Source organism: Octopus bimaculoides, chromosome 3 (genome assembly GCF_046866305.1).
Source record: "Octopus bimaculoides isolate indiv1 chromosome 3, ASM4686630v1, whole genome shotgun sequence".
Classification (NCBI taxonomy): domain Eukaryota; kingdom Metazoa; phylum Mollusca; class Cephalopoda; order Octopoda; family Octopodidae; genus Octopus; species Octopus bimaculoides.
This window is the reverse complement of record NC_142930.1, coordinates 132,826,744-132,898,832: the sequence shown is the minus strand read 5'-3', so window position 1 is coordinate 132,898,832 and position 72,089 is coordinate 132,826,744. Positions and strand designations below refer to the sequence as shown.

Sequence of the window (72,089 nt, the reverse complement as noted above, 5' to 3'; positions counted from 1 at the left end):
TACTACTACTACTACTACTACCAAGATCACCGTTGCCATTAAGCCTTCTACCACCATTACCAACCAACACTACATTTTCTTCCAGTTCTTATTCAATTATTCATCTAGCATATCGCCTGTTTGCTCCACAATTACTGGCCTTAATATTTATCATTTTATTGGTACTATTTATCATTTTATTGTTATCGTTTCAATATTAATATAACTATTATTGTTTCTGTACTGAGATTTCATGAGCTTATGGCGGACTGGTTTCTTGCGATCACAAACTGAAAACATTGAAAATCTTAGTAGTAATTCGTAACATACATACATACATACATACATACATACATACATGCACGCATACATATATGCAAATATATATGCGTGGGTGTTCCCAATCACATGGTTTCGGGATCAGTCCCACTGTGTGACACCTTGGGAAAGTGTCTTCTCTGGGCAACGAAAACCTTGTGAGTGGATTTGTTTGGCTGCAGCTGTGGAAATATCTAAGTTTATAAAAGATTTTAAAATTTGGTGTATTTATGTAGTTTTCCAAGCTGAATCTCAGGAGATATATCGCTTTTTCCAGAACATAAAAAAAAAATTAAAAAAAAATATAGAGATTTGAAGTTTGATAATTTTCAACCAGTCAGAAAACAGGACTCGGAAGCTGTCATTTTGTGCGTGAAGTATTTTAATACGAAACTAAATATATCAACTTCTGCTTTACGCATGACATATAACTCCTCATAACTTTTTTTTATTTTTGTATTCTACACTCGGGATTCATACGATTATGCAAAGAAAAAAAAAGTGTGGGGTGCGTGATTTAAGGCATATTTGGCCGTTATTTTTAGCACGTCTCTCGACCAGGATACAAGCAACAGATGGGGACAAGTAGTAGAACATAGCGTTGACGCACATGCTTTCGCGTAGAATATATTTGACAAAACGTGTTATCTCGCAGACAAAAGTTCTCATGTTTGGCTTGTTACTATGGAAACAGGCATGATTGTGTCTGTGGCTTACGATTAGCCAAAATTACCCAAAATTTGCAAACTTTAAAAGCTAACAACTCTTTATTTATTGATTTATGGAGAAAATGAATTTCATGGCTAGAATTAGAATATAAAACTACATCATTACACCGAATATGAAATCAATTCGAACAAACTGAAGAGACTGGAAATTGACAGCCAAACAGAAAAGATCCCGTCTTCATTTGAAAGTTTTCTGTAGAAAACTTTTAAATAAAGAAGTTTTTGGATGTGAATAAAGTCTCCACCCTCCTCTTCGTTATCAACGTTATTAAATACTCTACGGAATATTTGCAGTTCTGAACAGGAACACGGAATTACCCAACGAGTCGAAACACCGGTATTTTCTTTCTCTTTCTTTCACTTATTAGTTTCAGCGCAAGAGCTGTGGCCATGCTGGGGTAGCGCCATTACCATTGCTACACTTTCACTATTTGAAACTTCCTCTGAAATATTGCATTTGATAACTGAAGGAATTTGATGCCGCTGCCCTCATCTATGTTTCCTGAGGTAGGCTCATCTAGAACTCTTGGCAGGAATAGATCCAGTTTTGCTTTGAAGACACCTACATCCACCCCGTGTAGGTCACTCGGGCTTTTTGGGAGGATATTGAAAAGCTGTGGGCCCTTGAAACCCAAACTGTTGCAGTATCTGATTCTGTATCCTGATGACAATGTTGGGATCTTTGGCATTATTCAGTGGCGCCCTATTCTGCTGTTTGAGTAACTTTCGATGCCAAAGTTTGGCACAAGTTTTTCTAGGACTTTCCAGATGTATATCACTGCATATCTTTCCCGGAGGCGGGAAAGCTATGCAGTATCTAAAAGTCTCTTAAATCATAGTATCAAGCATGTTGTTAACACAGGTTGTCTGAAAGGAGGTTATTCTTTGATAGCGAATAAAACAGCATTCGAATTTGTTAGAACATGTTAAGAATGAACACGTACGTTATCATTTGTATTTAAAGAATGAAAAGAAGCTAAGACAGCAATGGTATAAAAGTGAATTGAAAGAACAATTATCTTTTATGAAGAACATGCATAAATTTAGTGGTAATGTGATTGGTCTACATAGAAATGATGTTAATTTTGCTTGTGCGCACGTTTTCCAATTGGGCTTTACGGTTAATAAATGGGGAACAGCATTGGTATGGCGGACTTTATAAATCAGAGATTGGTCGGGCGGGATGTTATCATTGAGACCATAGATACAAATACATACACATACAGTGATATACTGAAATTGCTAATTCAGCGACATCAGTTTAAATAAAAAACTGAAGATCTGTTTTAATTTGTTTTTAAATATGTTTTAATTTTCGCATACAGTCTCTTTTTATTTGCATCATTTTACAAACAATACAGTAACAGCAAATGTGGAGGAAAACAGGAAAAACGTCAATAATCAAAATAAAAGAAACTGGTGTCGCTTAAGGGTACTGGTTGTTTGTTGTGCCGTGGCTGAGAGTTGATGAATGAAAATATGTTTCTTGGCTGCGTGGTGAAATAACTTAACAAAACCCGCGAACATTTAACAGAAGATTTTAGCATGATACATAATGACAATCTGCGTTGACTTTTACTGATAACAGACTGGGAGAGAGATATTACGCTGAGATTAGAAAGCTATTGATACGGTAACATGCAATTAGTCCAGCATATCTGAAATCAACTGAGGTATCTTCATGGCAACGAAGGTTCTGGGTCATCTGTCCTAAGCCGTCAGGTTGGCCGTCTGCATTGGCCATCTGCCTGGCAACTCATGTTACTCGGATGCCTCAACATTCTACAGAGTTTAGGCGCCAAAGCGACTTTTTATAGGATGCAAGGTGAAGATTCTAAAAGATTATATTGCACCACGGCTTGGCGCTGGTTGGTTGTTTACTAGACCGATTATGTGAAACTACTGTGGTTCGGTTGCGATACCTGACCGCGTATCCAGGAATACGGTTTCGAATCATCGCTACACTGGTATTATTTTATGAGGCAATCCAACTCACTCACGTCATTGCTATTAATTGTTTTGGAAAACAACTCGACTTTAAAGCAACCTTAAAATCTACTCTGAAAATAAAACATTAAACGTATACCAGGCATGTGCAACCTTTCTCGAGAAGCGGGTCACACTCGTAAAAAAGAATTCAAGGTAATTCTTCCTTAGCCGTACTGTTCAGAAAGTCCTGCGAGTTACAGTTTGCCCATGACTGAGTTATACTGTTAAAATAGTTATATACTGTTAAACTATCGCGGAAAAATTGTGAAGGCGCGTGGCTTAGTGGTTAGGGTATTCGGCTGACGCTCGTAAAGTCGTGAGTTAAATTCTGGCGACGCGTTGCGTCCTCGAGCAAGACACTTTATTTCACATTGCTCCAGTCCACTCGGCTGGCAAAAATAGGTTGTACCTGTATTTCAAAGAGCTAGCGTTGTCACACTCTGAATCTCCCGGAGAACTACGTTAAGGGTACACGTGTATGTGGAGTGCTCAGCCACTTGCACGTTAATTTCACGAGCAAGCTGTTCCGTTGATCGTATCAGCTGGGACCCTCGTCATCGTAACCAAGGGAGTGCTCTCTCTCTCTTTTTTATTTTGGAAAATAATGCAAGAAAGGAAAATTTCAGACGTTTCAACAGAATTTATTTTTAATTCATTCATAAAAATAACAGAAGAAAACAGCTGCCATGACTTGATGCCGTTTTTCTAGCGCATTAGCGGTACAGGTGAAGTATAATAATTACAACCTGTGGAAGATTAACCACCTCTTTATTCTACAATGTTCGCCAAGTAATTAGTAAAGAATAATAAAATAAAAGAGTAATCAATCGAAAACTCGCAAGGAGACTGATTATTCATTCTTTACTTCTTTCTGACAGTTAAAGATAATAACGATTTCTTTTCATTGCCAAGAAAGAAAGAAAGAAAGAAGCTAAGGAAGAGAGAAAAAAAGAAAGAGAAACTTTAGAGAGTAAATGAGGAACGCTTGATAGTTCAAATAAACAATGAAGTTCGATTTATGAGCAAAATTTGGATGGGAAGTGAGCAAGTTTCTGGATTAAAAACGTAGAACAGAAAATTCGTTGACTTTTTGCCATACAGAGCAGAATTATGTTCTCATAAGATTTATCATAATATGTCTCTTCTAGTACTTTATTATTAGAGCTATTACGGGTAGCAGGGTACCATATTAAATACATACCATACTATGATACAATGCGCTAAGGTGGCGAGCTGACAGAATTGTTAGCACGTTGAACGAAATGCTTAGCTCGTCGCTACGTTATGAGTTCAAATTCCGCCGAGGTCGACTTTACCTCTCATCCTTTCGGGGTTGATAAATCAAGCACCGGTCGAGTACTGGGTTGATGTAATCGACTATTCCCTCCTTCAAATTTCAGGTCTTGTGCCTATAATAGAAAGGATCGTGATACAATGCGCTGTGAGGTGTGCAGTGTTATTTCCGGGCACCCGCCACCAAATTTCAAGCTGGGGTATAACAAAAGCTTTCCATTTATGATTTGTGATTAAATCAATGAGTAAGGGTAATATTCATAATGAACTAGACTACTCGCGATCCGTTGGGTCAGCGGGAAAGTCTGAGTTTTCCAGCAACGGAGTTTTGTTTCGTGTTTTTTTTCCCCCAGGTTAGAATAATTATAATTTAGTTTTTATCAAATTTCTTGTTGCCTATACAAAAATGATGAAATGAATATCAACTTTCAAATGAAAAAATTCTACCTTAAAGTATAGTTAAATAAAACAAATTTCTCATTTGTATATTTGCCATAAATGTATGTTAGTCTTCTAATTTTTTTCAACATAATCGCACTCTACTCTATCGAGGACGTATCTCCGAAAGTTTTGATCTCTCATGACCACTGTCATTTCCTCTTCCTCCTCAAGCAGAAAATGTAACACGAAAGTTTGAAGAAAAAAAGCAAAATGAGGAAACATAGCCGGCTCGTGTGAATTTTCTGAAACTCCTCTCCACACCATCGGAAAAAAATTTCCCCAACAAATTCCGATATAATCGGAATCTTCACAATCTGAAACATATTTGTAGGAAATTTCATTAAAAAAAATCCATTTTGCTGAAAGTTACGAGGAAACAAAGTCGTGGAGTGGAGTACACTTATGAGCACCGGGCAAGCTATGGTCGCTTACCCGGGGCCCACAAGAGTCTAGGGACTTAATGCAAATGTATGTTGCAATTGTATTTGTAGGGTTCTCAGGACATTGCTTTGTTCGGGAGCTTATAGTGTTGTTGAGGCGGTCCTAGTTACTGTTTAGGATCTTTTCTAATTTCTTCCAACCACCTGCAGTATTTCAAATTTCCACCTCATTATTTATTTTTTTTAAATGTAGTTTTGCATACCGATAACGAACATCGCATTCATTCCCCCCACCCCTGGAAATTAATAAGCAAGTTGCATCAGTAAAAAGTTTGAAAGAACCTGGTGAAAATTTGAAATACTTTAAGTGGTTGGAAGAAATTCCACAAGATCTACTGTTAAGTGAACGATCGACCTGTAAGGAATAACAGCCAAATACCCCGCCAGTTACACTACCGTTTATAAAAGACACATTGGATATGTAATCCCGCGATATACTGTGGCAGAAACCAGGGCTGGATTAAGACCCATCGAGGTCCTAAGCACTTAAAAAGATTTTAGTGTCCCCATAAAAAGATTATGTAATTCAAAATATAAACAATAACAAACAATAAAATAATTTTTTTATTTTTTGAAATGAAACAAAACAGTAAGAGGGAAAATAATGTTTATTTTTGTATACTTTGTTTATATTTGAAAAGTTTCCTCCTACTTTTTTGAATTGCAAAGTCTTTGATCAGATCCTCAAAATTAATCTTAGGCAACACATCTGCATCTATACTTAGTAGAGATAAAGGCATCCCGAATATTATTTTAGCAAGTTTAAAGTGATTTCTGTTGTGCCGTAAACCATTTACCATTTCTGTGGTGCCCCCTCCCTCCCTTGATTCCCAAAGCACGTGCTTATTTTGCTTAATGATTAATCCAGCTCTGGCAGAAACTGGCGGGAAGGTCGTGGTTGAATCGAAAGGGTTTTATCAGCGGTCTACTCGACAGAGCAGATCTTAAGCTAAATAACAAGGTCGTTGACGCCGCTGCCGATGGTAACAATAACTAGAACAACATCAGCTGTTTGTGATATCAGCCTCCCTCATGTTAAAAATATCAAATAGTTCACTTAAGTTGTTTGACCCAGAATTATTTCGACTTAGATTAAAATTTTCCAGTCTAGTAACTTTACCTTTAACTGCGTCTGCTTACGTCTACATTACGTGTTTAGTGTGTGTGTATGTGTTTATGTGTACATGCACGCGTGCGCGTGTATATCTGTGCGAGCGTGTATATATATATATTCTTTTATTCTTTTGTTTCAGTCATTTGACAGCAGCCATGCTGGAGCACCGCCTTTAGTCGAGCAAATCGACCCCAGGACTTATTCCTTGTAAGCCTATTGGTTTCTTTTACCAGTATCGGTTGTTAAGCGACGTTGCGTGGGGGACAAACACAGACAGACAGACACACACACACACATGGCAGGCTTCTTTCAGTTTCCGTCTACCAAATCCACTCACAAGACCTTGGTCGGCCCGAGACTATATATATATATATATATATATATATATATATATATATATTCTTGTCACCCATCACACATCAAAAGAAACATCCCATACAGCATGGCCAGACGCATCTGTGCTATAGTAAGTGACCCTAAAACGTGTGAAACCAGACTCAACGAACTGAAAGGCTTCCTTACTATACAAAAATACCCCTTAGGCCTAATTAATGAAGGAATTAAAAAGGCGATGGAACTGAATATCACCCAACTACGGACACCAAAGGAAAAAGTTAATGAAAACACGATTCCGTTCATTAACACATACAGTCCTGGAATAACTAACATATTCCACATCATAAAATCGAACTTGCCTATACTCCTTCAAAGCCCTAAGATGAAAACTCTGATTGAAAAAAAAAACACCTTACGGAATAGCAGACGCCAATCAAAAAACCTTAAAAAACACCTGACAAGGGCAGAATTCAGATCAGAGACTAAACCAGAATTCATAGTAAAAGAATGTGGTGATAGGAGATGTGGAACGTGTAACAATACCAACAACTACAAATACATAGAAAGTGGTTCCCACATAAAATTCAAGAATGGATCTATTTTTAAAATAAATGCAGATATGAACTGCAAGACACAAAATCTCATATACTGCATCACCTGTCCAAACTGTAAAGAAAATTACATTGGCGAAACGAATAACTCACTCTGTCAACGTGCAAGAATTCACCGGCAACATATCCGACAAGAAGAACTAAGAATGATTCCATTGAGTAAACATCTGGAAATATGCGGAGACGGAAAGTTCAAAATCTTTCCCTTTTATAAATGTACACGGGACGATCCACAATACCGAAAGGCAATGGAACTACTCTTCATAAAAAAATTTTCCCCAAAGTTAAATGTTTGAAAGAGAAAAAAGAAAAACAAGGAATACGTTTTGTATGTATATATATGTATATATGTGTGATATGATATCTTTACTAATTGATTTTACTAATTCGATTTTTCAAATTTACAAATATTATACTAATATACTCTCATGCAGAACTACACCTTACCAAAAATAAATAAATAAATGAATGTATGACAGGAATATATTCTAAATAGGACTCAAAGTGTATATAAAAAGAAAGGACAAAGAACATAAAAGGAAAGAACTAAAAGCAAAGAAAAAACAGGAAGACATTTTTTGTTTTCTTTATATTTTCTATTTATTATTCTCTATTTTTCTTCTCTCTTCTTCCTTTTTTTCTTTTCTTCCTTCTTCTACCATCCCGAGAAACCCTCTCAAAACAATACAGTAAGTAGTAGACAAGCTTTTACCCTTTTTTTTGACACTCCTTAAAAAGACCATTTCAATACAATGGCCCTTCTCTCTCTCTTTTACCACATCCATCTCTCTATCTGTCTGACTATCAGTCTATCTATCTATCTATCTATCTATCTATCTATCTATCTATCTATCTATCTGCCTGTCTATCTATCTATCTGTTTATACATCTTCCATTGTCTCCAAAGCCCCCCCCCCAAAAAAAAAACAAAAACAAAAAACAAAACAATGTTCTGTTATAAACAAAACCCCCCAAAAAACCTGTTTTATATAAATAAACAAGATCTCTGTATTTTCACAGAATTATATTTGACAAGTTCGAAAGACGAACGAAAGCGCTAATATATGTATAAAATAAATGAAAGAAGTTATTCCAAAATTCTGACGACCTTTTTTTCAATATTTAATTCTGTACATCACACCTAACACTTTACACACACACACACACACACACACACACACACACACACACACACACATATATATACATACTTAGTAGAGATAAAGGCATCCCGAATATTATTTTAGCAAGCTTAAAGTAATTTCTTTTGTGGCGTAAACCATTTACCCTTCTTCCCTTGATGCTCAAAGCACATGCTTATTTTGCTTAATGCATCACCGACCTGGGCCGCCGACGATCCCAGTAGACGCCGGCTCCTGGCCAGTTCCAAGCAGTCGATCTTTTTGCGGCTGTCTGCCAGCGCGCTGTGGACCGGTTTGACTTTTCCAGGTGTCCTCGACATCTGAACATCTCTTCAACCGAACTCTCGGCCCTTCGATGTCTCCGACGTCGCAAAGACATCATCATAAAACCAGTCAACAAGGGTGGAGCCGTGGTAGTGTGACGCGCCGTCCTCTACAAGGCCGAAGCTCTCCGCCAATTTCAACACACCTCCTTTTGCTGCCCTCTGCCCTCCAACCCCACGTCCAGCTACCAACAGACGGTGTCCTCCACTATCCATGACCTCATCTCCTACTCCCGTCCCCCCACCACCTCGAACTTCATTGTCTGCACCCCTCACACCCCCACAATTTACTTCCTCCCCCAAATCCACAAACCTAACAATCCTGGCCGCCCCATCGTCTCCGCCTGCAACTGCCCCACCGAACTCATCTCCAGATATCTTGACCGTGTCCTTGCCCCCCAGCTTCCCTCCCCTCTCACATCCATGACACCAACCATGCTCTTCGTCTGTTCAACTCTTTCTCCTTCCCTCCTGGCCCCTCTAAACTTCTCTTCACTCTTGGCATCAAGAGCCTATACACGGTGATCCCTCTCCACGAGGGGCTACGTGCACTCCAACACTACCTTGACCTCCGACCCAACTCCCAGCCTGACACATCCACACTTCTTCGTCTGCCCGAACTTGTTCTCTCCCTTAACTGTTTCTCGTTCGCGGGTGATTTTTACCAGCTAGCCTCGGGAGTGGCCATGGGAACGAGAATGGGCCCCAACTATACGAGCCTGTTCGTTGGCTACGTTGAGGCCCAAATATTCTCAAGTTTCACTGGTCCCACTCCTGAACTATACGGTCGTTATATTGACGACTGTATCGGTGCGACCTCACTCTCCCGCGAACAACTTGACTCCTTCCTCTCTTTTGTCAAATCTTTCCATCCTGCCCCCCCCACTTCTCCTGCACTATTTCCGACACTTCCGTCGCCTTTCTCGACATTTCAGTCAGCATTAATCACTTCACTCTCACTACCTCCATCTACTACAAACACACAGACTCCCACCCATACCTCAACTTATCCTCCTCCCACCCTAAACACACCAAGCTCTGCATCCCCTATTCCCAATTCCTCCATCTGCGCAGGCTCTGCAGTGACAACCATGACTTTGAGACTCAGTCTCAACTCATGGTTCACCACTTCATCCTACGTAGATATCCTCTCACCACTATCCACACCGCCATTGCCAGAGCACACACAAAAGTGTGAAACAATATTATAGTCTTATCACATTAGAATTAAAAGTGAAAGAATGAAAGTGAAATAATATTATATCACAGAAGGAAGTCAATTTTTAGACAGAAATTACAAACTCTATTTTAGAGTATAAAGCTGTAGAAGAAAGTAGCTTGAGTGAAAAAACTTGAGCCACTTTAGGATATCTTATTCTAACGCATGAACTCTCATGGCGTGCTTGAATTCCCATTGGTTAGTAATGAATGCTTATCGGCTGTATCACAACGGTTTTCGATAGAGGGAGAAATGTAAATAGTGTTCATAAATAGACTGAGTGCAAAAAATTAAAAATAAGTAAAGTAATGTTGTAGGGAGAACGTACAAATAGCGTGAAGACAAAGATACTTACGCACGGCAAAACTGAAATGCACTGAAGTTAATTTTCAGAGAGACAGGGAGAGAGAAAGAGAAAGAAAGAAAGAAAGAAAGAGAGAAAGAGAGAGAGAGAGAGAGAGAGAGAGGGAGAGGGAGAGAGAGAGTGAGCGAAAGAAACAGACATAGACTTAAAGAGAGGAAGTATTGCAGAAGGTGAAAATGAGAAAAAGAAAGAGAGAAAAAGGGAAAAAATCGCTTGAAAACTGTAGACGTTAAAGGGAGAAAATCGGTTGAAAATGCAGTTTTTAGAGAAAAAGCCATGTGAAACACCTTTTTCCCTAGTCGGTTTCTCGCATTACGTGGGAGCTCTGGGCAAAGGTCTTATAGTGCATGATCATCCTTGGCACATAAGTAATGTGTGTCTAAAGTTTGGTAAAAATCGGTTGAAAATTGTAGAAATGCATACGTACTACACACACAGACACAGTCACACAGAAACATACACGTACACAAACACACACGCACACCCATCCTTTGTTTTATATATATAGATTAAGTTCATATTTCTGAGCATAATCTCTTCAGGGGGAAAAATAAACACTTAGATGTTTTGCATGCTTGTTTGTAACAAACATACAAAACATTTAAGGGTATATTTTTCCCCTCTGAAGAGATTATGCTCAGAAATATGAACTCAATATTTAATTAATTTCACTGTGTATAATTGAAACAGCTGTAAGGGATAATGATCGATTTGTTGCTGATAATAAATGTTTATTAACTTGAAAATCACCATTTTCTTCTTCCTTTACATGAATATAAATTACAGCTTATATACACACCTATTATTTTTAGGATATCAATTCCCCCTAAAATATTAGGTAATTAACCAGTATTTCCTTGGATGACACCATCTCTTCATGAGAGTAACATAACCTCTAACTGAATTCTCTCTCTCTCCTTCTCTCTCTTTCTCCTTCTCTCTCTCTCCTTCTCTCTCTCTCTCCTTCTCTCTCTCTCTCTCTCTCTCTCTCTCTCTCTATATATATATATATATATATATATATATATATATATACACACACATATACATATATATGTATATATATATATATATATAACTGTTATCTTTTATCTGTGTCCTATCATGCACGAAGAGATTTATTTGCCTTCACCCATTTACACATACATATGTTTATACACTCGGTGTGTGTCTACATAGAGATTTTTATATCTAAATGTGCACTCCTCTCTTCTCTCTCTCTCTCTCTCTCTCTCTCTCTCTCTCTATATATATATATATATATATATATATATATATAATTCGAAGTGTGTGTGTATACACAAACGCTCATTTTTATGCATGTATTTCTACTTTTATCTGTCATACATACATACCTACTCATGTAATACGCACATATGTATACATACTAAGTATCAGCGATTCTCCTCATTTTATATTGTCAGGTTAAATCAATGTTTTTACTCCCACACAGTACTTATAATTTTACAAATTTTTGTTTCATACTAACGTGTTTATATTTAAACCTACCTGCAATGATACCGAAAATATTATAATAGCATTTTCTAGCAAATAACATATTAATACCATTTCATGATCATCGGCACATTCAAACTATAATAATCATTACATAATACAGGTAAACAATAATACTAACATGTCATTAAAATTAATCACCTTATATTAAGTACAGTTTTGAGTTAATAAATATAGTAATTTCACTTTGAACATCTTACTGGGCGGACCAAGAGTCACGCACAAAATAAGTTCAATACACACTGGAATTGTCAAAGACATACTTCGATTTTTCTAAAATTGAATAAAATAAGATAATGATGAGTACACACGTACCTGTACATGATGAACAAAATGAATAATAATACTAACATAACGAGCAAAATAGCTAGTTCTAAAATCTCTAAACGAGATATAAATGGTAACACTACTAGACGGTAACATTTTTTGCCGCTATAACATGACTGTTCTATAAAGAACTATGTTACTACATTTTAACTACAAGAAACGTATTTTCCAGCTGGTTAACAATACACAAACTGTGTCCAATATATTGTGAGTAAGGGAGCGAATCACTCCTCTAACATAATCCTTTCTACTATAGGCACAAGGCCTGAAATTGTTGGGGAGAGAACTAGTCGATTACATCGACTCTGTGTTTTACTGATACTTAATTTATCGACCTCGAAAGGATGAAAGGCAAAGTCAACTTCGGTGGAATTTGAACTCAGAACGTAACGGTGGATGAAATACCGCTAAGCATTTCGCCCGGTGTGCTAACGAGTCTGCCAGCTCGTCGCCTTTCATCACTCCCCCCCCCCCCCCCCCTAACATAACATAAATATCAAGCTGAGTAAAAAGTAAGCGACGTTTTGAAACATGAAATTCATCACAATATATTTCAACAATGCGGAAATTTTATTCATCAAACTAAGTACCATTACAATCAACCCATTTTTGCCAACGAGCTACAAGTTTGTTTATTCCGGTAACCTAAAAATCTGGAGTTCTGGAGCTGATGAACTCTTTGAACGCACTTTCAGCATCAGTTTGATTTTTGAACTCCTTCTCACGTGGGAAACGACTAAGGTCCTTAAAAAAGTGGTGGACGGTAGGAGAAAGGTCTGGGGAATAAGCTGGGTGGGGAAGAACTCCGTGGCCAAGTTCCTTCAACTTCTGGAGCGTCATTAGTGAAACGTGTGGTCGAGCATTGTCATGAAGAATGATTGATCCACTTATGTTGACCAGTCTGGGATGGAGGAGTAGCAGCTTTTCGTTCATTTTGGCAATTTCATGGCAATATGTTTCTGCCGTAATGGTTTTTCCGGGTTTTAAGAGGTTATAGTGGATGAATCCAGCAGTACACCTCCAAACAGCCACCATAACCTTCTTTTTGAAGAGCTCGGGTTTAGGGAAGGTTTTTGGTGCTTCATTTTGATCCAACCACTGCGAAAAACGTTTTTTATTATTGTACAGAATCCACTTTTCATCGCAAGTTACAACACGGTCGAGAAATGGATCAGCTTGGTTACAGAGAAGAAGCGACGAACAACTTTCATATGTGCGCATTTTCTGATTTTCATTCAAATCATGTGGTACCCTTTTGTCGAGCTTTTTTGATTTTCCGCTTGCATGCAAATGGTTGCAGGCTGTTTTCTGGCCAACTTAAAGTTCTTTTGCCAGTTCTCGAGTGGTTATCGATGACAGATGGGCGTCCACTACGCTCACGATCTTCAAGGCTCAGGTCTCCGCTGCAAAATCGTTTAAACTATTTTCGAGCTGACTACTCACTGGTCATTTCCTCACCAAACGTTTCGTTGATATCGCGGGCAGTCTCAGCTGCTTTACGTCCTTTTCTTAAGTTGAATAGCAAAATTGCTCGAATATCGCGCTTTGACAGTTCCATTTCAGATGATTGTAACAACGGCGAAAAAAATATCAATATTAATTTATTGATGCATTTGGGTAAGATTATGTCTGTATTATCAGACAATAATAAAAAAAAAGGTTTAAAAAATGCTTAGAAAAAATTAAAACTCTACAAAAACCTGGTACCAATTCTTCATGGTTCAAAACGATGCTTACTTTTTACTCAACCTGATAAAATGTCAAATGGTTTGGTGCGTGACTTTCAGCTCACCCACTATATTTTTCCTAAATTCCAGTTTATGGTTGCATGTGAGGATTATCTTTGAGTGTTAGTTTATTATTTTCATCCTTACATAATATTATTTCAAGTGTTTCCTGTAGGTAAATGTTACATACTTTGGAGTCTGTGTTATAAGGTTTTGCATTTCGTAGTACCGACCAAGTGGTGCTGTGATATATGTATGACACTGGCACCCCGTCGGTTACGATGACAAGATTTCCAGTCGATCATCCGACCAACGGAACAACCTACTCGTGAAATCAGCGTGCAAGTGGCTGAGCACTCCGCAGACACTTGTACCCTTAAAGTAGTTCTCAGGGAGATTCAGCATGACACAGAGTGTGACAAGACTGGCCCTTTGAAATACAGGTACTTTTCATTTTTGTCAACTAAATGAACTGGAGCAACGTGAAATAAAATGTCTTGCTCGAGAACACAACACGTTGCTAGGAATCGAACTCATGACCTTGCGATCGTGAGGCGAATAGCCTAACCACTAAGGCACATGCCTTCACAATAGTTGGGTCGAGAACAGCATATCCGTGTATCAACAATATATATGGACATTTATTTGCATACCAATGTATATACAGACTTGTGCTATCACTTACATATACATACACATAGACAGATCAATATACTCATCGGAATAAGTACACATGTATATGTAAAATCACACACAGGTATACTCCAGTATGCAGTCCGCGGTCCACTGAAGTTCTCGATCCAATATAGGGAATATTTCGAGTGTAGTGTAGTATAAATAGTAACACGAATCGGCTGAGATTCACTACAGCTGTTTCAGACCGCTTTTTATTGGTGAACAAATTAATTACATTAGGAAAAAAATAACCCGTTTTCTTCAGGTGAATTCAAATTTAAATCTAAAATTTAACATTATTTACATTATTTACATTTGATGGATATTTGTCCTCATCTTGTTTGTTGTTAACAACAAACAAGCTGAGGACAAATATCCGTCAAATGTAAATAATGTAAATAAGTCCTCATCTTTTAAATATAGAACTGTATGAACTAAAATTTAACATTTCAGATTTTGCATATAGAGAATGTAGAATGTATTTTGACTCCCTTCATCTCCATGACGACCAAGATCTTGATCGTTACGGAGATAAACCCTCCGACTGGATTCAATAAAAAATTAATAACGAAACAATCCCACAAAAACAAACAAACCAAAACAAAAACAATAAACAAAATTACGTTTATTATCCTCAGTTTAGAATTAAAGATTCTTAATTTTAATTCTGTCTGGTAGACAGAACGCACAAGACATTTGATTACTGGAAATCAAACTGATTGAAATTTAGCAATAACATATCAGTCTAATCTCAATTCGAATGTGAATATCTGATCGCTATTGTTTTTCACCATCGGAGAACATCTCTTCTCTTTAGACGATGTCTATTCATAACATAAGCGGTTTACCGGTGCAAGAAATGAACAAACAAATTATTTGTTGATGTGTGCTGATATCTGCCTGCCAAATAGATAATTTATGAGGTCCACACAGAACAGTGAGAATCTAAACAAGATCTGTGATAGTGTTAAATTCATCGGTCCAACGGGGAACATTTGACTGAGGAGTCACACAATAAGGTCGAAACACTACGGTATCTCAAAGTCCCCTTATACGGTTGTAGTGAAACTAACACCTCGATCGCCATTACATACAAAACTACCTATCGCCATTAGATACAAAACTGCTATCGCCATTCTTCTCATTTAAATATAAACAAACGCGGGCGTAGCGGAAAACATCAACCTTGTCATCACGTGACTGATTATTATTCGAAGCGGCAACTTCTTCGAACCGTTCCCGCCAGAACGCAAACTGACCAATCACAGCCCCTAATAAGGTCACGTGACAGAGTATTTTTCTGAAGCATTCGGGAGCCGATAATTCTCTATAAATAGATCAACTCATACCCAGCAAATTGGTCTCGGTTCAGTTTCTCTTTGAGATCTGTTCCGTGTACCACACGACAGCAGCAGCAGCCAGCGAGCCAACGACACATCAACAGCTTCGTCCAGCCAACGATGACCACCGCCGTCGCCACATCAGCAACACGAGTCTACGACTACTAACCAGCATCATCGTCATGACCAACACGATTCTACGATTACTACTAACCAGCATCATCGTCATGACCAATACGATTACTACCAAGCAGCCTCTTCACCACCAGCGTCTACACGACTTTCTATGTACACCAAACTAAACCACCGCGGCACATCTCTCTCTTCGATTCTGTTAGGTGACTCAGCTTCACCACGATAATAAACAGACAAGAGATTTCAGCCAGCGACGAACGACGAACATCTGTATAACAAGAATCACGGCCCGGCATGGAAGCCACCACATCACAACTAGTGATCGCTCTGTCACACTCACAGCCTCAACTACTCTCACATACAGACTTTTCCTATAGTGTACTCAAGAACTGGTATAAATGCTCACGTGTTACTGACTCTTTCTATCTGCTGTAATATCTCACACCAACATACATGTATCACTCACATACATACATTTCTTTGTACGACGGCCTGTCTTTGATTATGTTCTTATATGTCGCATTCACACTCACACACAGACATACATCTTTAACGCCATAATAAATATTTCTGTTATTCATCTCATACGGTTGCCTTCTATCGTCTCTTCATTACTGGTATTTACGAATTCACTAATGTTATCGAAGTATAACATTGTTTGTATATCATCATTGATATATTATTTTGTGTTCGACCGTGTGACACGTTTAAATAAAAGGAGTCCTCTGTTTTTTCCATTCGTCACCATTTCTCCTTTTTGAGTTCGAGCAAATGTAGAAAAGGAGATTAGAAAATAAAGTGAAGAATTCAAGAGAAGATCTGGGTAGAATAGAAACGTGTATGTTATGAACTCAGATCGTCTAAAAGGAGGAAATGTTCTCTGATGATGAAAAACAACAGCGATCAGCTATTCACGTTCGAAGCCACTCGAACGTATTGAGAATGAATGCGTTATTGTTTGGATTACCGCTCTTCTGCGTACACTTAATGAATGATTGATTGAAACTTATTATAGATATAGATATTAATTTCCAACATTGATGCATTCCCTCAAATTTAGGAGCAGGAGAAATGACAATTATATCGACCTCTGTACTTGACAGGTACTTTATTTTATCAACCCTAAAAGAATAAGGTTTATCATTGTGGGATTCAAATGTCAGAAACGTAAAGAAGTGTAACTAAATGCTGCATGATACTTCAATCAACATTCAACCAGTTCTGCTAATTAATCGTCTTTTTATCTGCTACGCATCATATTCTACTAATTCACTTCTAGGTTATCCACCATTCTACCGATCCTACCATTCCACAACCATTATATTAAACACTTTATTGATTCTGTCACTCTGCAGTGAATATTGTAAATATACACACTTCAGAACAAAGGAATAATTATCGCCATCATAACTGCTTCCATTTCCTTCAGTTATTGGTTTTGTCGGGAGTGTTGCTGGCATGTTGTGTCATCGGATGTTATAGTGCTTTGTCGATGCTGCTGTGGTTGCTGTTTGAATTATAATGAATGAAAATGTTTCTTGGGCTGCGCGAAGAAGTAAATGAACGACATTCACGAACATTTAACAAAGAAGACAAACAGCGTTGGCCTTTTACAGTTAACAACAACAATAATTACATACTGGGTAAGAGATACTGCTCTGAGTTTACAGTAAGCCGTACGGCTTGCTCAACATATCTAAAAACAATTGTGCTAACTTCGTGATGACGGAAGTTTCTGGTTATCTATCTGCGCCTTCTGTCTTAGCTGCCTTCTTGGTTTGTCTGGCTGGGCCCTCTGTTGGCAAGAATAGAGGCGCATATTGCTCAGCCGCCTTTCAACACTCTGCGATTAATTAAAAGCGGCCTTTTATGGGGGTACAAAAAGAAAGTTCTAAAGACTGAATAACGCGATGGCTTAATGTTGAGGATTGCTTAATAGACTTGTAGCGTAGACACGGGTGAAATTCCTCTCTCCCATTTATTATATATACGTGCATTCGAACGTAACAGGGAGCAGCTAACCTTTGGCCGCTATTTGGATCCCGTCGTGTCTACTACTCTGATTGGTTGGTATTGGCGCAATTTGTCTCTTACTCGATTGTACCAACTGCCGTGTATAACCAGTTGGAGGTCCTAAATAAATTCACGTGGGACAACCTGTTTACAACCCTGCTTTTAGCCTACAGTTCTTTATAAAAACTCAAAACGGTAGAGGAGTAGGGGCCGAAACCGGACGTGGTTCCTCCTGATGATGTCTTTAGCTAACTGGATCCTATAAAGGAGCTGTTGTGGTAGCAGACCACGAAACATGGTTGAAATTCCATTCCTTCCTTTCCGTCTCAAACGAGCTTGCCAGCCTTTCTCGACTGCGAGAGAAATTACAAGAACATCGTGCGTTCGGAAAATAATATCTTTTATCTGAATTGTGAGCGAGTGATTAAAACCATATCTATATCTCTCTTTAGCCCGAGCCTTCCAACCATCAACAGCTATACGTTTTGTAAAAATCTGGCTTTTTAATCTCGTATGCCTTTTAACATATATATATTTTCAACTTCCTAAAATTTTTTATCCATTTTTTTATCAATGTATAAGGAGCATAATTCTAAAAATATAGAATTGATTTATTTATGTGTTTATTGATAAGTCTACGTTTATTTATATGTTGCTTCGTGGATTATGTAAATATTTTTACCGATGATTAAATCTGGATATCCGTAAACATATACGCACGATATCGCACGCGCGCATACACACACACACACACACGCACATACCCATGTACATGTACACACCCACGTACACACATACCAAACACACGTATAGACATACATGCGCACATTCATACGCACTCACAAAAACACTTCGTGTATGTATGACGCAGATACACGCATATTTTTACACACACGCACGCACGCGCACACACACATGTGTACACACACACATGTGTACACACACACACACACACACACGACAAGGGAACACGTACGGTTTTGATTACACTATAAAGATGACTGAAATTCAACTGGAATACAAATTCAGTCAGCGGGAGATTAACGCATGAGAAACAAAATTGATGTCTGACCGTATTTCATTAAGATATTTTAAGATATTTTTCACTGTCTCGTACACATTTAAAAGACGGGATCAGTTCTATTTACTGGTTGAACCACTTCATCTTGTTTTGCTGAAATATTCTACGAATCAGCGATAACGGGTAGAATAATCAGTGTGTCAGCTATGATCAAGAAAAGACTTCGTTACCTCCAACGCAGTCATTTGATAATTTCTTTGAGATTAGTTGCTTTTATTTTTTATATTTAATGTTTTATTATATTATATTCATCTTATTTTTTGAATAGGAGGAACATACTGACGTCACTGACTCGTTCGTGTTATGTTTTACATCTTGTGGCATCGCTCCAAAACTAGATAACGAGGGTGCTATCAAATCTGACATCAATGCAATCCTCTCGATATTTGCAAACCTCTCATGCAGAAATTTCATTAAGATTTTATTTTCCTTCCTACGCCCGTCTCACTTTCCACTTTTCATTTACCTTATTATTATATTTTTTCTGGTTGTTTTATTGCAACCATTTCCACACCTGTACAGGTACTTATAATATGTAACATTTCGTTCCCTCCTTTATTATATATTCTTCAAAAAAGATCTTTCGAGAATAGAAATAAATGGATTAATAAAATGAATTCTTGAGTGGTTTAGTAACATTCTATTAAGCATTTATCAAAACCCTCACCGATTATATTGGTATGAAGCGTGAAAATTTTAAGGAACATTAACAGCAGAGACAACTTAATCAGTATTGAAGTGTGGATTTTGGCCAACCTTTCCTATAAAATTAACACAACTTCGACTACTAGAAACATGCTCTCGTATAAAGGAATCGCCCTGTGCGGTCCGTACACTCCGCACCGCTTATGTCACGCCACTGGAGTGAAGGTACTGATTACTCGAGCAGTTGCCGGGAGAGTCATCTGCTCGAAGATGCCACATCCTGTGTGTAGCATATTCTAAATATAAAAGGAGGTTAAGATGAAAATTCCTCCTGTATTCGAGCCTGTGGACTGTTCCGTTGATCGGGTCAACAGGAACCCTCGTCGTCGTAACCAACAGAATAGCAGTATGTATATAAATGTGTATGTGTGTGTGTGCGCGCGCGCGTGTGTGTGTGTGTGTGTTTATATATATATATATATATATATATATGCGTGTGTGTGTGTGTGTATGTATGTATATATGTGTAGTGAAACCTCTCTCTCGGGCATTCAATCATAAATGATAACGAAGCTGCTAACAACTAGCCTTCGGTTGCCTTGGTCCTTTCTGTCCATCATCCTGATTGGTTCTTATTTGCGCGGCAATTGTCCCCATGTTCTGCTTGCTAAGGGGGCGTTTACGTCCAATCGTGGCTTCAGCTAAAATCACGTGAGAAGGAGTTTTACTGGGTTTCCGGTGAGCCCTTTTTCGCCTATAAATAAGCCCGATCCAACGACGGCAATCGTCTTCGATTTCAGATCTCTCACAAGTCTGGTCGTTGACCACACACATACAGAACACAGCTACAACCAGTTCCAGCGCCGACGTCTTCACCACCAATGTACTGTCTACCGTTGTCGTCGCCAGCAACACCAACATCAACAAGAGCGGTTTATCTCGATGCTGTTGAGTGGATTGTTTTCACTCACGAATAATAGTCAGAACTATCCAGCTAGAATATACTATACCAGGTCACACAGGTCGCAGCATTCGACACTCAACACACATAGTGTGATACTACAGCTCTGCTCCTTGGCCACAACTTCCTGCGTATGAACATTCTATCTCCTTGTGTAACTCTTGTATGAACTGGTTTTCTCTATTCTCAGTGTTTAAGACTTTTTACAGTCTATGTTACAGACACTCTTTCTATTATTCTGTGTTTCCTCTCATTCACACGCACACTGGTACTCTCACATATTGTACACACACTATTGTTTATACGACTGTCCGTCACTTCACATTGTTGTATACATTCTCTTGTACACCAAGGCCTGACTTATCTACTGTGTTAATTTTATATGTCGCATGCACGCGCACACAGACAAACATTTTCACTTTGTTAATAAATTTATTCTCATTATATATCTATCGGTTAAGTTTGTCCTAAGTTCTTTTACTGGCACAATGGCTCGTATCTCTTACGACGAGCCTTCTATCTTATATATATATCTTTATTTTGTGTTCGACCGTGCGACGTGATAAAAAGGAGCCTTTACCGTCTACGTCGCCATCTCCTTTGGTTCGCACGGTCGAAGTATTACATATGTATATATATATATATTTTGGGTCATCCAATAAATAATGCGGTTTTTTCAATTGCATAAATTAAAAGTTGGAGTGGGATGGGATAAACTACCTGCATCAACTTGCTATAAAAGCAGTCATTAACTTTATCTTGTCCGTATTCTTAGTTCAAGTTTTGAAGAGTGCAGTTTGATTTTAACAGTTATTTTATCAAAGCTATAATGGAAGTGACAAAGGAGCATATTCAGCATATTTTGCTTTATGAGTTCAATAAAGGCAACAACGCATCGAAAAGTGCAAGGAATATTAATGCAATACATGGGGATCGGACAATAGGCGTAGGCCAATGTCAACAGTGGTTCCAGAAATTCCGAGCCAGAAACTATAGCATTGTAGATAATCCTCGTCCTGGAAGATCTGTAGAGCTCGACAAGGACGTCTTGCAAACCCTGGTGGAACAAAATCCCATCGTAACTGTTGAGGAAACAGCAGAGAAGTTTGGATTTGGTCACTCAACCATTCATCAACACTTACGTACCATCGGAAAGGTCCGCAAATTGCATCAATGGGTTCGTCACAATCTTTCCGAGTCTAATCGCGCGCAAAGAGTGAATGCGAGCTCTTCTTTGCTGCCATGTCTCATGAGTGAACCTTTTTGAATGGAATAGTGATTGGTGACGAGGAATGGGTTTTCTGTAAAAATATCACGTGCCAAAGTCAGTGGGTAGGGAAAGGAGAACCACCAGTACCACTGGCTAAAGAAGGTCTTCACCCATGGAAGGTGTTGTTATCTCTTTGGTGGGATATGAACTTTTAAACCCAAACCAAACGATAGCAAAGATCTACTACGAACAGCGCGAGCAGCTTAAGTCAGCGCTAGAAGAAAAACGACCATCTTTGGTTTCAAGACTAAAGGTGTTCTATCAGGATAATGTTCGGCCACATACAGCAAGGATGGCATTCCAAAGGCTGGAGCAGTTTGAATGGGAAACGCTGCCCCACTCATCATATTCTCCGGACATAGTCCTGTAGCGTACACTCGAGTAAAAATCCTCTCTCCTCTTTATTATATATACGTGCATTCAAACGTAGCAAGTAACAGCTAGCATTTGGTTACTATTTGAAACCCCTTTGTGTCCGCTACTCTGATCGATTGGTATTGGTGCAATTTGTCTCTTACTCTGTCGCGCCAATTTGCCGTGTATAACCAATCAGACCCCCTAAAAATCACGTGAGACAGCTTGTTCTCAACCAAGTTTTAAGCCTAAAGCTGCTTATATAAACCCAGCTTCTTGTCTCGTGGTCTTTCGGTTCCAGACCTTTTTATGTCTAGCCACTGACCACTGAACACAGCCAGTTCCAGCGACGACACCACAGCAGCTACGTTGAGACTAACCAACTTCGTCCAATAGCAATACGGCAATCTCTTACTTCGTCGCCACCATCATCTTCTCAACGTCGTCAACATCATCTCTCTATGTACACACCTCAGCAAGCAACAAGCAACTCATCCAGGTTCCAACACTTCTCTCTTCGTGAATTACTTCACCATGGATCAACAGTGAATATACAACCTGCAAGAACTTCTGTATCAAGTGACCCAGGCAGCAGCATCACAGCCATGACGTCACGTATGGCATGTACCTGCAGCCGGCTCAGCATCATGGCCGCAGTTTCTTGATACAGTATTTCAACTATCGTGTACAATTGACTACGAAATGGTATTCTCATTCTTGTGTCTATGAACTTCCCACTTCGATGGCTATAGACTCTTTCACTGTCTCATTCATTGCTATTCTTATATGCTCTTAACACACGCATACATACATTCTTTTTCATGACGGTCTGTCTATTATTCTGTATACATGACGCACAAACAGACATACATGTTATTACATCAATAAATCTTCTCTTAAACATTGTACGCAGTTGTGTCTCCTTTTTCTCTCTGGCACTTACATGTTCTATTAATTTTATACTTATTGTATCGATCATGTGATGTACTAAAGCGCCATTCTCGTTACCTCGCATCGCACGGCCCTTACAGCTCCATCTGATTATAATTTATTCCGTAGCTTTCAAAATCCTTTGGACGGAAAAAATATGTATTCTGTAGGCAAGGTCAGAACAGTAATAGAAGAGTATTTTTTGTCACGGACAAGTGAATTTTGGAAGAGGGGCCTTGCAAGCCTACTAGATAGGAAGAAGAGCATTGTAGAAAATGAAAGAGAGTATATTTTGGATTAAAAAAGAATTTTATTTATCTTAATTTTGAAAAATAAAAGTATAAAAACCGCATTATTTCTGGGATGACCCAATGTATATATATATATATATATATATATATATATATATATATATATATATATATATATATATATATATATATATATATATATAATATTAGGGACAAAATCCAAAATTACAGGTAAAAAATTCAATTAAAATCAATTTATAAAAAATTAAAATTAAATTGAGCCTTATAGATATTTACTTTACTTTATTTTAATTATTAATTTTTCTATATGTGATAGTGGATTTTCATCGATGAGTTCTTGAAAATTGGTTATTTTCCCTAAAACTATATGTGACAATTATTCGGTAGCCATGAGTTTCGGATGTCGGGGCGGAAACCCGCGCCGCTATCTCTTCAGTTGTCGGGCATGGCTACCGAATAATTGTCACATATATTTACAGATAAATTCCTCTATTTACATAATATCGAGGTCTCTTTCATTCTTTTGTTGTCTTACCATTTCTATCAATATATATATATATATATATATTTATATATATATATATATATATTATCACTTATGTGGGAAATGGGTGTGTGTTTGTTTGTGGCGTTGTTAGCTAACTCCTCCTACATCATTTTATTGATTTTGATGAAACTTGATACGTGAGTAGAACTCATGTCTGGAAAACTCGTAATATACTTAGATTGTTGAAAAAAAATCGATATTAGGGCACCTCCAATAGATCCTTCTATCTACTACATATTACTAATATTTTATTTAAACCCAAGGCAAACAACCCATACCACCTGCAGTTGTAACAAGTAATAACAAATAGAAGTAATAACTTGTCATAATTTTATTAGTTTTAATAAAAGCTAATATTTTCTAAATCTAAATATATTATTTGAAATCTTATCCTTAGCTGCAATATTTTAAGTAAAACATTTGTTGTTCTGTACTTTACCAGCTGTAATAACTTGTCCTGAACTTTTCCAAGTGTAATAACTTGTCCTGTACTTTTCCAGATTTATAATCTTAAGAATATTAATTCTCTTGATTGCATTTTTGCATGTAATTTATCTATGTGTGTGTATGATAATATTATACATATCAGAAAAGAAAAAATAACTTTAATTTGTTAAGCTAAGACAATCATATCAAAAATTTAAGCCAGTCATTTATTGGCAATACATGACACATACATCTTACATTGTACTAGGGAATTACATGTATATTCAGTATTTTTAATGTTGATGACTAAGACAAATATTCCAGCTGACACCTCAAAGAAACTCTTCCACAATTTTGTGGCTCTCCCATCAAGCAACACACAAGTTATGAAGTAGTTTTTGTAGCTGCACATAGCTTCGATGAACACTTCTTTATGATGTATTACCAACAGTGTCCTGCTGGATAATTGTGCTCACTGTTGCTTCTTCACACTGGAACCATTACCAGGCAATTGATTATCCTGCACTTAATACCCCAAGGGGGAAAAAACCAAATTTTTTTTTCTGCCAGTAGTAAATAAAGAAGAGCCACCAATAGAAGACCTAGTCTGTTAATTGCTTTAAACAGTTTTGACACTTTTGTTTATTAGAATATCATGTCAGGAAACAAAGCAGATTTAATTCTCTCTTTTAATTCTCTGTATACTGTTTAGTGTATACACAGATTAATCTGTTCTAATCACCTAATTCGTATAATGATCAGGTTTTTCAGGGTATTTTTCTTCCTCTCTTTAATCTGTTGGTCGATACTCTAGATTTAGTTAAAGACTTCATCAATTCGTTTGACCCCAGGTTTAATCTTACTAATATAAGAGAAGTATTTTAAAAGACTTCTTTTAGGTACATAATTGTTTTGCATACACAAATACACAAACACACTCCCACACCTCCAGCACACATAAACACACACCCACACAAGTCTCTTTCTTTCTTTCTTTCTTTCTTTCTTTCTTTCTTTCTTTCTTTCTTTCTTTCTTTCTTTCAATCATGCATGCATATATATATATATATATATATATATATATATATATATATATATACATACATATATACACACACACACACACACACACACACACACACACACACACATATATATATATATATATATATATATATATCATCATCATCATCGTTTAACGTCCGCTTTCCATGCTAGCATGGGTTGGACGATTTGACTGAGGACTGGTGAAACCGGATGGCAACACCAGGCTCCAGTCTGATTTGGCAGAGTTTCTACAGCTGGATGCCCTTCCTAACGCCAACCACTCAGAGAGTGTAGTGGGTGCTTTTACGTGTCACCCGCACGAAAACGGCCACGCTCGAAATGGTGTCTTTTATGTGCCACCCGCACAAGCCAGTCCAGGGGCACTGGCAACGATCTCGCTCGAAAATCCTACAGGAGCCAGTCAGGCGGTACTGGCAACGGCCACGCTCAAAATGGTGCATCTCATGTGCCACCCGCACAAGAACCAGTCCAGGGGCACTGGCAACGATCTTACTTGGCTTGCCGGGTCTTCTCACGCACAGCCCATTTCCAAAGGTCTCGGTCCGTAGTCATCGCCTCGGTGAGGCCCAATGTATGAAGGTCTTGCCTCACCACCTCAGCCCAGGTCTTCCTGGGCCTACCTCTTCCACGGGTTCCCTCAACTGTTAGGGTGTGGCACTTTTTCACGCAGCTATCCTCCTCCATTCTCACCACATGTCCATACCAGCGCAATCGTCTCTCTTGCACGCCACAACTGATGCTTCTAATGTTCAGCTTTTCTCTCAAGATACTTACACTCTGACGGGTATTCACATTGACATTACACATCCAACGGAGCATACTGGCTTCATTCCTTGCGAGCTTACGTATGTCCTCAGCAGTTACAGCCCATGTTTCACTGCCATGTAGCATGGTTGTTCGTACGCATGCGTCATACAGTCTGCCTTTTACTCTGAGTGAGAGTCCCTTTGTCGCCAGCAGGGGTAAGAGCTCTCTAAACTTTGCCCAGGCTATTCTTATTCTAGCAGCTACACTTTCAGCGCACCCACCCCCACTACTAACTTGGTCGCCCAGATAGCGGAAGCTATCGACTACCTCTAGTTTTTCACCCTGGAATGAGATAGAAGTTGTTTCCTGTTTGTTTGCAGTCTTTATTGCACCTGAACATCTGCCACAAACAAAAACTAACTTGCTAGTTAACCTGCCTTTGATGTTGCTGCACCTCTTATGTGTCCATAGCTTGCACCGGGTACATCTTATAGAGTTACTACCTACTCCTTTTCTACATACTGAGCAGGGCCATCTACCTGAAGGGGTTTGTGTTTTATCTACCTTCCTACTTATTAGGATTTTGGTTTTAGCTAGGTTGACTCTAAGGCCCTTCAATTCTAGACCTTGCTTCCACACCTGAAACTTCTCCTCTAGTTCTGATAGTGACTCCGCAATTAGGGCAAGGTCATCAGCATAGAGGAGCTCCCAGGGGCAACCTGTCTTGAACTCCTCTGTGATTGCCTGGAGGACTATGGTAAATAATAGGGGGCTGAGGACGGAACCTTGGTGGACCCCTACCTCTACCCGGAATTCATTGCTGTACTCATTTCCAACCCTCACCTTACTGGCCGCATCTCTGTACATGGCTCGCACAGCTCTCACTAGCCATTCTTCTATCCCAAGTTTCCTCATTGACCACCAGATAAGGGATCGGGGGACCCTGTCAAAGGCTTTCTCCATGTCAACGAAAGCCAGGTACAGAGGTTTATCCTTGGCTAGGTATTTCTCTTGCAACTGTCTCACTAGAAATAAGGCATCAGTAGTGCTTTTACCTGGCACGAACCCAAACTGCATCTCATCTAAATTGATTCGCTCCCTAATTAGTTGGGCTATGACCCTCTCTGTAACTTTCATAACCTGATCTAACAGCTTGATGCCTCTGTAATTATTTGTATCTAAAGCGTCCCCTTTACCTTTGTAGCAGTTGACTATGATGCTGCTACACCAGTCATAGGGTATGACTCCTTCGTGTATCACCTGGTTCGTAATACGGGTGACTAGGCTATAGCCAACACTGCCAGATATTTTGAGCATCTCTGCAGTGATTCCTGATGGGCCGGGGGCTTTCCCGGTCTTCATACTCTTAATTGCTTTATCTACCCTGGTACTATCAACTCGGATAGCTGGTCCCTCTATTGGGTCGACATAAGGCAGGCTCTCTTTCTCCCATTCATTCTCTTTATTAAGCAATCTATCGTAGTGGCATCTCCAGACCTCTTTCTTTGCATCCTCATTTAATGCAAGCGTACCATCATCCATGCGAACACATTTCTCTCCTACAACATCACTATTCTCTCTCCTACACTGTCTTGCAACCCGAAATACCTCGAGTCTTTGGTCCTCACGGCGCAGAACATTGGCAAATCTTTCCTTATCTGCTTCCCCTCTGGCTAAATAAACCTGTCGCCTAGCCTCCCTTCTGGCACATTGGTACAATTCCCTGCTACCACCGTTCTTCCAGTCCTTCCAAGCTTGTTTCTTTTGTCTAATAGCCCTGTCTACCTCCTTGTTCCACCACCACGTTACTCTGGGTTGGGAGGGGACCTTACACCACCCACAAATCTGGTCGGTGGCTTTCAACAGGTTGTCCCGCAGAAATCTCCAATTGTCTTCCACGTTGTATGATGCTATATCCCCTTCTATTTCGTTAAATGCTTCAAGTAACTTGTCTCTAAGTCTCTGTCCGTTTGCAGGGTCTTTAAGCTTCCACACCCTTCTTCTCCAAGCCTGTCTAATTCTGGGCACCCATTTTGCCTTGATCCCAAAGTCGCTAACTACTAATCTATGTTGTGGGGTACATTCTTCGCCAGGGTAGGTTTTGGCATTTATAAGCCGCCCTCTTTCCCTATTTCTGGCGAGGATGTAGTCGATTTGGCTAGAGTGTCTGCCGGAGCGGTAGGTGACTAGGTGACTGGCAGGTTTCCTGAAGTTGGTATTGCAGACCATAAGATTGGTTGCATCACAGAACTCCAGCAGTCTGGTTCCCTCCTCGTTGCGGGAACCGAAGCCATAGCCTCCATGTATGCCATGGAAGCCCGCAGCACGACGTCCGACATGACCGTTGAAGTCTCCAGCCACAAAGAGAAGGTCCCTGTCACTCGTCGACGAGGTAGTTTGCAAGAGGGTGTCATAGAATTGGTCTTTCAGACCATCTGGTAGCCCAGGTTGAGGTGCATAGGCTGAGATGACAGTAGCTAATCTATGATGAAGCACTAGTCTGATCTTAAGTACTCTGTCACTTACTCTAACGACCTCGATTACCTTATCCACCCATTTCTCCGCTAGAAGTATTCCTACGCCCCCGACCCCGTCAGTGTTCCCTGCCCAGAAAATCTTGTACCTGTGTTCTTTGCCTGTGAGGAACCTTGCAGAACCTCCTCTCCATCTTACTTCCTGGATGCAGCACATATCTACGCATCTCCGTTCAAGCATCTCAACAATTTCACCAGATCTACCTTTCAGCGTGCCGACGTTGAGAGTGCCAATCCTAACAGTATGGGTGTTGGGGGTGTGGGCCTGTAGCCTGGGAAGAGGAAAAGCAGTGTCGTGTACCTGAAAAGAAAACTTGCAATTGGAAGAATTCATAAGCAAAACATTACCTACAACCTGCAAACATTTCTCAACCTTAATGCGCTACCCAAAGGTAGGGGAGAGGATGGCCAAGGCCACTAGATGGGTTCCGGGAGACAGCCGAGGTTGACAGGATGACAAAGGGATGAACTTCCGGTGGAGGGGGCGGGATGACAGAGGAATGAACTTCCGGTGGAGGGGGTGGGATGACAGAGGAATGAACTTCCGGTGGAGGGGGGTGGGATGACAGAGGAATGAACTTCCGGTGGAGGGGTGGGATGACAGAGGAATGAACTTCCGGTGGAGGGGGTGGGATGACAGAGGAATGAACTTCCGGTGGAGGGGTGGGATGACAGAGGAATGAACTTCCGGTGGAGGGGGTGGGATGACAGAGGAATGAACTTCCGGTGGAGGGGGCGGGATGACAGAGAAATGAACTTCCGGTGGAGGGATGGCAGAGGAATGAACTTCCGGTGGAGGGGGTGGGATGACAGAGGAATGAACTTCCGGTGGAGGGGGTGGGATGACAGAGGAATGAACTTCCGGTGGAGGGGGTGGGATGACAGAGGAATGAACTTCCGGTGGAGGGGGTGGGATGGCAGAGGAATGAACTTCCGGTGGAGGGGGTGGGATGACAGAGGAATGAACTTCCGGTGGAGGGGGTGGGATGACAGAGGGATGACAGACGAATGAACTTCCGGTGGAGGGGGTGGGAGGGCGGGTTACCGCCAGCGAGTAGAGAGGGCTCTTAATTGTAGATTTTAAATATTTGAGAGACAACAATGCATAAATCGTAATTTTTTAAAAGAGCAATGAATTCTGGGTGATTAGAATATAACGTAGCATGAATTTAGGAAGCTTAGAAAATGAATAAGCATGAATTTAAGACAACAACTGAATTCAATTGAATTTCATGGAGAGAAACAAGATAAATAATAAGGGACAAAACTAAAGCGCAAGGTATTGAGATGTTTGAGGCCGTAAATAAATAAAAATCTCTATCTTATCTGCATCTTGGGTATTTCGTCGTAGTACGTCAGCGAGATAATTTAGAATGGGTTTCTCATTTATATATAGCCAGAACCTGAAGACCTTAAAGGAAAAACTACGAAGGGGGAGAGAGAGGATGGAGGGGTAGACAGAGGCATGGCGGGAGAAAAGATCATCATCATCATCATCATATATATATATAAAGAGAGAGAGAGAGAGAGAGAGAGAGGGGGGACCAGTCAAGCAGCACATCACGCTGTAATTCTTGGGCTGAGAAATCAACACTTAAAAGCCATAATTTTAAGGAGCGATAAGAATTTTTGAATAAAGGAAAATGGGTAGTGGTGGTGGGTAGGTACCGCCAGCGAGTAGAGAGGGCTCTTAATTGTAGATTTTAAATATTTGAGAGACAACAATGCATAAATCGTAATTTTTTAAAAGAGCAATGAATTCTGGGTGATTAGAATATAACGTAGCATGAATTTAGGAAGCTTAGAAAATGAATAAGCATGAATTTAAGACAACAACTGAATTCAATTGAATTTCATGGAGAGAAACAAGATAAATAATAAGGGACAAAACTAAAGCACAAGGTATTGAGATGTTTGAGGCCGTAAATAAATAAAAATCTCTATCTTATCTGCATCTTGGGTATTTCGTCGTAGTACGTCAGCGAGATAATTTAGAATGGGTTTCTCATTTATATATAGCCAGAACCTGAAGACCTTAAAGGAAAAACTACGAAGGGGGAGAGAGAGGATGGAGGGGTAGACAGAGGCATGGCGGGAGAAAAGATCATCATCATCATCATCATATATATATATAAAGAGAGAGAGAGAGAGAGAGAGAGAGGGGGGACCAGTCAAGCAGCACATCACGCTGTAATTCTTGGGCTGAGAAATCAACACTTAAAAGCCATAATTTTAAGGAGCGATAAGAATTTTTGAATAAAGGAAAATGGGTAGTGGTGGTGGGTAGGTACCGCCAGCGAGTAGAGAGGGCTCTTAATTGTAGATTTTAAATATTTGAGAGACAACAATATATATATATATATATACATACATATATACATACATATATACATACATATATATATATATATCTTAAAAGCACCCAGTCCACACTGTAAAGTGGTTGGTGTTTGGAAGGGCATCCTGCTGTAAAAATCTTGCTAAAACTACCTCACCTGTGTTCGTGCCATGTAAAAAGCACTAAGTTAACTCTGCTGAGTGGTTGGTGTTAGGAAGGGCATCCAGCTGTAAAAATCCTGCCAAAACAGTTACAGAAGTCTGGTGCAGGCTCTTGTCAAATCATACCACGCATGGAAGGTGGACGTTAAACAATGATGATGATGATGATATATATATATATATATATGACCCCTCTGTCTGGCATTCACCATGATAGATTGCTAGCCACTAAACCTTTTTAATTTTCTCTCCTTGTTTATTTCTGTGTTCCTTTCTGTTGAAGAGCATAGGTTCAAAACGTAAAAGACTTTCTCACTTCCCAAGCATTAAACTAATATATCTGTTTGTTGTTTACACACCCGTCTTTGTCTTTTGTTTTTTGGTAAATTTTCACTATATATATATATAAATATATCAAATCGTCCAACCCATGCTAGCATGGAAAGCGGACGTTAAACGATGATGATGATGATGATGATTAATATATATACAGATGTGCACATAATAGTAATCATTAGAAGTAAAAATACACAATAGCATGATGGAATATAATAACCTCTTTCAGCTAAATCAGTCAGTTGTTATACTGGAGTCTCCTTGGGCAACATGTTTATCAAAATTGCTACGTAACACTGATGTGTGTGTGTGTGTGTGTGTGTGTGTCTGTTTCTCTATCTACATCTAAGAAACGAGTTCAGAATGATGAATGCATATTTGCCATCAATATGACAAGTACAGCTGAATGTATCGTGAAAATAAAGAGGAAATTCTGGGCATGGAAGCTAAGCCAAGAATCAAGAGGCCTTTTGCACAATGATGATGGTCTTAGTAAGCAAGAAAGAAGACAGGTCCCAGGTACCTTCCACTGAAATGGCCTTGTTCGATTTTCAGAAAAGTAGTAGGTATAAACTCCGTACACTGTATTGAAAGTGAACCATGGACACACTAAAGATGTAACCGAATCACAAGCAGACTATCAAGGAACATACTGCACTGGAGCAGTATGTTCAATGAACACTAAAGAAAGAAACTCCTTTGAATGCCTGGATGGCTCACTAGAAATAATTGATAGATTTTGTTACCTAGGAGATGTAGTTATTAAGGAAGGTAGTTACTTCAAAATTCTGTCAATCGGAGTAAGAACAGCTACAGGTAATGGTGCTATATAAAAACACTGGTGCTGGTACCACATAAAAAGGACTGGTGCTGGTGCCACGCAAAAAGGACTAGTGATGGTGCCACATGAAAAGGACTGGTGATGGTGCCATATAAAAAGTACCCAGCACACTCTGTAAAGTGGTTGGCATTAAGAAGTGCATCCAGCTGTAGAAACTAGGCCAAAACAGACTATGGAACGTGGTGTGTCTCCTGGCCTTACCAGCTCCTGTAAAACCACCCAATGCCTGTGACTTAGTGGTTCATCAAAAGAAACCAATAAAATAAGTACCAGGCTCATAAAAAAAGAAAATAAGTGCTGGCATCGATTCATTCGACTAGAAAAGAAAATTGTTCAGGGTGGTGTTCCAGCATGGCCACAGTTGAATGACCGAAACAAGAAAAAGATAGAAGGTAAAATATTTTTGTCATAAGTTACCAATCTCTGATGTTCAAAACATAAAAATATATTACAGTGACCATTTTTCCTAACAAGAAGGAAAGAAAAAACCTCAAAAACAAAGCATAAACAAAGCATCTCCGGTCAAGCTGTTTCAACCAAAGCACTGAGAGTTACTGAGTGCATGCTGTACCTCTAAGCAGTTCTTTTGATATGTACATAAGTAATTCTGTCATTATTTCTTGTTAATCTCTAGTTAAAACTGTGTCAGATTACACAAGCTGCTTTTCTTGCTACCTTGAGGGTGAATCCGTTGCAATTATGAAAAGAAGAAAATGATTGAACTATTATCAAAGTTTGATCAACAACACAATATTTAGGTATACATAATTAATTAATTAGCTGAAAAAAACAAAACAAAACAAACAAGCAGAGAAGAAGCATCAGGTGAGCTGAAATAGAATAGGAATGTTTTCTATGCACAACGTTAATTTTGTATGATAGGTAATTATTGAAAACTTGTTATTTAGTTTACATTGGTGTTTCTTTTTCCCTTTTTTTAATAAGTATTTTAATGTAAAAGTAACTTTACTTGTACACACAGTGTCACACACACATATAGATATCATTGTTGTTGCGGTTGTTGTCATCATCGTTGTCATCGTCGTCGTCATCGTTGTCGTCGTCGTCATCGTTGTCATTGTCATCGTCATCATCATCATCATCCTTTAATGTCTGTCTTTCATGCTGGTATTGGTTGGCCAGTTCAGCAGGAGCTGACAAGCTGGAGGGCTACATCAGACTGTATTGTCTACTTTCACATGGTTTCTACTGCTGGATGCCATTCCTAATGCCAACCACTTTACAGTGTACTGGGTGCTTTATACATGGCCCTGGCATAGATGCTTTATATGTGGTACCAGCACCCACGAGCCTGCAAGAAAAATACCTCTTTAGCTGACAGAGAGACATGCCTATACATATGGATGGCCATGATTTTACTTAGCTTGACATGTCTTCTCAAGTACAGCAAATTGCCAGAAGCCTTGGCCCCCTTGTCATCTCCTCAGCAATTAGAGATTGGTACTTCTTTATGCAGCTGTCCTCATCTATATGCATCACATGATCACACCAGTACAGTATTTTCTCTTGCACAATACATCTGGTGCCTCTTATACCCAATTGTTCTCTTAAATCATTTACACTCTGTTGTACTTGCACACAAATGTTAACCATCCGGTGGACATACTGGCTTCATTTTTTTCAAGACTTTGCATATCCCTAGTAGTCATAGCCCATGTCTCACTGCTATGTAGCTGCCTTTCACTCTGAGTGAGCTACACTTCCAGAACTATCTCTTCCAGTACTAACTTGGTCCCCTAGGTAATGAACTATCTACTATTTCTAAAGATTCCACTGGGAATTTGAGGAAGTCTATTTTTCGTACATTCCTAGTGTTTATTGTACCTACACATCTGTCACATACAAACACTACTTTCTCTGTTAATCTTTGTGTGATACCACTGCACCTCTAATGCATCCATAGCTTGCACTGGGTACACCATATGGAGTTTCTATCAACACCTTTTCTAGATATTTTCTAGATATTGATCCCTGAAGGGATCAGTGATTAGTCTGTTTTTCTACTTGCTAGGATTTGGGCCTTTGCTAAATGTCCTTCTCTTTCTCTTTTCTACATCTCTCTCCATATATATCTATCATCCGAATTTGATGACAGCACCACATGACTTGCATCCGTGCTAGTGGAGTACTAAGAGCACCAGCTGAGCATTATCGTGGCCAGGGACGCTGCATGGCCCCCGTGCCGGTGGCACGTAAGGAGTACCATTTGAGCGTGATCCTTACCAGCATTGCCTTACTGGCACTTGTGCTGGTGGTATGTGGAAAACGCCATTTGAGCATGGCCGTTGCCAGTACCGCCTGACTGGCCCTCATGTTGGTGGCATGTAAAAGCACCCACTACACTCTCGGAGTGGTTGGCGTTAGGAAGGGCATCCAGCTGTAGAAACTCTGCCAGATCAGATTGGAGCCTGTTGCAGCCATCTGGCTCACTACTTCCCAGTCAAACCATCCAACCCATGCCAGCATAGAAAGCAGACGTCAAACGATGATGATGATGATGATGATGATGATGATGATATATATATATATATATATATATATATATATATTGTCAGTGAATCATAAATCCGAGAAAGAAGCATACTCTAAGTTATAGAGCAGTAGAGAATATAAAGATAGATATGGCCAGTCTATGGTGTTACCCTGGGTTTCATGTTTATAAAGCATTTAGCTTTACAATATTTCTTCAGACACTAAACCTGTTGGCCTATGGCATCTCTAGCAAGTGGCCTTTCTAGAAAATGGAGAAGGAAAAACTTTGTTACTCTGCCAACAACAAGGGATTGTCTCCCTTTGACTGCTATTTGTAATGAACTCTGTTGGTGTGTGAGTCCCTGGACGCCAGCAAGAATTTCCTGAAGTGCAAGCAAGGCCCAAAGACCTCCATCTGGGAGTTAAGGATGTTCCCCGGGTCAAGGAAGTCCTTTAATATCTTCATCTGTTTGGCTATGCACAGTTTACAATGCTTAGTCCCATTTATGTAGAGGCCTGGATTTTCTAGGATTTTCCATGATGTTACGTGGGGAGTTCCATCATCTTTCAGCTGCCATACATGGCTGGCTTAGAATGCAGTGTATCTCCTTTCCGAGATCCTGAAAGAGGATCTGTGGTTGGAGAGGCACTGTTTAAACATGTTACTGGATCATCTGATGTATCTCCATGTGCAAGTGTTGGTGATGCTGTTTCTGCTGATGTTGATGCGGTTACTGCTGCTGTTGTTGGCGCTGGTGTTGGTGTTGACATGAAGAGGGGAATTAGATGGTTAAAAGTCTGTTGAAGAGGTAGAGAGAAAGAGAGAAATATAAAGTGCTTAGCAGGGGGAAGTTTCAAAATCATGTAATATATTATTGTGATTGGAAGTGAAATAAATTAACAAAATAAAAATAAAAATGCAAATTATCCCTTTTTTCTTAAATAGTTTCTCTTAATCTTTTTCATTTTATGGAATTTCCATGGGTCCCACAAGTACAATTAATTGGAGTTTGAAAGTTTGTCTGAGGAAGGACGACTGGCTGGTTGAGTATAAAGATATGAACAGAGCATCCAAAATAACAAGAATGATGATAACAATGATGATAGTGAGTGATGACATAGATATGAATGATGATAGGTCAAAAGAGATTGGGATGGCATGTCCTGTAGAGCTTCTGTACATAGCTCCTCATTAAGGCTTTCATTTTCAACATTGCTGGGTGTCCACTGTGGAATTCCTGCAATACTCGTTTCTGTAGTGCAGTTAGTACTAGCACCCTTTGCACGTACATTAAAACATTGTCGCATAGTGAAAAATTATTTGAATTTGTATTTTTATTTTGCTTATTTGTCAATATTTCTTTCATTCTTGTAATGTAATTATTCTCTGCAGATTTCATTTTTATATGAGTACCAGCTTATTCGGATATATCATAAGTCAAATAACTCCAACTAGTTGGTACCAAACAGATTGGTTGCGTTCGTTATGACGAAAACTTTCACCTTGCAAGATTTTCCTCGAAATGTGACATCATTTCACATTTTGCCTACAAAGTGTAGTTTGTCCCTTGTTACACCACATGCAGTTTTCACTGTTTTTTCTTAACATAGGTTTCCCTATTTTCTTCCATGTGTTGGTGTTAATGATTGAAATGTCACTACCATTATCCAGTTGTAATTTAATATTTACTCCGTTTACTTTTATATGTTCAAATTTCCTTATTTGGGAATCAATTTTACTTTCTGCTGAGAGCACTTTGGAATTTTTTACATTTGACCTTCATGCTTTTGTTTTGCAGTGTGAACTCTTCTGTCCAAATTTTTGACAACTATAACATTTTTAGCTTTTAAAAGGACAAACTTTTCTGAAATGTAGGCCTTCACATCCACAACATGGATTAGGACCTAGCAATCTTCTTTGGTTATACTTTCTTGGTTGACATATCTGTATTTTTGTGAAATCCTTTTCTTGAATTTTTCCTACATCATGTTCCAGGTTTACCATCCTTTGACATTCTTCTGCAACAGTCTGCAGGGTTAAATCTTGGTTCGCTTGTTCAAGTTTTGCAAGAATTCTTGCCTGTATCTTCATTTGCTGTAAGGCCTTGTAAAAAAATGAGGCACTTAAACATCTCAGGAGTAAGTTCTTTAAGTTTAAAACATTCACACATTCTGTTGACTGTTCGCATATGTAATAAAGTCATCATCCTCTTTTTTAGCTAAATTCCAACACTTCATTCGAGTGTTAAAGAGAGAAATTTTATCACCAAACGTTACACAGTAATTTGATTCAGTTCTATATTTAAGAGATGAGGAATTATGTACGTTATTTACATTATTTACATTTGACAGATATTTGTCCTCATCTTGTTTGTTGTTAACGCAATGTTTCGGCTGATACACCCATGGGCATATGGCTTTGTGGTTAAGAGCACGGGCTACTAACCCCAAGATTCCAAATTCGATTCCAAGCAGTGACCTGAATAATAATAATAATAATAATAATAATAATAATAATAATAATAATAATAGTAATAATAATAATAACAACAACAACAACAACAACAATAATAATAATAATAATAATAATAATAATAATAACAACAACATCAAAAAATACCTTAGGAATGAGAACCCGGGTTCGAAATTTGCCCAAGACACCTGATGAAGGCTGGAGGGTATATCAGCCGAAAATGTGTTAACAACAAACAAGATGAAGACAAATATCCGTCAAATGTAAATAATGTAAATAAAGCAATTTGATTGTTTCCTGAAAACAAATTTCACTAGATTTTTTTTGGTAAACAGCATTGTTCATGCTTAGATGGAGCTAATTTACATAATGATAACCTTACTTTTTCTTTGTGCGACCATGTCTTGTAATCTTCCTTCTCATACCTTCTGTAGTACGATGCAAAAGTTATACCCTCCTCTGGGTTATAACTGAATTCATTAGTTGAGTTCAATATACCGTCTGGCAAAAATGAATTTACCTTATTTTTGGACTTCTTTGAATATAGCTCCAATAATTGTTTGTTGTTGTAGTTGATGCTGTACCAGTTGCTTTTGCAACACCTGTTGCTGTTCTTGTTGTTGCTTTTGCTATTGTATTATAGAAGCTAATAGGTCTTCCATCATTTAACAAGTATCATGAACAAATTGTTAAATAACCTATGTGGGCTTCGAAACCCTCATCACCAGATATTGTATCCATCATCTCCAGTGTCATGGTACCACCAAGATATTGCGATGGATGGTTTAAATACACTGTACCAGTGTTGTAACAGTAAACAAGATAATGATGCAGTTGTAATAATAATGTAATGATCCAACAATCTCTTCATGAATCAACTTTCTAAACAAACTAACCAACTGACACCTTCTGACTTCACTGCGAACTCAACTCAAACTAACACAACTCCACTCTCTCTGCTACTATTTATAATCGCTTGGTCCAGTCTATTCCTTGCAAGGTGGGGGGGATGCTGTGACTCTCATCACAACATAAGGAGAATTATACACCTATACAGATTTTATTATTACAATCATTTATGCAGTATATTCTCTTTAAACCTCTGTCCAACATATTTTTCTGCTGCATGGATATTTTGCTATGTGGTATTTATTTGCATCCTGTTGGTTCAGCTGCATTCTGATTTCATCATGGTTAAAAATGTATCCATGCAGATTTATTCAAGTTGATGCTGCAATTAAAGTTTGAAGTGAACTGGAGTATAATGGCTTTGACACTCTTCTATTTTTGGTAGGGACAATTAATGTTGAGTGCAAGGAATATGAATGATGGTAGGAGAAAATCAGATATGGCTATAAAATCCATAATCAGTTCGATCCTAGGATGACCCCAGGGTTTAGATATAGAATCATGATTACCAAGAATTAAACTAGGTTAGAGTATATTTCATCCATTAACCTTAAGTAAAATAAATAGGGATACTTTTTGCAAGAGATTAAGGGTCAATAAGTCAAATAAATTAAAAAATATAAGATACACAGAATTTACTTGTAAGGGCTATAACAGGAGTCTTGGGATACATAACAGACCCAAGGAAGTGTGTGGTATGCATGGATATCCCTTGTGATGTACAAATATCACATCATTCCATTTAATAGTCACTGTTCAACGGTCATGATAACACTTCAATTTATGTTACATTGACAAATCCTTTTATCAATGAATCTTTCATTAATGCTTTTTATTCAATAATTCATCATTAGCTATTTAGTTGCCATGACATAGCTTTAAAGTATAACGACCAGCTGGTGTTGTAGTCTTTGTTGTTTAACTACTGATCACACCTGAATTAATTAGCAGATCTATAATCTAATCAAAGGCTTTCCAGCCATGTCTCCTACATCCTTCTCATGGGCAGGTTCTTTTTCAGAGATGACAGGGATTGAAAATAATATTAAAGACATCGTGCATGCGCCTATATTTATTTTCAAGTACAGAGAGACAACAGGGGAAACACCATTAGTAGAAGAGGTTGAGAAGGTGAAAGAGGGGAGTAAAGTGTAGTGTTGGAAAGAAACAGGGGACACTAAGCTTAGAGAAATTAAGAGAAGTTAATATAGGTATGAGTTAAGATGGGAACTACTGGTGGTGTATGGTTTGTGTATAGCTTTGTTGCTAGTTCTTGGGTTACGTATAACATAACATATGTGAGTGCTTTCTGATCTATAATCCTTCATCAGATGTTCAATGGTGATTTTTTGCTGGTATTGGTTAAAGGCCCTGGAGTCAGTATATGAATTTCCAACCATCAAGTTCCTTCCAGTGGTTGAGGTTGGGTGCCCTCTTTTTGATGAAATGTGCTTCCTTTATTCAAAAATTGACTGTATCCATTCCTGTCGCCAGTATACAGGTGGAGAAATCCTCATCACAGTGCTAGTGGTGTTGGAATATAGTGCTGGGTGGTGTGGCCTTGTGGAGGTGTTCCTTCACACTGATGTAGATTTCCCCACAAGAACAGGTCATCTCATTTATCACATGAGTTTCAAAACATAGCTGGAGGCTGTACATTGGCTGTTTTGCTTTTTATGGGACACTGGTTCAGACAGCATGTGTCCTGTATGCTGTTATTGCCATCACCCCCTTCCTTCCTTATTCATCTATCATTTCTTCCTTTCTCATTCATATGTTGTGACGGAGAAATACACAAGAGTATTATTATAGTAGATAATAATGGTCTTATTGAATACATTACTCAAGTGTCCTACAACTCACTGGAAAGGATAAAAGAAGGGACAGAAAGCAAAAATAAATCAAAGAAAGACAGAAAAAATAGCCAAAAATACATGCAGAGTATAGAGGAAAAGAGAGAAAAAGACAGAAAAGTGAACAGTAAAAGAGTCATGGAGAAGAATGGGTGTATAGGTATGTGGTGCTGTAGTTATGGTAGATTTTAGGAATCATGGGATTGTTGAAGGATGCAGCGTTGTGATAGCTAACAAATGATGTTGGTAGTTTATTCCATGCTTTGACAAATCTGAGTGTGAAAAAAATGTTTCCAGACGTCATGAGTGTGTCATTCTAAGAATGCATCAAATGTCTAACTGTATTCATTGAAATATTTATAATTCACATGAAATATTTGAAGAAATGGCCATGATCATAATGTTTTTGTTCTGAATTGCAGATAACCATCTGATATATATATATATATATATATATATATATATATATATATATATATATATATATATATATATAAAAGTATATATATAACAGTATCACGGTGATTCCTTCTGATAAGGGGCCTCTACAGAAAGGCCCCAGCACAAGAATGGACCTGCTATGTAGCAAGTTATTGAAACTTGGTATTCTGCAAACATTACTCAGCCTCAGTTGTACTGTTATGGCCAGTGTTTGTCTAGACTACCTAAAAAACCAACATGTGCTTGCTGCACTTGCTGGAGGCGCCCTCTTTTGCTCTTTTTGTGTAAGTATTGAGAAATTCATTTTCTGAACATTTTAAACAAAAGTGATTTTATTCTACCAAACAAATGACCTAACTTTTGCTTTTACAACTTTATTTTTATTATTACTTTACATTTTGAGTTCAAATTCAGCTGTGCTTGACTTTGTTTTTCACCTTTTCAATATCAATGAAATGAATTCCAGTTACTTACTTCATCATCATCGTTTAACATCCGCTTTCCATGCTAGCATGGGTTGGACGATTTGACTGAGGACCAGTGAACCAGATGGCTGCACCAGGCTCCAATCTGATATGGTAGTGTTTCTACAGCTGGATGCCCTTCCTAACGCCAACCACTCAGAGAATGTAGTGGGTTCTTTTACGTGCCACCGGCACGAAGGCCAGTCAGGAGGTACTGGCAATGGCCACACTTGACATGGTGTATTGTACGTGACACCTGCACAGGAGCCAGTCTAGTGGTACTGGCAACGAACTCGCTCGAATGTCTTTTCACGTGCCACTGGCACAAGTGCCAGGAAGGCGATGTTTGGCTCTATGTAATTGACTTACCCTCTTGCCCCCAAATTTCTGGCCTCATGCCTACAGTAGAAAGGATTCTTCTTCTTCTTCTTCTTCTTCTTCTTCTTCTTCTTCTTCTTCTTCTTCTTCTTCTTCTTCTTCTTCTTCTTCTTCTTCTTCTTCTTCTTCTTCTTCTTCTTCTTCTTCTTCTTATTATTATTATTATTATTATTATTATTATTATTATTATTATTAAGGCGATGAGCTGGCAGAATAGTTAGCATGCTGGACGAAATGCTTAGTGCTATTTCGCCTGTCGCTACTTTCTAAGTTCAAATTCCGCCAGGGTCGACTTTGCCTTTCATCCTTTGGGGTCAATAAAATAAGTACCAGTTGAACACAGGGGTTGATGTGATCGACTCAATAATAGTATTATTAGACTGATTTCTAATATTGACTTTAAACCATAAATTTGGTGTGCTTTTTAGGGTTGCAGTGCAGAGTGATAATAATTCTCTCTAATTTTGGCTTGAGACCAGCAATTTTTAGAGGAAGGGGTCAAGTTGATATTAATAATCAATATATCTACAATCAGCACACCAGTACACTAGCACTTTATTGGCTTTGGAGGTATAAAGGAGAAAGTCGACCTCAGCGAGATTTGAACTCAGAATGTAAAGAAATGTCATTAAGCATTTTGTTTGACATACTAATGATTCTACCACCTCATTGCCTGAGTGGAAGGAGATAATAATAATAATAATAATAATAATAATTATTATTATTATTATTTCCATTCTAGGCACAAGGCCTTGAAAAGCTCTTGGAGGAAGGGGGCTAGTTGATTAAATCGACCCCAGTATGTAACTGGTACTTATTTCATCGACCCTGAAAGGAAGAAAGGCAAAGTTGACCTTGGCGGAATTTGAACTCAGAATGCAGCAGCAGACAAAATACTGCTAAGCATTTCACCTGGTGTGCTAACAATTCTGCCAAATAATAATAATAATAATGATAAATGATTATAGATAAGGAAAAGTGAAGCTGCTTATTTATCAACCCATCATGTCTGTTTGATTCCAGGATCGTAAAGAAAGAGGATGGAAAACAAAAATACAATCCCTCAAAACTTGAAATAGGAAGAACAGTAAAGGTCGCACTTGTAATAATTGGTGCATTGGGAACAGTAAGCAATGATATACAGAAATGGCTGAAGGAGATTCAAATAGAATGTCTGTGTCTGGTAGAGCTGCTACAGAAAGTTTGTCTCTTAGGGACAGGAAGGATTATCAGGAGGATTCTAAGCTCTTGAAAGACAGCTGAAAACTTGTAGATACTTAAGGTTACAGGTAGTAACCCACTGTCCACATAATCCCTACCAGGAATAAGACCGAATAATAATAAAACTGATGTCTAATATCTTTTACTTGTTTCAGTCATTAGATTGCAGTCATGCTGGGGTACCACCTTGAAGAATTTTTAGTCAAATGAACTGACCCCAGTACCATTTTTTCTTAAAGCCTGGTACTTATTTCATCAGTCTTTTTTGAGACTGTAAAGTAACGTATTGAAATATTGCCAGTCTGGTGGGTTTTGAACTTTGAATGTAAAGCAATATACTGAAATACTGCGAGTCATTTTGTCGATATGTACGACTAATTAATCCCTGTATCATTATTGTTTGTTATTTACAATAACAAAACCCGTAGAAATGTAGCCAACACAAAGAGTAGAACAAAATGCATATTGGTATTTAGTTTTGTTTCTCCTAGTTCTGTGTTCAAATTTGCATTTCTTTCCTCCAAGACTGGCAAAATAAGTATCTACCAGTAATATCTCTCTCTTCATGTGCCTTGCCTGTTTTACAGGCATCAATAATCATGGACCTCTATGCTAAAATCTGAAGATTAATGATTTTCTTTGAAAAAGGTACAGCAGTGGTTTCTTGTCTTTTTCTGATTTATTTACAGTTTACTCTGTTAGTCTCCTGCTCCCCAAAATTTATCCTTGAGGCACAGCTCCTACCTAACCCTTAGACAAGGACACTGGTTCATGTGACATCAGGGTAGTCCACACAATAGTTGGTCTTTGTGATATATGTCTTGGGGCTGGCCCTTCACTGAGTCATGTAAGTCACAAGAACATCCTTTTTTGTTTGACTCATAACTAGGTTCCTTGACCAGTACTAACACTTTGGACCAAAGTGGAACTGGAAATAGTGGTAACTCCATACTCCACCCCGCTAAACCCATGAACTCTTCAGCTGGAGCCTCGCTACTGGTGAGGCTCTAGTTATTTGGTTAACTAAATTCTGGGTCTTCAAATCAAAAGTGATTGTGTACTTGCTAATGTGCTAATGTTGTCAATACTATAAATGTTGCTAATATGCTAATGCTTATTCGAGATTCATGAATGACAGTCTCATTTCTCTTTTCAAAGCTGAGATTGTGTAACATTTTAATCTGATCTATGTCTCAAGACAATTTACTTTGTTTTTGAACAAAGAATTTAAATAATTTTAATTTCATTGTAATTCCAATGGACTAAACCTATTTCTTTTCTCTAGCTGACAGTTTGTGGAATTATTGAAACAATAGGAGGAACACATTGGTTTTTCCGACACATCAACACAGTAAGTTTTGGAGGATCTTAATAATTTTTTAAAATATCATTTTTGATTAATTTCATTATCATCATCATCATCGTCGTTTAACGTCCGCTTTCCATGCTAGCATGGGTTGGACGATTTGACTGAGGACAGGTGAAACCAGATGGCTACACTAGGCTCCAATCTGATTTGGCAGAGTTTCTACAGCTGGATGCCTTTCCTAGCGCCATACATATGTAACTTATGTTACTTAATTACGAAAAGGTTTTAGCAATTAGGAATGTATTATTGTTAATATAATGTTTGATGGTGGTGAGCTGACAGAATCAGTACTGTGCTAAACAAAATGTTTAGCAACGTTTCTCCCAACTCCTTATGTTCTCAGTTCAAATGCCATTGAGATCAACTTTGCCCTTCATCCTTTTAGGAGTCAATAAAGTAAGTACAAGTTGAGCACTGGGGATGATGTAATTGATTAGCACCTCCCACAAAATTTCAGTTCTTTTGCCTGTTGTGGAAAGGATTATTAAACTAACTACAGTGACGAAACAGTTAAGTCTTTCATCAAAGACATCCCTACTGGATAGTACTGAAGATTAAGTGCTTAAAAATATAAGACTTAACTATGATTTGCAAGCAAGTGTCACTTGGTGGCTTGTATCATGCTCTTGTGTACCTATTGTGTCAGGAGCCATGATGTGACAGTTGGTGTGGTGGGAGAGAGAAAGCAAGAGATGTACACCAGTACCAGTGTGATACTCACTTTCTGCTGCATTGACAGGAGCAATGTGAAATGAAGAGTCTTGCTCAAGGATACTTCACTGGTATTAGAAAAATCAGAACTTTGGGACTCACCATTTTAACAGGAAAAATTTTTTAGGTAAATCTGCAATGAGATTCTTGTTATAATTAGTGTTTAGCTCCAACCCTATAATCAAGGGCCCTCTACCTGTGACCATCCTATATTTTTTTAGAAATTCCTAGGACTTCATTAATGCTTGCTTTCCATTTTTAAATATAAAGTTGTTGGATATAAGATAGATTTCACTGCTATTTCTAGCAGGTTGATCATCTCATCCCAGCCTGGATGTATCATTATGTCAAGAATAGTTATTGAATTTCTGAATAATTTATTTCTTTTTCTTGTTTCAGAAGCCAGTTTTATTCCTTGTATGTGTAGTAGAATCAGTCATCTTTGTACCAGGTGCCATTGGGTTTTTTGGTCGATTGTGTTACTTGGTAAGTAATATAATTATTTTGGTTAAGGTGGTGAGCTGACAATGGTTAGCATGCCAGACAAAATGCTTAACGGCATTTCTTTCAACTTTTTGTTCTGAGCTCAAATTCTGCTGAGGTCTATTTTGCCCTTCATCCTTTTAGGGTTGATAAAATAAGTACCAGTTGAGCACTGAGGGTGATGTAATCAACTTACACCCACCCTTGAAATTGCTGGCCTTGTGCCAAAATTTGAAATCTGTATAATTATTATGGTTGTTGCTTTGCTCTGGGTTAACCAAGATCATTACCACCAAAGACTTTATAACAGTGACCAACCAGTCATTTTAGAAACATGCCTAGTGCTGCAGTGTCTAACATGTACTATTCTAATTTAAAGGGTTGGGATGTGATTTGAGGGAAATTTGGCTGCTATTTCTTACCGTTTGAGCAACCACGTACAAGTTACCTCTGCCTTTTTGCAGAACTTTCTCTTTTCTTTTCCTTTTTTTCTTTTTCATAGAAGATCCCTTCCTTTCTGAGAAATTTTTTCTTTTTTTTTTTTATCAATTTTATATGCTATATTTTTTATAGTTTCTTTTCTTTTCTGTTTTGGTTTTGTAGACTTGACTGAACAGGGTCTTGCTCTATTCAGTTGCCATGGCTACTGAACAAATTAGATTGTTTAGCTCATTCCGGTTTGCTTCTGTGAAAATATCTGTCTTTCTGTCTGTCTGTTTGTCTGACTATCTGACACAAACACACAAACGTGTATGTGTTTGTATCATCACCATATGTTGAAGTATATATGTGTGTGTGTGTGTGTGTGTGTGTGTGTGTGTGTGTGTGTGTGTGTGTGTGTGTATGTGTGTGTTTGTGTGTATATGTAATGTATATATAAATATATATGTATGTATAATTACATATATATGTGTGTATATGTGTAAATATATGAATATATATGTATATGTGTGGTGTCTATAAGTATGTTGGTGTCATGTAACTGGCACCTGTGCCAGTGGCACATAGAAAGCACCTTTCAAGTGTTGGGCCTCACGGAGGCAATGACAAACGACTGAGACTTTTGGCAATATGCTGTGCTTGAGTAGTTGTGGCAGATACTGGTGTCACACAACTGGCACCTGTGTTGGTGGCATGCAAAAGCACTCATTACACTCTTGGAGGGATTGGCATAGGAAGGGCATCCAATCGTAGAAACCATGCCGAATCAGACTGGAGTCTGGTGCAGCCCCCTAGCTTACCAGCTTTGGTGAAACTGTCCAACCTATGTCAACATGGACAATGAATGTTAAATGATGATGATGATATATATATATATAAATACACACACACGCACACACATATACATACATATGTGTGTAAGTCATCTAAGAGACCATAAGTCAGGGGAAAGATGCACTTGTCAGTAGAATGGGTATATTATTCAAAATGTATAGTATTAAATATCCATCACAGCTGATCTTACCAATCGGTTTTGCAGAAAGAATACAATGGAGTGTTAGGCAACAAATGTGTTGGGTGGTGGTGGGAGATAGTTTATTTTGTGGGGCGTCCGCATTATTTTGTGCATGTATGTATGTGGGTGCCTTGGCATGTACTTTCGTCAAACTCATTTTTCCAGGCTCAAGGACATTGGTGGAAGGTAGTTTGCAGAAGGTCGAGGCAGGGGAACTGTGGTTGCAGTCATGGTGGGGCGTGCAAGTACGATAGAATGTACTTCCTTTCATGCAGGCAAGGATTGAACACCTCACTCCTGCTATTCAGGTAACCACCCAGGCATTGGGTACCTTTTAAAATTGCCCTCTTCTCAGCCAGGCATAATCTGCATTTCCTGCTGCTATTGGAGTATGGTTTACTTCTTTCTAGGGTCTTCCACTTTATGCTGTACTCTGTGGTGCTTTCTTTCAAAGTTCAAATATGCTTCGCTAAGGTTGTGGCATTATGTCTCTCTGAGATGTTAAATGAGGACTTGTGGTTATTAAAGCAGTTTCTGAAGGAGCCTTTCTTTGCCCCCACATACTTCTGCGTGCTCGGTTGTCCATTGGGTCCTGTTGCTGTTACGTCTGCCTCGTAAACAACTGTTTCTGTATTGCAATGGCCATTTAGTGGACAAGTTATGTTATTCCTGCATGAGCATCCTGCAGTGCATTTAGTGTAAAAAAGATTTTAGTAGGTAGACCCAGACCCAAGGTTGAAGCCTACCTACAAAATTATATATAGGTGGTATAAGGTGGTGCTCCAGCATTGCCACACTCAAATGACTGAAACAAGTAAAAGAATAAAAGAATATATATATATATACACATATACATATACATACATACCTATCTATCTATCTATCTATCTATCTATCTATCTATCTATTTGCCTGCCTGCCTGCCTGCCTGCCTACCTCTCTACCTACCTACCTACCTACCTACCTACCTATCCATCCATCCATCTATCTATCCATCCATCTATCCATCCATCCATCCATCCATCCATCTATCTATCTATCTATCTATCTGTATGTATGTATGTATATATGTATTCTATTTTGCTCAATTTCCTGCAGATGTCTGGTTAGTTCATAGCTTGAGAAAGTGTCTCAATTGATCCATGTTTATTGATTTTGTGATGGTCACCGGCCACTTTTACTATTTCCTTCTTTTTTTATTGCTGTTGTTGATATATTTTCCCCATTGTTAACTGTGATTAATCTATTGTAGTGTATAGTTTTAGTGTGTTTATTGTTAAGCATAGGATCTTGAGCATATTTTAGTTCTGGATGGATACATGCTTCCCTGTTTCCATGGGAACTTATGAGACCTTCATCCTCATTTTTTTCTCTCTCTGTCATTTTGTCTTACTGTGATCTTAGTTCTTTATTTAAATATGTTAATGATTCTTTTGTGATGTTACTATTGGGTTTTTGAAGGCTTTTTACATACACAAATAACTGTTGTGAAGGGTCATGTCTTTTGTATGATGGATTCCATTGTAGCACTTTCATTGGATTGATGGAGCTAGTGTTATTTGCTCCACCATTTCTTGAAATTTTGTTTTATTTCGATGGATGCTAACAATATTTTTGTGATGTTACTATTGCGTTTTTGATGGCCTTTTTCATACACAAGTAACTGTTGTGAAGGGTCATGTCTTTTGTATGATGGATTCCATTGTACCACTTCCATTGGGTAGAGGAAGCTAGTGTTATTTGTTCCATCATTTCTTGTAATTTTGTTTTATTTCGCTGGATGCTAACAGTAAGAAGTTGTTCTCTTAGTTGGGGGCAGGTTAACCTTGAGAAGACACTTTCTATGGCATTCATGCTAACTGTACTTTGCAGCAACGTTACACTGGATGCATGCTACAGTGTTCATTGTTAGTCCTAGAGCAGAAACCCTTACTGTTTGTGTGATATGACAGAATCTCTTGTTGCATAGTGATGAGGAATCTCTCCTTCGTCCACAACCTTTCAACTCGCTACTCTTTTCTTCATAGCAAGGACTTACCCTTAAGGCCAGAAGCCACCTTTCTTCTCTCTCTCTCACACACACACACACATTTGCACATATGAACACACACACACACACACTTGTACACACACATACTCACACACGTATACACAAACACACACACACTTGTCCATAAACACACACACACACACACACTCACACACGTGTGCATGCACACATGCACACACACACACATTTGTACATACACACACATATTTGTACATACACACACATATATACATACTCGTACGTGTACATGCGTATGCACACACATGCACTCATTTTATTTTACAAATTTCGAAATACATAAAGACTTTACAGAAAACGGAGAGAACTGTGTGAAAGTAATGTTTAATTTGAGAGTTATAGAAAGCATTTTATAAATGAAACGTTTCTCTCATTGCCTTGACAAGATTTTTGCTTCTGGACCCCAGCTTGAGAATATCTTAAGGAGAGGTCCAGAGTTTCAAGGACAAACAATATGAAGTCATTTGCATACAACTCACTGATTTTGTCTGCTGTAAACTTACTTTCTCTATGTAACATCATCATCATCTTTTAAAGTGTGCCTGCCATACTGAGTTGAACAGTTTGACAGGACCTGACAAATTGAAAGGATTGCATTGCACTCCAGTATCTGGTTTGGTATGGTTTCCGTGGCTAGATGCCCTTACTAATGCCAACCACTTTACAGAGTGTACCGGGCACTTTTATATCATGGCACCAGCACTAGTGAAGTCACCATGTAGCTTGCAAGATTAAGATTCCCTTTGATTGAACACAACTACAGGAGAGAGGGAAGCAGCATTATGCCAAGAAATAAAATATTGAACTATAAAAAGAAGCCAGTACTGGTGGCACTTAAAGAGTGTGGTTGATACCACTGCTGCCTAACTGGCACCCATGCTGGTGGAATGTAAAAATCACCCACTACACTCTTGGAGTGGTTGACGTTAGGAAGGGCATCCAGCTGTAGAAACCTTGCCAGATCAGATTGGAGCTTGGTGCAGCCTCCTGGCTTGCCAGTCCTCAGTCAAACTGTTCAACTCATGTACCTAGGGTCCTATCAGAAGCAACTGTCATTACACTTTCCAGCTGGATTTCCAAATCAACTGAGATTATGATATTATCCAACCATCTCATTCTTTGTGGCTCAAAGAATCTGTCTAGCGATTCTTTACTTTGACATTCTAATCACATATCTGCAGTATCAGAGCTGTGACTTCTCAATGCAGAGATGAAGTAGTAGCTCAACCTGGAGAGACTCCTTGATTTCCAAGCAATGAACCCTGATGAATAACATTGCTCCAGAGATCCTTCAGAGGAACCCGATTTTAGTTCCTTGTATTTGCAATTGTACTCTTTTGGTCATTACCTATGACCATAGGTGAGAATAGGCACAGAAACTGAATTGAAGATAATGAGTTTAGTTTTTTTTACTAGCCTCTCCTCTTATATATGTATGTGTATATACATACAAATATCTCTGTGCATGTGTATGTGTGTGTGTGTGTTTATGCATGTGTGTGTGCGTGTGTTTATGCATGTGTGTGTGTGTGTGTGTGGTTGTGTGTGTGTGTGTGTGTGTGTGTGTGTGTGTGTGTGTGGTTGTGTGTGATTTAGAGCTGTGCATTCATAAATGGATAGAGAGGAAAAAAGATGAATAGCTAGAGAAAAAGACTGAGAATGAGTGAAGTAGGCACTGCGGTTACTATTTCTTAGATCACAAAATCATGTCCAGCCTGTCAGATGGACATTTATTCCTCCATGTCTCACCTATGTGAAGAATAGGTGCTAAGTCTTATCCAGGAGGTGATTCATCTCTCATCTCACTCAGTGTTAGAGAAACTGGAAGTAATTATTAACTTTTTGCGATTCTGCAGTTCATGGATATATTGATACACTTACGCATGCATACACATACAGAAAGGTTCATACATAGATGCACATAGACACAGCTTCATATAAATACTTATAAAACTCAACAGAAGTTACAATGAAACTGTTTATATTTAGTAGTCATTATTAGAGGCTTTTACTTGTGCTGGCAGCTATGGTCTGTAATGAGTTAACACTTTGCCAATACAAATTTATAATTAAAACTGCAGACAAGTAAGGATTAATTCATTGATCAAATAGAATTACCGTTATGTTACTCGTTTCATGCGAGTGTTGCCAACAATATTTTTGGCTGCATGACGATAGAAAAGTGTAAATCTGAAAACAAAAAAGAAAAAAAAAAAAGAAAGGAAAAGCAATACCCCCTCCTTCTCCCAGCAAACTATTTCATAAGTCAATAGGGAGCCTGTGCATATTTGCCCTCTTTGGTAGAAATAGCAGCCAAATTTACCTCATATAACACTTTACCATCTTAAAAGGGAATGGGGATGGATAATGTTGTTGATGTATACTTTAAAAAGTATAAGAAACTGAAGGATGTGATGGCCATAAATGGAGTGCCTTTGATCATAGACAGCTAACTATTTTAAAACTGGTTTCAAATTTTGGGACAAGGCCATCAATTTTGGGGTGGGTTAAGTTGATTACATTGACCCCAGTGTTCAAATGGTACTTATTTTATAAACCCCCGCCTGCGAAAAGATGAAAGGCAAAGTCAACCCTGGAGGAATTTGAACTCAGAACATAGAGATGGATGGAATGCCACAAAGCATTTTATCCAGCATGCTAATAATTCTTCCAGCTGACTACCTTAGATTATCTTAATATTGGAGACAAAAGATTAGTATATAATCCTAGCGGGATCCCTTGTGAGTCATAAAACCAGTTACCTCGTTTCCATTCGGTACAAGTAACAAAGACCACAACATTTACTTTGAATGATGACCCATTTACAGCTGAGTGGACTGGAGCAATCTGAAGTGAAGTGTTTTATTCAAGAGCACAATGTACTGCCCAGCTTAGTAATTGAAATTATGATCTAACAATTGTGAGTTTAAAACCTGAAACACTAAGTCATATGGTTAGAGTCTGAGGAAATCAATGATAGTTTGTGTCAGCTAAAATAACTTCTGTCTCTTAACAGGGATGGCTAAAAAAGTTTGTTTCCCAACCACATGGTTTTAGGTTCAGCACCACTGCATGGCACCTAAGGCAATTGTCTTCTACTTAAGCCCCAGGCTAATTATAGCTATTATAATAGAGGAGGTTAAGGCCAACAGTCCACGAGAACGCCTATAAGTTGATGACCTTGGTCTTAAAGCTGTATCTGTAATAGATTTAGAGAATAAATGTCCTGTCTCAGAAGCAAAATCTAGAAGAAAGAAAACCAAGAGTTGTATCCATAATTAATCTAGCTGATATAGAATAACTCAACAGTGAGGGAGTCAAAGTCTACAAGACAGCTGTTCATTCTAGAGAGGGTGGTGTCTTCCAGTTTAGCAAAAGAAATTTGTACATATGCTTGCATTTGCTGAAAATTTTGGACCTGGAATTAAGTAGTGTTGTAAAATTATTGGATCTAAAAAGAATGTGTGATCTTTCAGCTATGCATAGCTTGCATCTCTCTGATCCATTTACATATGACATAAATTTCTCCATGATTCTCCACTTTATTGTATGTAGTGTTCAGTTGGTTTCAGATCCCACCAATAGCAGCTTGAAAGACAGACCTCGGAAAATAATGTGGTTTACCTCCTGCCTTTCTCTCTAAATGTTAAAACTAGTGTAGGCAAGAAATTATTGACATTGTTAAATAGGCATTTCTCAGTAAACCATAAATATAGAAACATTTTTAATAGACACTTGATGAAATGTCATACAGCTGCTGCCCCAATATGAGAAACATTATCACTTGTAATATGAGAAACATTATTACTTGTAATATGAGAAACATTATCACTTGCAAGCCACATCAAGAGCCCACTATGTTTTATATGCATGCATGTATATATACATGCAAACACACACACACATGCATACAAAGCAAAGCGCTGTTGCTGCAGTTGAAACATATGTAGGTGAGTGTTATTTATGCTGTAGAAAACTTTTTAATAAAAAAGTATTGAATGTGAATAAATCTCCACTCTCCTCTTCATTATCAATTATATTTACATACATATGTGTGTGTGTGTGTGTGTGTGTGTGTGTGTGTGTGTGTGCATGTATTATTGTCTCATGTTATTTGTGATTGTAATAATGGAATTGAATTGTATAAAAAGATTTTTTTCATATTTCAGATAAATGTAATTCGAAGATACAGTCCTGAAGCATCACTAAATATTGATTTTGTAAGTTGAAATAATTATCATTTCACCATTTCTGTTGATTCTATATTCAAAGATCACTTAAAGTGAATCATCAACTGGACATTTCTTACATTGGCATCAGCCACATAATGGTAATTGCAAAAGAACCAGAACTATTATGTTCTGGCTGAGTTCATTTCCCTTACTTCTGCTGTGGTTACCTCCTGAACCTACTGGATTGTGGACATGCCAAAGAGATAGCCTCTAAAAGTTTATGAGTAATTGCTGCAAAACTTCCTTCAGACTGAGCCATACCATCTTCAAAAGGCAATATGGTTGTAGTTGGACTGCAGATTTTGATTGTTGGTGTCCTCAGCTTGGACTCATTTGTAGCTAAATAACACTTAACAGCGAAAAAGAATGCAACATGTTTAGATTACCATATGGCACTCCAAATGATAAACCATAGCATGTTTGAGGGTGTAGTAGGGTTCCTCATTAGTTAGAAGTTTGACAGAGCTGAAACAGTTGAATTACTCAATGGTTATGCCCTTTAAATAGCTGAGGGTTGATGGGGGTCTCAGATATGATCCTCACTCCTCACCACACACTGTGGCCTCTTGATGCTGCTGTACATTCCATCAGGGTCCTCACCATTTAACGCTTGATGCTACTGCTCCATCTTCACCTTTGTTACCTGCAGACCATTTTTTATCCACTTTTATTATATGTGCCTTGATAATGTGACCAAAATATTGCACTTTTCACTATCTGGCTTTCATTACCAATCTTCATTCTGATTCCTCCTCCTCCTCCTCCTTGTATTTGCACCTATTTCTTTACAGCAAGAATTTTTCTCCATAACAAGATGATTTTCTTATGGGTTCGAATATGCCTCAAGCATATTTGGATTGGTAACAAGTCTATTTATAAACGTCACTGCTTAACGCTGTCACCCCATATTATGCACACACACACATACACAATGTCATTTCTTGATTCTGAATGTTTGTGGTATTGGTCCCTCACAACTTTTAGCAAGTTTAAAATTATGTTATTTTGTGCTGTACACTATTTACCATTTTTATGGTGTCCCTCTTTGCTTGACATTCTAAGCACATGCTTATTTGCTCAATGGTTAATTCAGCACTGATGTCACTGAACAGTGAGCTCAAATGTGCATATGACTGGTGTAGTCATACTCAACTCAGTGTTTGTCACTCTCTACCAGGAAAATAGTGGAGGATGAATTCTTTTTCTACTCTAGGCACAAGGCCCGAAATTTTTGGGGAGGGGGCCAGTTGATTAGATCAACCTCAGTACGCAACTGGTACATAATTTACCAGCCCTGAAAGGATGAAAGGCAAAGTCAACTTTGGTGGAATTTGAACTCAGAATGTAAAGACAGTCGAAATACCGCTAAGCATTTCACCCGGTGTACTAACGTTTCTTATTTCTTTATTGCCCACAAGGAGCTAAACATAGAGGGGACAAACAAGGACAGACAAAGGGATTAAGTCGATTACATCAACCCCACTGTGTAACTAGTATCTAATTTATCGACCCCGAAAGGATGAAAGGCAAAGTTGACCTCGGCGGAATTTGAACTCAGAACGTAACAGCAGACGAAATACAGCTAAGCATTTCGCCTAGCGTACTAACATTTCTTATTTCTTTACTGCCCACAAGAGGCTACACACAGTGGGGACACACAAGGACAGACAAACGGATTAAGCCCGGCGTACTAACGTTTCTGCCAGCTCGCCGCCTTAATAGTGGAGGATGAATTAACTATGTAAAGGGAGAGAGTCAGTTCAATGAACACTTCTAGTTTTAACGATTACCAATTAATGTAGGATTTAACAAGTTTATTAAAACAGGAAGAGAAATTACATTTGGTCAGCTGTACTTGGCCTTCTAAAAGTTTTCTAGTTGCACTTGTCTCGTAAGTGATGTGATTTGAGACCGTATCATGAAACTGAACAAATTAATGACAAAATGGCCATTTTAAAGGGGTCATTTAGCTAATTAAAAACGACACGAAGACTGTTAAATTTACTTTCGTTAATTTCTCAAGATGTTAGTGATCTGGCTAGTTGTGCATCGAAAATTTCACATCTCACCCCACCCCCAAACAATTATGAAATGAATTCAACTGTTTTTTTTTTGCTTTAGATGCTTTTAGATGACCAAAATAGCTCTTTTACGATGTGTTTATTTTAAAAATTCTGTTATTAATATACTAACTCTAGAACCTTGGAGCATTTAGTCACTTCTCTTTATATTGTGAATTCTGTCTTTCATACTTTCGGGGACGATAAATTTAGTTCCAGCTATGTATCTCCTGGGCTCATATGATCAACCCTACCCTCTCATAAAATGCATGGCCTCATAAAACGCAATATTGAAACACAAGAAACGAGAGTTACTGCCCTTTACCTTATCTTGGCAAGCTATGTTTATTGCTATCGAGTTCTCTCTTAGGAAATATGTTGAAATTATTACCTTATTGCGTTCACAATAAAAGCTCTCAGAATTCCCAAGGAATTAAACTTACACGCATACAGACACAATAAAGAGGTGCGTACGTAACAGCAGATAAGTGAGGTATAGGTTACACGAAGGAAAGATGAGAGCAAGCTATTTATGAAACAGTAGGATGTATTTATATACTCTCGGTTTAAAACAATTTAATACTACATCGTTATGACTCTTAGTTTTATAGAGGGGGAGTGGTTTCTAGATTAGATTTATCGACTAGTTATAATCTTGGCTCCGTGATTATGTTTGTTTTATTTCAGAATTAAACAGGGCCGAGCTATAAATATCTTTCACAGATTTTACACACAAGCACATACAAATATGTACAAGTCCATATATATATATATATATATATATATATATATATATATATATATATATATATATATATATATATATATATATATATATATATATATATATATATATATATATATATTCTTTTACGTGTTTACGGCCATGCTAGAGCATGTTGATGTGGAGCTTAACAACAGCTTACAAACAGCTCTACATTTCCTTCAGATATTCTTTTCTTCTCTAGGCACAAGGCCTGAAAATTTTGGGGAGGGGGCCAGTCGATTAGATTGACCCCAGTATGCAACTGATACTTAATTTATCGACCCTGAAAGATGAGAGGCAAAGTCGACCTCGGCAGAATTTGAACTCAGGACATAATGACAGACGAAATACCGCTAAGCATTTCACCCGGAATGCTAACGTTTCTGCCAGCTCACCGCGTTTTCCTTCATTTCCTTCAGATATTACAAGATGGAATCACTGATATATATATATATATGACAGGCTTCATTCAGTTTCTTTCATCCTATCAAATCCACTCAGCCAGAGGCTACAAAAGACACTTGCCTAAGGTACCATGTAGAAGGACTGAACCTAGAATCATGTATCTGAGAAATAAAATAAACCTCTTAACCACACATCCTCACCTATGCCTATGTCATACCTGTGTCTAAATGAAAAATGGTAACACTGAACAGAACAACATCAACATCAACAACACATATCATTCATTTATCACGTCAGTTTAGCATGGGTTTCTAGTAACTCCTCTCAGAATTTCAAAAAACTACAAAATATTTACAAATGCAATAAAGTATGCAGTTGCTTATTATATTGCATAAATGCAAGTTGCAACCCACTGCACATTTGAAGACCACCTACAGATGAACTGATGAATGAGCTTACACGTCATAGCTCAACCTCTTAAAAATAGCAGCCAAATCACATACTGTGCTGTAATCAGGACTGATGTAAAGCTAAACAACAAAAACAACAACAACAACAACACCAACAACAACCGTAACAACCTGCAAAGTGAAACGCCTACACCTTGATTTTAAATGTCAAGAGAATGGTTCAGAACAAAACCACAATGTTTTGATTCCTACAGCTGTTTAAGCATAAACGCCCACATAAATAAACACTATTTCACTCACCTGATTCTGATTGAGGGTTGGGGTAGGTACTGGGGGTTAGCAAAAAGCAACACACAAAAAAATAAAAAAATAAATGAGAGGTAAACAAAATGTGGAACCAAAATACTAAACCTGAGAGTTCCTCAAAACTCAGATTGTCTGATAGATTTCCCTATTCTTTTATTTGTTTCAGTCATTTGACTGCAGCCATGCTGGAGCACTGCTTTTAGTTGAACAAATCAACTATCTTTTGATAGTTGAGCAACTATCTTTTGATACGGACACAACACAGGCTACACTTTCAGGTTTATGGGATAAAGTTTACAGAAATAACCCAATAGGTTTATCATTAAATCCATGAAATATTATAGTAAGAGAATAGTAAGAGATTAATTGAGTAGCTTGAATATAAAAGGTTTCACTGTTTGCAAGATCCTAGTGTGATCCTGGTACTTATTGGATTAAAATACAATAGTTGGATCCACCATCAACATTAAATCACAAACTCTTTCTCATTATAAGATTATTAGATTCATTACATTTTAATAAAGTATAGATATTCTTCATCTAACCAATATTAGCTGTGAAGTAAAAGTAAAAGATGATAAGGTCAGAATAAAATATCAACACATATCCAGAGTTGTCTCCCATATTTTGTTATTTAAAGGTTAGTGGTTGCTTAATATTGTTTTTCTGGCAGAAATGTTAATACACCAAGCAAAATGCTTAGCAGTATTTCGTCTGTCTTTACGTTCTGAGTTCAAATTCTGCCGAGGTCGACTTTGCCTCTCATCCTTTCGGGGTCGATTAAATAAGTATCAGTTACGCACTGCGATCAGCGCAATCAACTTAATCCCTTTGTCTGTCCTTGTTTGTCCCCTCTGTGTTTAGTCCCCTGTGGGCAATAAAGAAATAAATATTGTTTTTCTTTAAGGCAGTGAGCTGGCAGAAATGTTAGCATGGCGAGCAAAATGCTTAGCAATATTTCATCTGTCTTTACATTCTGAGTTCAAATTCCACCGAGGTCGACTTTGCCTTTCATCCTTTCGAGGTTGATAAATTAAGTACCAGTTGCATACTAGGGTTGATCTAATTGACTGGCCCCCGCCCCCAAAATTTCGGGCCTCGTGCCCGGAGTAGAAAAGAATATTGTTTTAACTTTTTTATTTTTCTTATTGCATATCTATAATTTCTAGTTAATGTGTTGACTCTACAACAGTTCTCCTGAATAGTTTTTTTTTTTTTTTTAAATTTTGCAGCCAGTTCTACCTCTTGCAGTCATCAGTCCTGTTGCAGGATTATTAGCTTTTATGGTTTTCGGCATTACAATGTGTACTGCAGCTATACTTCACTACCATGAATCACCAGCCTGTTTACAAGTGGTGAGTTATCACTGTTTTACCTTTATTTCAGTTATTATTTAACTTTTCATAAAGCTTCTTATATTTTGTATTGAGTCAATGAGGGAGCCTCTATACAGTAACTTCAGTACCATAGCCAGGTTCTAAAGTCAGTGGGAATGAGCACATAAAAAAAGGACACTGGGACACATACCAAGCATTTAAAACTCATGTTGCTGATATTATTTGAAATATTTCAATAGTTATAATATACATAATTGCATTCTGCATTTGTTAATTTGATGTTTAAATGTCATTATGCATGAAACTTACAGTGGAGGCGCAATGGCCCAGTGGTTAGGGCAGCAGACTCGCGGTCATAGGATCGCGGTTTCGATTCCCAGACCGGGGGTTGTGAGTGTTTATTGAGCGAAAACACCTAAAGCTCCATGAGGCTCCGATAGGATGGTGGCGAACCCTGCTGTACTCTTTCACCACAACTTTCTCTCACTCTTACTTCCTGTTTCTGTTGTGCCTGTAATTCAAAGGGTCAGCCTTATCACACTGTGTCACGCTGAATATCCCCGAGAACTACGTTAAGGGTACACGTGTCTGTGGAGTGCTCAGCCACTTGCATGTTAATTTCACGAGCAGGCTGTTCTGTTGATCGGATCAGCTGGAACCCTCGACGTTGTAAGCGACGGAGTGCCAACGAACAATGAAACTTACAACTACTGATATTGGTGTGACATGAAAAAGATGAAGCTCCATGGAATTGGCTAGCATCAAGAGGTTATGATGTCAGGGTTGCTTTGGTTGTTCAGATGTCAGTGGCCACCAACGTGTCACAGGAGATTGAGCAGAAAGCTTAAAAACATGGGAAGTTGGTCAAATAAAGAAATGACAACAGAAAGTTCTTCAAAGGCCATGCAATTAACAAAAAAAAAAGAAGATATTTAACTTTTATTATGCAAGTAAACTAAAGATTTTAAAAAGATTATTGTAAAGGTGCTAATTCTAAAAAGTGTACTTAGTGATGGTGATAGTGGTGGTGGTGGTGGTAGTGGTGGTGGGGTAATTTGCTCCCCTTGCTCCTGTATTAGTTATTCCACTAAGTTACTCATCCTGGTAGAAATAGCATCTAAATCTCTCTTAAAGTAGAAGATTGGTATTTTGCCATTCAAACTGGTTGTATCCAGCCAAAAAAATTCTACCTGTTTTATATTCAAACTGGTCAGATCCTGCCACTCACACCTACCCTACAATATCATTCTGAAAATTCGTAATCATATCATCAAAATCTTGAAGCTATGGGAATAATGCATATTTATTCAAAACAATATGAATAAATCTATCAATCTGGTCAGAAGACTTGTCCAGACCAATACAATTCTTCCATGTTGGATGTCCCAGTCTTCCATAGCAATCTTCATATCCTCATATTGGTTTCAAATTTCAGCCCAAAGCCAGCAATTTTGGGGTGTGGGGCAAGTTGATTACTTTGACCCCAGTGTTCAACTTGTACTTATTTTATCAATCCTGAAAAGATGAAAAGCAAAGTTGGCCTTGGTGGAGTTTGAACTAAGAACATAAAGACAGATAAAATGTTGCTAAGCGTTTCACCTGGTGTGCCTACGATTCTGCCAGCTTGCTGCCACATCATATCCTCCTCATATTTCATAAAGTAATTTGAATGCTAAAGGGTTAAAACAGATGAACACATTTGATAACATATAACATGTCTTGGAAGAACATGTCCAACAAATAACATGTCCAACATATAACATGTCCAACATATAACATGTCTTGGAAGAAAGTTGGAGAGCTCTTAGCTGGGACATCTTTGATTGAATATCTACTTGATCAGGTTAATCTAAGGTTAAACATTCCCCCCATAGACCCGCACAATGACATGCAGCTCATTGCTTGGATTCACACTCCTAATTCATTATACAATGATAAAATGGATAGATAAAACTGGTAGCTTTATATAAGAGTGACGGTGATATTTGAAACAGTTGAATGAAAATACTGTAGGGAACTTATATTTCCAAGCCTAATCACATGATCATCCTTTGCTACACTTGACAGAGATTAAAGTCAGAGCCTTGGATTATTTGCAACTGCCATTAGATATGTTCACTCAATCATGTCACCCTTAACTTACAGTGCAAAAAATATTGTCACGTGATGTTAATGCACCAACTGACATATTGGGGAGCTTCCAAAAATTTCTAAGCCTAAATTGTGTGATCATCCTCTGCCAATCAAATTGTATTCTAAAGAGATACTAATTTGAGCCATGTTCTTTCCATGAAACAAGAGAATTTTTGAACTCTAATCAAAAGCAAGACAGTTGCAGCATAGTCCCATATCTTTTTATCTCACTTTTGAAAATCAGAAAAATCTGTAAAACTGGTTAAACCTATAAAAATACACCATCAGTATAAGCTTGGTGAGAATGGGACTTCGTTTCCATTCAGTATAGCATGAAGATGAAGTTTCATCTTCAATCAATATTGTTTGTGAAGAGATGGTAATTCATCTGCCATTGGTGAAAGATAGAGAGAGAGAGATTAAGCTTCATCTATCAGAATGGCTTGGTTGACATGATGCTTTATTTTCCATCAATATGGTTTGAAAAGATACATAGTGAAACTCCTCTCTCTTCAGAGAGAGAGTTTTCACCTCCTAATAATATAGTTTGGAGAGAGATGGGGCTTCAGTGAAGTAACTTGCTTAGATACAGTGATGACATCAAGTTATGTTTGTATGTCATATTGGACAGCAGATTTCATCAGATTAGCTGTGTTTCATAAAGTAACATATGTTCGAAACTTTCAGGATTTCATTTCAGTCTAAGAAATCATTATTTAGAAGGACAAAGGCAGCAATATCTTTGGTAGAAATGGTAGGGCATCAGACTAAATGAGTTACAAAGTGAAGTAGTAGAATCGAAGAATCTAGTGAGGGTTAAGATTAGCAAATAGTAAATATAAACAGCTCAGAGCTGAATAGGTTAGTTTGCAGAGTGGAATAGAAGTGGCCCTAGTTGTAGGAAGAGCCCTTATATTTGATAAAGGATCCTGCCTGAAATGACCATTCCAATTTGTTATGGCATTTTCAGAATTAAATACCTTACAGTTAGTTCTACCGGGTATGATCTTACCTTTGTGTCTTCTGAGCTTAGCAAAATATGTATTAACAATATGCCAAATTTGATTAAATTAATAATAAATCTCTAAAAATTCAATATTGTTTTCATTCAAAAATCAATATTAAAAAAAAAAAAAACATAAATATTTGTAAATCATTCTCTCTTTATTTTAACATCCTTAAATATTTTTATGACATGAATTTTTTTCATCTTTTCCCAGCATACTATATCTTACAACCCAGAAGCATGTGACCAGCCATTGATCGTCTGTACATCAGATATTGAAGATTCACAAGATTTTTTGCCATCTGACATTGCTTTTGATCAATCATTTGCAAGAAGACCCACAGATTTTGATGTTCCTTTACGAAGGTATCAAAAGATAAGATAGTTTTGTACTTAAAATGTAAAGAACAATTATGGAAGTGAACTGCTTTTGTTCAGTGGCGCAATGATGAATTCAACAAAATCTACACAGCTGTCAATGTTGATAGGTTATCAACTCAACAACAAACAAACATTGACTGTGGTTTTTATTCTTAGACATCTGAGTCATTTATGCTGTTTAAGGGGAAAAGCCATGTATTTGTGTGACTGTTTGGTATACACAGATTTATCACATACACTGCTAATGTCCTTGGGAAAGGCATTAACATCACAGATATCCACATCACACTTTCCCTGAAATTTAAGGTCTTTGTGCTGAGTGAAAAAAGGTATGTAAATTTGTTTGTCACCAACAAACAAAACAAATACCTTGATTTTTCTTAATGAAGGTTTTCATAACTATGCATTTTGCAATTCTATTTGCCACTAAAGTTTCGAATTTTAAAAAAGAAGTATTTTGGTTAAAACTGGTGGCAAAGAAATGGAAAGAAGAAATGAATATAGTCTTTATTGTAAAATGAAGAATTGTTAAAATTCATACATTCTTCACGGAATATTTATTTCATTAGTATCACAAGAGATCACCTTATTTTAATTTCTACTGAATTGAAATGCCAAGAGACAAAATGATTCCATAAAGTAAAAAATAATTAGAGAAATATGAACTCTCAGGTGTTTTGTGCTTAAAAGTGAACTATTTCTAGTGACTGAGTAAGGGCAGGGTTTATGCTTATATTTTCTAAAATAATTTTCAACTTTTTGTTAAATCTTTTGTTTTCCTTTCTCTTTAGTAACTGGCTGTCATTTTGTACAGTGACGATGGTTGTGGTGTAGAACATTATAGTAGACACTTAAAGCTACCTCACTTGTTAGTCTTTCACCATTTTCAGATTGATAAAATAAGTAATACAGTAATAATACCAGTAATATGCTAAGAATTATTTCAACTGACAATTCATTTTCCCTGTAAAGGACTGGCATTAAGCACAATCAAAATAAATTATGTAATCTTCAACCTTTAATAAAACGTGCTGCATCTTTTCTCTGTATCTTCTGCAACTAGAGATTCAGATCTATCAAATGTACCAAACACACTCAAATTAGATGTTTTGCAAACCTTACACTTCTCTATGCAATACTATGAGTTAATATGGCTATGCATTTTGGCACAGCTGTTTTAGCCCTGCTGATTTGGCATCACTGATTCAATGCTGCCTTATTTGATATTAGACGCTTTGTCTTCAGGACCTTTCGGCACTGAGAAAATTCTGTCTTTATTTTAGTTCATAGCAAACATGTAATCATGACTACTATTCTACTTTCTGCTTCACTTTATGTATGTGATGGCTGACGAAATATTGACAAAGTGTGGAAAAGAAAAAATTTCTCACAAAGGGTTTCCATGCATCTTTGACAAAGAAAAAATGGCAATGAATTAAAATTTTGGTGTTGTGAGCAGGAAAATTGGGGAAAGAGAACCATTAAGATGTATTAAATGACTCCAGTTGGTTCAAACACATCTATCTCTCACTCAGTTTGATTATGTATGTGTCTTTTCTTCATGCCTATTTGAAGTGGAGGACATGTTTATAGTAATTGGGGATCATTTAATATATTTTAATGTTTCTCACATTTTCTCTCTTTCTCACTCTGACTCTGTTTATGTGTTTTTTCTTCTTCATGCCTATGTGAAAAGGGGGACATACTTATAGTAATTGGAAGTCAGTCGATACATTTTAATGTTTCTCTGTCTGTCTGTCTATCTATCTATCTATCTATCTCTGATTATGTGTTTGCATTAGCATATTTCTCTATGTGTATGAGGAGAGGGAAGTGTTTATGTCATCTCTCATTCATTCTATCAGTAATGTGTATATTTCTACATGTGTGTGTGTATGTGTGTGTGTGTGTGTGTGTGTGTGTGTGTGTTTCTAGTGCCAAAAAAACAAAAAAAAAGGCCATTACCAACACAGTTCCTATATCCAGTCAGCCATGCCAAATTGTCAGCATCCAAACAGCCAAGCCCAATCATCTCATCCTGTAATATCATTTGTGAGTCAATATGACAGTCTCCATGTTGCTACTCAACTAGTTCTTTTTCATAACATTTATATTTTCATTCAATAACAGTCTTTGCAAAGGTTCCCTTAAGCAATGGCAGATTAGCTTTACTCATTCAGTTATAGGAAATTCAGTAAAAGTATTTGTTTAAAATTTGTTGTATCTTGGGAGGATCGTAACAAACACATGCACTGGTTCTATTTCACTTCTTTATTTTTTATTAGTCATTTGGTTAACCAATTAACTAACCAGTTGTTTGATTAATCATTTGGTCTGTCAGTCAATCAGCTAGGTTTTCCAAAGTTCTTTTGTTAGACTTGGAGTAGAGCGAGCATTGATGAGATTGCAAATGGTGACAAAAGGTTTTTGATAAACCTGGCTGGTTGATTGACTGAATGAATGTTTAACCAAGCAATCAGTTAATTAATTGGTTAAATGGTTAACCAATTGACCAAATAAAAATAAAAACAAAAGCAGAATAGAACCAGTGCATGTGTTTGTTATTTACATAATGACTCTTCTGAGATACAAAAAATTCCAACAGGAGTCAACATCAAGACTCTTGCAAACCAAATACACAAACAAGGATTCTTCATAATAACTACAATGGATGCTTCAATATTTGGTTACTGTTTGGAATACAATGCTTTACAAGATGAACACTTAAAAATATACACAGCCTACACTGCAAACTTGGTGCTGCTTTTTTTTCTCAAATAAAATAAATGTACATTCAGTAAATAAATGCAGTCTTAAAAAAATTTTTTGTGTGAAATGTAACAAAAATGTTATTATAATTTCTTTTTTAAATCGAAAAATTATTATTTCTAAATCTCTGAATGAGAAACATTCAGTAACAATACTCTAGAGTAAAGATTATTTGCCAACATAATGTGGCAGTCCTGGTTAGGACGACTGTTACTGTTATTTAGCCCCAGGAAACATCGTCTCCAGCTGGCTCCAGCTGACAGTGCGTTGATAGCCAGGTGGAGATGTTGTTTCTTGGGGCTAAATAACATTAACATTTGTCTTAATCCATTATGTTGGCAAATAATCTTTACTCAATTTCTTCTTTACTGATTCAATACTGTATTGTCCTTCCCTTCCCATCAGCAATTCTCTGGGTCATGCCAAATGGGAGTAGAAGAGATCTAAACATTAGAAATTCCATTCCTTTTCTGACTGATTTATGGATCATTTTTGCCAGCTGAATGAACTGGAGCAACATGAGATAAAGTGTCTTGCTCAAGGGCACAATGCGCCTTTGGGAATCAAACACACAACCTTACAACTGTGAGCTGAATAGCCTAACCATTGATACAAAGTTAAATACAGAGATGAGTCCAATAGCCAACAAGTATCATGAGGGAAAATTGGAAAAACTTTGGTGAGAGATTTCAAGCAACCATGAAACTGTCCAAGGGTAAAAGGGTAGGTATGAGTATATGATATTATTTACATTATTTACATTTGACAGATGTTTGTCCTCATCTTGTTTGTTGTTAACACAATGTTTCAGCTGATATACTCTCCAGCCTTCATCAGGTGTCCTAGGGAAATTTTGAACCTGGGTTCTCATTCCTAAGGTATTTTTTGATGTTGTTGTTGTTACTATTATTATTATTATTATTATTATTATTCCAGAGTGGTTGGCGTTAGGAAGGGCATCCAGCTGTAGAAACTCTGCCAAATAAGATTGGAGCCTGGTGTAGCCATCTGGTTCACCAGTCCTCAGTCAAATCGTCCAACCCATGCCAGCATGGAAAGCGGACGTTAAACGATGATGATGATGATGATGATGATGATTCCATCAAATGTAAATAATGTAAATAATGTACATAATTCCTCATGTCTCAAATATAGAACTGTATGAGTACATGATGTTTGTTGGAGGACAAAAGGGTGAAAAAAAAAAGGCGCTAAATGATCCTTTTGGGAAAAATCTGTGAGAGAAGACTGAGCAAGACACAGGAATAAGTGGTGAAGGTTAATCTTAAGATGCTAAACTTCACAAAGAGCCAGAACAAAGGACCAGAACCAAATGGTAAGACATTGTGCTAGAGAAGACATAACCGATCCATGAAAGCATAGAAAACAAACATAAAATGATGATGAGGAGGAGAAGGATGATTATTGTTTTACCATCCACTCTTCCATGCTTGCATGGATGAGATGGAATTTATTGAGGCAGATTTCTATGGCTGGATGCCCTTCCTGTCACCAATCATTACCTGCTTCCAAGCAGGGTAACATTTCTCCTTGGCCAGATATGTTTCCATAGAAGATTGGAAACGAAGGATAATACTCATAAGATTGTGACATTTGCTTGCAACTATCATTCAATGTCAAGATGAGGGGACACCAACACACACACACACACACACACACACACACACACACATGATGGGCTTCTTTCATTTTCCATTTACTAAATCTCCTCACAAGGTTGGTTGACCCAGGGCTATATCAAAAGGGATTTGCCCAAAGATGTCATGCAGTAGGACTGAACTTGTGACTCACGAGATGACTAAAGCCTTGTGAATAGAAATTGGAAGGAAAATAAGCTCCTCAGCCACACTGCTATGCCTGATCATACATATATATCTTTAAAACATATACTGTCAGATTATGGAATGAAAGATAAGTAATCATCCAATGCAAATTTTTTGTAGTATGGCATGAGTCAGTGGTGAATTAAGAACTTTCAAACAATTCAATTACTTTGATACTTGTGCTTTCCGACCAAGAACTTGGAATATTTTACCACCCATTTCTATCCCACACGAGGTTTTAAATATATATATTTCAGTACAGCAAATTCTTTGTAAATATTCCTTCTGTGTTGTTTGTATTAGCATGTTCTTAATAGTTGTCAATTGTCAAATTAACACCAATATGCAAATTAACTCACCATGTTTAAATTAAGATACATTCTTGTCATAGTTTTAAACTGTTCCTTCTTGATAAAACAGTGTCAAGGTGAAACCTACAACAATCAATTGTTGTTGGCACTCCATCGCTTACGACGTCGAGGGTTCCAGTTGATCCAATCAACAGAACAGCCTGCTCGTGAAATTAATGTGCAAGTGGCTGAGCACTCCACAGACACGTGTACTCTTAACGTAGTTCTCGGGGATATTCAGCGTGACAAGGCTGACCCTTTGAATTACAGGCACAACAAAAACAGGAAGTAAGAGTGAGAGAAAGTTGTGGTGGAAGAGTACAGCAGGGTTCGCCACCATCCCCTGCCGGAGCCTCGTGCACCTTTAGGTGTTTTCGCTCAATAAACACTCACAATGCCCGGTCTGGGAATCGAAACCGCGATCCTATGACCGCGAGTCCGATGCCCTAACCACTGGGCCATTGCGCCTCCTACAGCCACTAGACAAATCAAAATTGTCAGATGTTCCCGGCCAAAAGTGGGCGGTGGGGCAATCCTCACAATAAATTCAGCTGATAGCCGGATCTGTCCCACATGTGACAGCAGGTGTTTGACAAACTTACAGGTCAGCAATACTTGGGCACTGGACTAGGGCGTGCAGAATGGTTTCATCGTTCAGGGCACACCTCAAGCCGGCCTGCCTGATGGCACTTTCATACCTGTAAAGTTTATCCCAAACAGGTAGCCAGAGCCATGTGGCGCTTTAAATGTTTTCACTCAATAAACACTCACAACGCCCGGTCTGGGAATCGAAACCGCGATCCTATGACCACGAGTCCGCTGCCCTAACCACTGGGCCATTGCGCCTCCACACAACAATCAATACACCATATTGAATCTGAAGTTTCTAAATAATCACCTAATTTCACTGTATTTCCTGTGGGAAATGTATGTTCTTGTCTACATGATGCTGTTCTTTAGTCCCACATCAGCTGGATCTAGTAAAGCAGAAATACATATAACTAAAGTCATTCCAGCCATGACTATTCCATCTTTATTGTTAGACATGGTGTAATAGTGTCTCTAGAAGTTTATCATCATCATCATCATCATCATCATCATCATCATCACTTAACGTGTCTGTTTGCCATGTTGGCATGAGTTGGATGGTTTGGCAGCAGATGGCAAGCCAAAGGGCTGCAACCAGGCTTCAGTCATCTGTTTTTCGTATGGTTTCTATGACTGGATGCCCTTCCTAATGTCAATTACTTTACTGAGTGGACTGACTGGCTGTTTATTATGTGGTGCTGGTACAGGTGCTTTTTATGTGGCACAGGTACTTTTTATGTGGCACAGGTGCTTTTTATGTGGCACCAGGGTTGGCAAGGGGCTTGCAAGACGGGCGCCAAAGCTGAGAAAGAGAGAGGAACCAAGAGAAGTGGCTGTGTGCCAGACAAGAGGCTGGAATATGACAGTCAGGAATAGCTGTTTTATTACAGAGGAAATTCTTGGTTACCACATATGAACAAGGAAGCAGAGGGAAATGAGAGAGAGAGAAAAAGAAAGATACAGTCAGAGTGAGTGAGTGAAAGAGAGAGAGAGAGAGGTGGGGGTCTTATCCACTATCCAGTAATTCCTTCCAATTTCTATTCACAAGGCTTTAGTCATCCCGTGAGTTACAGAAAACATCTACCTGAAGTGTTCAGAAGTGGGATCAAGTCTGAGACCCAAAGGTTAACCACACAGCTATGCCTGCTTATATCCAACACAGACAATCATTGTTGTCAACTTTCAACTTTAATTTCTACTCATTTATAGTATTTTAAGCATAATTGTGAAATTTAAGGTTTAACCGTGTAACATGATGTGTTCCCCACATTGTGTATCTTATGGTTTTAATGTCTCTGAATATTATTTCATCTTCACATCTCTCCAAAAAAAATACATATTCATATTTGCTAATGAATTAAAGAGTTCAAGAAAATTAGAAAATTAGTAAAAGGAAAATTAGTAAAAAAGAAAATTAGTAAAAAACATTCTAATTAAAAGAGAAAAAGAAAGACTAAAGAAATTCATTGAGTCTGAAGAACATAAAGCAAAAACAATTTTTGATTGTCCTGGTACAACATTTAATACAACTTCAGACAATCGTTGTTGACTGAGTGTTAATTTGGAAAAATATTAAGGATGGTTCCAGACCAGATTAATTTTGAAATTAATAAGAATATTATATAAGCATAATTTTTACAGTCAAACCATTTGCCTAAACAGAAGATTGTATGTATAAGAGCCAGGCACAGGCATGGCTGTGTAGTAAGAAGCTTGCTTTCCAACCACATGGTTCCAGGTTCAGTTCCACTGTGTGGCACCTTGGGCAAGTGTCTTCTACTAAAGCTGACCAAAGTGTCTTCTACTAAAGCTGACCAAAGCCTTGTGAGTGGATTTGGTAGACGGAAACTGAAAGAAACCCGCTGTATGTGTGTGTGTGTGTGGGTGTCTTTGTGTCTGTCCTCCACCAATGCTTGACAACTGGTGTTGGTGTGTTTATGTCCCCATAACTTAACAGTTCAGCAAAAGAGATCAATAGAATAAGTACCAGGCTTTAAAAAAGTACTGGGGTTCACTCATTCGAGTATAAATTCTTCAGGTGGTGCCCCAGCATGGCCAGTCTGCTGGGGCCAGTTTTCATTCCCTCTAATATCTATTGTTTTTAATGCAGCATGTCCATAAGAGATGGTATATCAGGACAAATACCATAGTAACTGGCCTATCAACAGTGTATATACATTAAGTATGATACATAGCTTGCCAGCATGTATCATACTTAATGTACGATACAGGTGCCAGCATAGCTGTGGTAAGGCAGTTTGCTTTTCAACCACATGGCTTCAAGTTCAGATCCACTGCATGGTACCTTGGGCAAGTGTCTTCTGCTATAGCCTCAGGCTGACCAAAGTCTTGTGAGTGGATTTGGTAAGCGGAAACTGAAAGAAGCCCGTCATATGTGTGTGTGTTTGTCCCCCACCACTGCTCGGCAACTGGTGTTGGTGTGTTTACATTATCTTAGTGGTTCTGCAAAAGAAACTGATAAAATACGTAACAGGCTTTAAAAAAAAAAGTGCTGGAGTTGATTAATTCAACTGACAATTACTCGAAGTGGTGCCTCAGCATGGCTGCAGTCAAATGACTGAAACAAGTGAAAGAGGTCCCACAGAGGCAATGTGGCTGATGCTGGTGTTGCATAACTTGTACCCATGCTAGTGGCATGTTAAAAGCACCTTTCGAGAGCTGGGCCTCGTGGAGGCAATGACAAATGACAGACCTTTGGCAATATGCTGTGCTTGAGAAGAAGACCTATCAAGCCAAATAAAAACATGGTCATGGCAGATACAGGTGTCACGCAACTGGCACTTGTGCCAGTGGCTAATAATAGCACCCATTATACTTTCAGAGTGGTTGTTGTTAGGAAGGGCATCCAGCTGTAGAAACCATGCCAAATCAGACTGGAGTTTGGTGAAGCTCCTTAGCTTACAAGCCTTGGTCAAACTGTCCAACCTATGCCAGCATGGACAATGGATGTTAAATGATGATGATGATGTGCCTTGAGCGAGGTTATTGCCAGTGCCTCGAGTGAGGTCGTTGCCAGTGCCTCGAGTAAGGTCGTTGCCAGTGCCCCTGGACTGGCTCCTGTGCAGGTAGGACATAAAAAACACCATTTTGAGCATGGCCACTGCCAGTTCCGCATGACTGGCTCTCATGTCGGTGGCATGTAAAAGCACCCACTACACTCTCGGAGTGGTTGGCGTTAGGAAGGGCATCCAGCTGTAGAAGCTCTGCCAGATAAGATTGGAGCCTGGTGTCGCCATCCGGTTCACCAGTCCTCAGTCAAATCGTCCAACCCATGCTAGCATGGAAAGCGGATGTTAAATGATGATGATACTTATATATATATCTATATCTATCTATCTATCTATCTATATATATATATATGTATATATATATATATATATATATATATATATATTTCTTCCTCTTAGATTGTGACCAGTGAACTTTGTTGGCAGAAAACAAACTGTCTTAAATTAAAACTTGCCATCTGTTTGAAATTTAATCTTCCATATTAGTAGATAAATGTATGATTTAAGGCTTGTTGAAAGTTCTGTTGTTTTCAAAATAAACATTAAATGCAAAGAATCATGAACTTTGAGTGAAATTTAGTAAGTTTGTACAATGTTGTTGTTGGATATTTGATCAAGTTTCTTAAAAAAGATAAATGCTCTGTCAGAACACTACAGTCTGCATTTCCTTAAGGAGGAGATATCAAAGTAGAGAAGATTCTAGCAGAAAAAAATAGTCTCAAAGAGAAAGAGAGAGAGAGGGATGGAGAGAGAGAGAGAGAGAGAGAGAGAGAGAGAGAGAGAGAGAGAGCTAAATGTTTATAAATAGGAATATCATGTACGCCAGCTGTTTAGGATTTATTACTTAGCTGCATGTATGTGTATGTGTGTTTGTGTGTGTGTGAGAGAGGAGAGAAAAAAGGAAGAAAGAGAATGTATGTGTGTGGTGCACATGTGTGTATACATATAAGTAAGGATTTAGCAGAAGATAACCTACACTTACTGTTAAATACTTGAAAATGAAAAAAAAAAAAAAAAAAAAAGAAGGAAAAACACTTGTGCTGCAGGAAATTATTTCCTTCTTAATGAATAGATATCATGATATATAAAGATTTGATTATTTCTTAAAAGAAAAAAGATAAAAAACTGAGAACTTCATCAGGCGTTGTGTTCCATAATGCATCAAGGAACGCAGCTTATTAATAATCAAATATGGAATGAGCTTAAACAGTCCAACGATGTTAAAACACATGAGATTTCATAACATAAAACATAAACTAATTAATACAGTGGTTCTCAACCATTTTTAGTCTATAGACCCCCTCCAATTCCTGTTTTACTCTATTGGACCTGCATAGTCATTTATTGTATATAAAAACAAAATCTTGCTTAAATATTACTAGGAATTCTATAAAAAAATATTTTGTGTATTGTAGAAGTACAACCAATTTGTTGCAGATAAATTTTAACAACAAAGTCTAATATAGACTCCCAAGGGCCATACGGACCCTGGTTGCAGACCAATGATTTAATGGAACCTCTCATTGAATTATCAATTGGTTGGCTCAGTGGTTTCTTTAGCAATTTCTCCATTCAAACATAAGCCCCAAGTGCCACACCATTTCATACAATAAT

The 72,089-nt window shown here is 38.1% G+C and overlaps 1 protein-coding gene across 1 annotated transcript; it reads left to right on the top strand.

The window, feature by feature from the left end:
- Positions 1-40,749: 40,749 nt before the first annotated feature.
- On the top strand, positions 40,750-64,717 carry LOC106873903 (uncharacterized). Its single transcript, XM_014921434.3, has 6 exons — positions 40,750-40,993; positions 44,058-44,123; positions 45,252-45,338; positions 53,029-53,079; positions 58,271-58,393; positions 61,729-64,717. Exons 1-6 carry the CDS (start codon positions 40,838-40,840, stop codon positions 61,897-61,899), a joined length of 654 nt encoding a protein of 217 aa, XP_014776920.1. The 5' UTR covers positions 40,750-40,837; the 3' UTR covers positions 61,900-64,717.
- Positions 64,718-72,089: the final 7,372 nt, after the last annotated feature.

Excerpts from the sequence above, each read along its gene's own strand:
- LOC106873903 (XM_014921434.3), top strand. The coding sequence starts at position 40,838 with ATGGACCTGCTATGTAGCAAGTTATTGAAACTTGGTATTCTGCAAACA. Across the intron at positions 45,339-53,028 it reads TTGGTCGATTGTGTTACTTG|ATAAATGTAATTCGAAGATA; the intron begins GTAAGTAATATA and ends TTCATATTTCAG. Across the intron at positions 53,080-58,270 it reads CATCACTAAATATTGATTTT|CCAGTTCTACCTCTTGCAGT; the intron begins GTAAGTTGAAAT and ends TAAATTTTGCAG.